Source organism: Rhizophagus irregularis, chromosome 6 (assembly GCF_026210795.1).
Source record: "Rhizophagus irregularis chromosome 6, complete sequence".
Lineage (NCBI taxonomy): Eukaryota > Fungi > Glomeromycota > Glomeromycetes > Glomerales > Glomeraceae > Rhizophagus > Rhizophagus irregularis.
In genome coordinates this window covers 1,133,175-1,203,941 of record NC_089434.1, presented here as the reverse complement: position 1 = coordinate 1,203,941, position 70,767 = coordinate 1,133,175, and the positions used below count along the sequence as shown (strand labels likewise).

General features: G+C 26.3%; 16 protein-coding genes across 16 annotated transcripts; 8 read left to right on the top strand and 8 right to left on the bottom strand.

Moving 5' to 3' along the window:
• Positions 1-2,905: 2,905 nt before the first annotated feature.
• OCT59_026019 (uncharacterized protein) lies at positions 2,906-3,796 on the top strand (the record flags this gene model as incomplete). Its single annotated transcript, XM_066142882.1, has 7 exons — positions 2,906-2,921; positions 3,177-3,206; positions 3,283-3,294; positions 3,403-3,444; positions 3,529-3,570; positions 3,664-3,704; positions 3,773-3,796. 7 exons carry the CDS (start codon positions 2,906-2,908, stop codon positions 3,794-3,796), a joined length of 207 nt encoding a protein of 68 aa, XP_065992454.1.
• A 5,129-nt stretch (positions 3,797-8,925) lies between these two features.
• Positions 8,926-11,251, bottom strand: OCT59_026018 (uncharacterized protein; the record flags this gene model as incomplete). The annotated part of the gene is made up of 2 exons (XM_025316755.2): positions 8,926-8,955; positions 9,365-11,251. 2 exons carry the CDS (start codon positions 11,249-11,251, stop codon positions 8,926-8,928), a joined length of 1,917 nt encoding a protein of 638 aa, XP_025179847.2.
• A 3,924-nt stretch (positions 11,252-15,175) lies between these two features.
• On the top strand, positions 15,176-18,674 carry OCT59_026017 (uncharacterized protein; the record flags this gene model as incomplete). Its single annotated transcript, XM_066142880.1, has 4 exons — positions 15,176-15,259; positions 15,371-15,426; positions 15,530-18,338; positions 18,429-18,674. The coding sequence occupies 4 exons, from the start codon at positions 15,176-15,178 to the stop codon at positions 18,672-18,674; spliced, it is 3,195 nt and encodes a 1,064-aa protein (XP_065992453.1).
• Positions 18,675-18,934: 260 nt separating this feature from the next.
• On the bottom strand, positions 18,935-21,446 carry OCT59_026016 (uncharacterized protein; the record flags this gene model as incomplete). The annotated part of the gene is made up of 5 exons (XM_066142879.1): positions 18,935-19,581; positions 19,655-19,915; positions 20,078-20,489; positions 20,569-21,080; positions 21,374-21,446. The coding sequence occupies 5 exons, from the start codon at positions 21,444-21,446 to the stop codon at positions 19,094-19,096; spliced, it is 1,746 nt and encodes a 581-aa protein (XP_065992452.1). The 3' UTR covers positions 18,935-19,093.
• Positions 21,447-27,198: 5,752 nt separating this feature from the next.
• Positions 27,199-28,221, top strand: OCT59_026015 (uncharacterized protein; the record flags this gene model as incomplete). Its single annotated transcript, XM_066142878.1, has 8 exons — positions 27,199-27,229; positions 27,404-27,415; positions 27,508-27,540; positions 27,636-27,680; positions 27,774-27,824; positions 27,905-27,964; positions 28,061-28,117; positions 28,214-28,221. The coding sequence occupies 8 exons, from the start codon at positions 27,199-27,201 to the stop codon at positions 28,219-28,221; spliced, it is 297 nt and encodes a 98-aa protein (XP_065992451.1).
• A 323-nt stretch (positions 28,222-28,544) lies between these two features.
• On the bottom strand, positions 28,545-29,878 carry OCT59_026014 (uncharacterized protein; the record flags this gene model as incomplete). The annotated part of the gene is made up of 6 exons (XM_066142877.1): positions 28,545-28,566; positions 28,645-28,665; positions 29,243-29,308; positions 29,502-29,525; positions 29,611-29,661; positions 29,850-29,878. 6 exons carry the CDS (start codon positions 29,876-29,878, stop codon positions 28,545-28,547), a joined length of 213 nt encoding a protein of 70 aa, XP_065992450.1.
• Positions 29,879-30,424: 546 nt separating this feature from the next.
• On the bottom strand, positions 30,425-32,663 carry OCT59_026013 (uncharacterized protein; the record flags this gene model as incomplete). The annotated part of the gene is made up of 2 exons (XM_025308457.2): positions 30,425-32,167; positions 32,278-32,663. The coding sequence occupies 2 exons, from the start codon at positions 32,661-32,663 to the stop codon at positions 30,694-30,696; spliced, it is 1,860 nt and encodes a 619-aa protein (XP_025179842.1). The 3' UTR covers positions 30,425-30,693.
• A 1,775-nt stretch (positions 32,664-34,438) lies between these two features.
• On the top strand, positions 34,439-35,027 carry OCT59_026012 (uncharacterized protein; the record flags this gene model as incomplete). Its single annotated transcript, XM_066142876.1, has 4 exons — positions 34,439-34,534; positions 34,598-34,624; positions 34,706-34,786; positions 34,932-35,027. The coding sequence occupies 4 exons, from the start codon at positions 34,439-34,441 to the stop codon at positions 35,025-35,027; spliced, it is 300 nt and encodes a 99-aa protein (XP_065992449.1).
• Positions 35,028-37,105: 2,078 nt separating this feature from the next.
• Positions 37,106-37,823, bottom strand: OCT59_026011 (uncharacterized protein; the record flags this gene model as incomplete). Its single annotated transcript, XM_066142875.1, has 3 exons — positions 37,106-37,170; positions 37,245-37,608; positions 37,821-37,823. The coding sequence occupies 3 exons, from the start codon at positions 37,821-37,823 to the stop codon at positions 37,106-37,108; spliced, it is 432 nt and encodes a 143-aa protein (XP_065992448.1).
• Positions 37,824-38,094: 271 nt separating this feature from the next.
• Positions 38,095-38,619, bottom strand: OCT59_026010 (uncharacterized protein; the record flags this gene model as incomplete). The annotated part of the gene is made up of 1 exon (XM_066142874.1): positions 38,095-38,619. One exon carries the CDS (start codon positions 38,617-38,619, stop codon positions 38,095-38,097), a length of 525 nt encoding a protein of 174 aa, XP_065992447.1.
• Positions 38,620-45,487: 6,868 nt separating this feature from the next.
• On the top strand, positions 45,488-47,621 carry OCT59_026009 (uncharacterized protein; the record flags this gene model as incomplete). The annotated part of the gene is made up of 9 exons (XM_066142873.1): positions 45,488-45,724; positions 45,804-45,870; positions 45,980-46,098; positions 46,211-46,327; positions 46,404-46,566; positions 46,635-46,796; positions 46,870-46,977; positions 47,233-47,360; positions 47,469-47,621. The coding sequence occupies 9 exons, from the start codon at positions 45,488-45,490 to the stop codon at positions 47,619-47,621; spliced, it is 1,254 nt and encodes a 417-aa protein (XP_065992446.1).
• An 8,057-nt stretch (positions 47,622-55,678) lies between these two features.
• On the top strand, positions 55,679-56,900 carry OCT59_026008 (uncharacterized protein; the record flags this gene model as incomplete). Its single annotated transcript, XM_066142872.1, has 8 exons — positions 55,679-55,820; positions 56,037-56,172; positions 56,269-56,282; positions 56,355-56,433; positions 56,591-56,620; positions 56,691-56,719; positions 56,792-56,815; positions 56,893-56,900. 8 exons carry the CDS (start codon positions 55,679-55,681, stop codon positions 56,898-56,900), a joined length of 462 nt encoding a protein of 153 aa, XP_065992445.1.
• A 2,041-nt stretch (positions 56,901-58,941) lies between these two features.
• OCT59_026007 (uncharacterized protein) lies at positions 58,942-61,782 on the bottom strand (the record flags this gene model as incomplete). The annotated part of the gene is made up of 6 exons (XM_066142871.1): positions 58,942-59,811; positions 59,880-60,037; positions 60,239-60,368; positions 60,443-60,916; positions 60,988-61,479; positions 61,552-61,782. The coding sequence occupies 6 exons, from the start codon at positions 61,780-61,782 to the stop codon at positions 58,942-58,944; spliced, it is 2,355 nt and encodes a 784-aa protein (XP_065992444.1).
• Positions 61,783-64,645: 2,863 nt separating this feature from the next.
• Positions 64,646-65,325, top strand: OCT59_026006 (uncharacterized protein; the record flags this gene model as incomplete). Its single annotated transcript, XM_066142870.1, has 3 exons — positions 64,646-64,648; positions 64,866-65,030; positions 65,110-65,325. The coding sequence occupies 3 exons, from the start codon at positions 64,646-64,648 to the stop codon at positions 65,323-65,325; spliced, it is 384 nt and encodes a 127-aa protein (XP_065992443.1).
• Positions 65,326-65,958: 633 nt separating this feature from the next.
• OCT59_026005 (uncharacterized protein) lies at positions 65,959-66,204 on the top strand (the record flags this gene model as incomplete). Its single annotated transcript, XM_066142869.1, has 1 exon — positions 65,959-66,204. One exon carries the CDS (start codon positions 65,959-65,961, stop codon positions 66,202-66,204), a length of 246 nt encoding a protein of 81 aa, XP_065992442.1.
• A 3,379-nt stretch (positions 66,205-69,583) lies between these two features.
• Positions 69,584-70,420, bottom strand: OCT59_026004 (uncharacterized protein; the record flags this gene model as incomplete). Its single annotated transcript, XM_025316749.2, has 2 exons — positions 69,584-69,768; positions 69,943-70,420. The coding sequence occupies 2 exons, from the start codon at positions 70,418-70,420 to the stop codon at positions 69,584-69,586; spliced, it is 663 nt and encodes a 220-aa protein (XP_025179834.2).
• Positions 70,421-70,767: the final 347 nt, after the last annotated feature.

The window sequence follows — 70,767 nt, the reverse complement described above, 5'->3', positions numbered from 1 at the left end:
TTATTTTTTTTTGTTCCTTTTATTTATATACTTTATTTTAATTATTTTTTACTATTTATATTACTTAAACACTAAAATTTTAGCTGTTCTCACAATTTTCTTAATTTGTAATTTAAATTAAAATTGCTGATAAATAAAAGTCAATTTGCACGAGTTAGTCATATACCAAAGAATTGACATTCATTAATGTGATGTAATTATTAGATTATTTTTTTTTATTTTAATCTAAATAGTAATCATAACGACAGATCGGTCAATCATCAATGATATACAAATATCACTACGAATGAATTAGTAAGGCTGCCTCGCCTACATATGATGTCACGCGCAATTTACCACGGGACTTCAATAACGAAAATGACCAAACAATTTAAATCTCTTAATAGATAATCAAACCAAAATACAATCATAATCGGCAAAGTTGCATCATCAATATTCTCTAGGACAGTTTAAGATTAGTATACAGAAAAATATTTCAGAAAATAAACAAAAAAAAAAGTAAATGCTTTAATTTTACGAAATCGTGAAAGACGGCCTTTCTTTTCGATAACTTCTTATAATATTTCTTGGGTTTTTTTTTTATCAATGGGACGCCTGCTGCTTCTACCCTCTTTTTTTGCTGCTTAAGGTCTTGAAAGGCGATCCCGCAACGTACGCACATATATATTTGAAATTGAAATACTATACATCCTTGACTATTTAATCCAGTTCTGTAGTCTGTACCTTTCCATCACCAACTTTTTAAATTTATTTTACTTGTTACTAACGCACTAGATTTAAATGTAGCATGATTAGAACTATTATCAAAAAGTCAAAAAAATTCAAATCACCTTAGTTTTTTATTTCTTTGTTTTTTTCAGGTCGAAGATTAACACTTAGAGTTAGATCCGCCGGATATCACATTTTAATTGGTGTATATATATTGTTTATATATAAAGCTAAAATAAATTTCATGACTAAAATCATTAATTTTGTAAATAATATTAATATGTTATTTCAAACATTTATTTTTAACCGTCAATTATGATTTTATTGAATATTTAGGTTGATTTATGATTCGACTGCGTAATATCACGAAATTTATAATAAAAAATCGGGCATATAGTAACTAACAAAATTATTAATTACAAACGATTGGTTTAAGAAAAAAAGTTTGTTATAATTCAAAATTGGTTTATCCCAAATTAAAATCGTATCGAGTTCTGGACTTTATGGAATTGTTACTTTTTTGCACAAAATTCTGACTTTTAGTAATGATATTACTTTTTAAGTGAATTAAAAATTTGTGTGTAAAGGTAAAATGGAAAGTGTCAATAATATGGAATAAAGCACAATCATTATTATTAAATTGTTATTAAATTTAAAGAAGAATGTTACAGACAAGTTTATTTTGCAAAATATTATTATCAATGCAATAAGAGAAAAAAATATGAAAAATTAGATGAATAAAAATTTATTAATTTAATAATTTTTTTTTTATTAAAAAAAAAATATTTGAGACAAATAATATAGTATAAATTTCATCATCTAATTTTTTTTCAACTTTTATCTTTTTCATACGTAGATTTTCCTTTTTTTAAAATAAAAGTATTGCGAGAATTTTTCTCCAATAAAATTCGTCAACCATATCGTACAGCAGTCGCATGTGACTTGAACGTTTATATTTATATGGTTGCACCGGAGTTATATGACTTTTTTTAGCTATTTATTTTTTATTTTTTTTTAAAAAAAAAATTTTGTAAGAAAATTTCGTCATGTCTTCCTCTATTGATTTTGCTCTTGTTGCAGTTAATAGAGCACGTGATTTAATTGATTATAATATTTACGACAATATACATAAACAACATGAATTTGTGAAACAAAAAATTCTTGGAGATAATTCTCTTACAAAAAAAGAAAAAACTGAAGCAATAAGAATAGAGAATAATAGCTATGATAGGGATAAAATTAATCTTAATTCAGGAACAAAAAGAATTTGTGAAAGTTGTAATCAAGAATGTTTGGCTACATTTTATTGTGAATGTTGTATTCGAAATCATCTAAGAGTAAAATTTTCAAATTGGACGTCTGGAAATGCTGATATTGATAATTTAATCCAAAAATGTCAAATGGAAACACTCTTGCCAACTATGACAATTGAATGGATTCCATATAATAAAATTAAGAATATTAAATTTTTAACAAAAGGTGGATACTCTGAAGTTTATACAGCAGTTTGGATTGATGGAACATATGATGATTGGGATTCTAAAAAACAACAGTTAAAAAGCGTTGGAAGACATGATGTTATACTTAAAACATTAGGAAATGTTGAAAGTGAAAATCAAAGATGGTTTGAAGAGGTTTGCAATCTAAATATATTTAAAGAAGTGATAATTAAACAATTAATATGTTAATACAAAATATTAAAATTTTTTAGGCTATATCACATTTAACTATAAGTAATAGATGGACATCTATAGTTCGATGCTACGGGTTAACACAAAATACATCAGATGGAAATTATATGCTTGTAATAAGAAAAATGGATATGGATTTAAGAAAATATTTTCAGCAAAATCATAATCAACTTACATGGGAAGAAAGGGTTCAAATTACTTATGATATAATTATTGCACTTTGTAGAATTCATAGAGAAAAAGCAATTCATAGAGATTTGCATTCTAAGAATATATTATATATTCACTATGATCAAAGGTTTTACATTAGTGATCTTGGATTTTGTGGTCCAGCAAATAGACCATCAAAAAGTATATATGGAAATCTTCCTTATATAGCACCTGAGGTTATTAATGGAAAAGGATATACTTTTAAATCTGATATTTATAGTATTGCAATGCTTATGTGGGAAATTTCATCAGGTCAACCACCGTTTATTAATTACGAACATGATTACGATCTTGCAATGAATATAATTAATGGTATTAGACCAAAAATTGTACCGGGAACTCCTTTAGAATATAAAAATTTAATAGAACAATGTTGGGATGCTGATCCATTAAAAAGACCTGATGCTAGAACTCTTCGGAGAGAAATAAAAAAAATTTATATTTTATACCAAAATAATCCAAGTAAATTAGTAACAAATAATAAATTAAAAATAAATAAATCAAATAGCTCAAAATCAAAAGATACAAATGATTTATTGTATACGAGTAAACTTCATCAATTTGAAGCCTTACCTGAACCAAGAAATGCAACAGAAGGTATTGTTAATTACATTAATTAAAATCTTTTTGTCTTGATAATATATTAATATAATATTTTTTTTAATAATAACAGAAGAACTAGAAGGTATAATTGAAAATTTTCTATTTTGAAAATTTTAATTGTAATAGTCTCATAATTTGTATATCGAGTATTAAATAATTTTTTTTACGATATCTTTAATTTTTTTAACAGCATTTCACAGTAAATCCTATGATTTTGAAATCCCCGATAATAGTAAGTAATTATTAAATTTATAACAATAATATATCTAATTTATTTTTTAAAAAATTAATTGGTTGATAATTTTTTTTTATTTAGTCGAAGATTTTAATAAATCAAGTAGTCGTCGGACTTTTAAAAGTATTATAATTTTATTCGTAATACGTGAAAAAAATATTTTTTTTTTTTATAATTGAAATAGAAAAACGAATAACAAATTTTTAATAATTTTAGGTAGCTCCAAAATATTTAACATTGAAAAGTTTCAAAGCATGGTATGTATGATCATTATTCATCAGTTACAAAAATTTTATTAATTATTTAATTATGAATATTTTTTCAGATGTCCAAATTAACGAAGAAATAATACAACAAAATATAAAGGAGCGTCATTTTAATATTGATTGGTAAGTAAAATAATTATTAAAATTTTTTTATTTACTTGTAGATAATGACAAAATTCTAATTTCTATTCAAAAATAATAAGAATAACGAATTTAATCGCTAAAAATTTTTTTTTTATATAATATTTATTAGATACGAAAGAATTATAGATTAATAATAATATTGCAACATATAATTATTTAGATACGAAGGAATTATACTGTAAATTCAGATCAACATTGCAATATTATTTATTATAAAGTTATTTACAATTTATTTTTTTTTATTACTTTATTTATTATTTTTTACTTATATTTTAGCCGTTCTTACAATTTCTTAATATGTAATTTAAAATAAAATTGCCGAAGCTGTTTTGTGATTATATTGAGATAAATAAAAGTAAATTTGCACGAGATGCTTCAGATTAATCATGTTGAATTAATATGATGTAATGATTATTAGATTATTTTTCTTTATTTTAATCTAATCATAATGTAGTATGTTACAGATCGATCAATGATATAGTACTTACTGTAAATATCACTACGAATTAATATGTCTACTACGCGCAATTTACCACGGGACTTCAATAACGAAAGTGACCCTTTATAGATAATCAATCAGGATCGGCATCCTCAATAGTAATTCTTTAGGACAGTTTAAGATTAGTACACAGAAAAATATTTCAGAAAAATAAACAAAAAAAAAGTAAATGCTTTCATTTTACGAAATCGTGAAAGACGACTTTTCTTTTCGATAACTTCTTATAATAATTCTTGGGTTTCTTTTTTATCAATGGGACGCCTGCTGCTTCTACCCTCTTTTTTTGCTGCTTAAGGTCTTGAAAGGCGAATCCCGCAACGTACGCACATATATATTTGAACTTGAAATACTGTACATCCTTGACTATTTAATTTTTTTTAATTTATTTTACTTGCTACTAACGCATTAGATTTAAAAATCAAAAAAATTCAAATCACCTTAGTTTTTTATTTCTGTTTTTTTTTCAGGTCGAAGATTAACACTTAAAGTTAATAATGGATTTAGATCCTCCGGATATCACATTTTAATTGGTGTGTATATATATTGTTTATATATAAAGCTAAAATAAATTTCATGACTAAAATCATTAATTTTGTAAATAATATTAATATATGTTATTTCAAACATTTATTTTTAACCGTCAAATTATGATTTTATTGAATATTTAGGTTGATTTATGATTCGACTGCGTAATATCACGAAATTTATAATGAAAAATCGGGCATATAGTAACTAACAAAATTATTAATTACAAACGATTGGTTTAAGAAAAAAAAGTTTGTTATAATTCAAAATTGGTTTATCTCAAATTAAAATCGTATCGAGTTCTGGACTTTATGGAATTGTTACTTTTTTGCACAAAATCCTGACTTTTAGCAATGATATTACTTTTTAAGTGAATTAAAAATTTGTGTGTAAAGGTAAAATGGAAAGTGTCAATAATATGGAATAAAGCATAATCATTATTATTAAATTGTTATTAAATTTAAAGAAGAATGTTACAGACAAGTTTATTTTGCAAAATATTATTATCAATACAATAAGAGAAAAAAATATGAAAAATTAGATGAATAAAAATTTATTAATTTAATAATTTTTTTTTTTTATTAAAAAAAAAATATTTGAGACAAATAATATAGTATAAATTTCATCATCTAATTTTTTTTCAACTTTTATCTTTTTCATACGTAGATTTTCCTTTTTTTAAAATAAAAGTATTGCGAGAATTTTTCTCCAATAAAATTCGTCAACCATATCGTACAGCAGTCGCATGTGACTTGAACGTTTATATTTATATGGTTGCACCGGAGTTATATGACTTTTTTTAGCTATTTATTTTTTATTTTTTTTTAAAAAAAAAATTTTGTAAGAAAATTTCGTCATGTCTTCCTCTATTGATTTTGCTCTTGTTGCAGTTAATAGAGCACGTGATTTAGTTGATTATAATATTTACGTCAATATACATAAACAACATGAATATGTGAAACAAAAAATTCTTGAAGATAATTCTCTTACAAAAAAAGAAAAAACTGAAGCAATAAGAATAGAGAATAATAGCTATGATAGGGATAAAATTAATAATAATTCAGGAACAAAAAGAATTTGTGAAAGTTGTAATCAAGAATGTTTGGCTACATTTTATTGTGAATGTTGTATTCGAAATCATCTAAGAATAAAATTTTCAAATTGGACGTCTGGAAATGCTGATATTGATAATTTAATCCAAAAATGTCAAATGGAAACAATCTTGCCAAATACGATAATTGAATGGATTCCATATGATAGGATTAAGAATATTAAATTTTTAACAAAAGGTGGATACTCTGAAATTTATAAAGCAGTTTGGATTGATGGAAGTTACGATAAGTGGGATTCTAAAAAACAACAGTTAAAAAGATTTGGAAGAGTAAATGTTATACTTAAGACATTAGGAAATGTTGAAAGTGAAAATCAAAGATGGTTTGAAGAGGTTTGCATCTAAATATATTTAAAAAAATGATAATTAAACAATTAATATGTTAATACAAAATATTAAAATTTTTTAGGCTAAATCACATTTAACTATAAGTAATAGAGACCTTTCTATAGTTCGATGTTACGGGTTAACACAAAATACATCAGATGGAAATTATATGCTTGTAATAAGAAAAATGGATATGGATTTAAGAAAATATTTACATCAAAATCATAATCAACTTACATGGGAAGAAAGGGTTCAAATTACTTATGATATAATTATTGCACTTTATCATATTCATGGAGAAAATGCAATTCATAGAGATTTGCATTCTAAGAATATATTATATATTCACTATTTTCAAAAGTTTTACATTAGTGATCTTGGATTTTGTGGTCCAGCAAATAGACCTTCAAAAAGTATATATGGAAATCTTCCTTACATAGCACCTGAGGTTATTAGTGGAAAAGAATATACTTTTGAATCTGATATTTATAGTTTTGCAATGCTTATGTGGGAAATTTCATCAGGTCAACCACCGTTTATTAATTACGAACATGATTACGATCTTGCAATGAAAATAATTAATGGTATTAGACCAAAAATTGTACCAGGAACTCCTTTAGAATATAAAAATTTAATAGAACAATGTTGGGATGCTGATCCATTAAAAAGACCTGATGTTTATACTCTTTATAGAGAAATAAGAAAAATTAATATTTCATACCAAAATAATCCAAGTAAATTAGTAACAAATAATAATTTAAAAATAAATAAATCAAATAGCTTAAAATCAAAAGATACAAATAATTTATTGTATACGAGTAAACTTCATCAATTTGAAACCTTACCTGAACCAAGAAATGCAACAGAAGGTATTGTTAATTACATTAATTAAAATCTTTTTGTCTTAATAATATATTAATATAATATTTTTTTTTAATAATAACAGAAGAACTAGAAGGTATAATTGAAAATTTTTTATTTTGAAAATATTTTAATTGTAATAGTCTCGAAATTTCATAGGTTGTATATCGACTATTAAATAATTTTTTTTTTACGATATCTTTAATTTTTTAACAGCATTTCACAGTACACCATATGATTTTGAAATCCCTGATAATAGTAAGTAATTATTAAATTTATAGCAATAATATATTTAATATATTTTTTAAAATTAATTGGTTGATAATTTTTTTTTATTTAGTCGAAGATTTTAATAAATCAAGTAGTCGGACTTCTAAAAGTATTATAATTTTATTCGTAATACGTGAAATTTTTTTTTTTCATAATTGAAATAGAAAAACGAATGACAAATTTTTAATAATTTTAGGTGGCTCCAAAATATTTAACATTGAAAAGTTTCAAAGCATGGTATGTATGATCATTATTCATCGGTTACAAAAATTTTATTAATTATGAATAATTTTTTTTTTTCAGATGTCCAAATTAACGAAGAAATAATACTACAGGTACAACAAAAAATATAAAGAAGCGTCATTTTGATATGATTGATAAATTGGTAAGTAAAATAATTATTTTAAAATTTTTTTTTACAAAATAAATTATTTTTTTATTTGATTAATGAACAAAATTCAAATTTTTTTATTGCAAAAATAAATTTATAAAAAATAAATTTAATCACTAAAAAAGCATTTTTTTTTTTTTTCACATAAAATTATTTATTAGATACGCAACATATAAATTATTTTAGATACGAAAAGAATTAAACATTTATAGTTTGTAACATAGTACGAAAGAAATTAGAATTTATAAATTCAAATTATTATTTAAATTACAGTATACAGTAATAACAGTATACTGTATACAGTTTTTTTTTTATAAATTTATAAATTTATAAATTTATTTATTTTTTATTATTTATTTATTTTTTATTCTTTTTTTTTTTTTGCTATTTATATATTTTCATTTTACTATTTATATTTACAGTATTTTTATTTTAAACATTTTAAGATTTTTTAGTTGTTCTCACAATTTTCTTTGTTTGTAATTTTAAATGAAATTATTAAAAACTTTATTTTGTAACTAAATTGGAATAAACAAATAATAATTTTATTTTATTTTTTTTAAAAAAAAAAAACCAACAGTGATTGATATATGCGCCAGCGCGTGACGTTCATGCATGACATAAGCCCATCAAATTGTGAATATCGATCACGAGATAATCCTTTAAAAATTATAATGACTCTGATGACGCCAATAAACGCTAATGATGCTAATGATGCTAATGACGCTTAATCAATAAAAAAAATTTTTTTTTTTTTATTCATTTTAATTTACAACTTAAATTACAATGTTTAATTTACATAAGAACGTGATCACCATCAAACATCATATCCGATTGTTCTGATATACCATCATCATCATCAACGCGCGCGCAAAAAATCAAATCATAAAAAACCAGGATGAAAAACTTAATCAACTAATCAAATTAACCAACCAACCAATCAACGAAAAAATAAAACGTTCATTCAAAAAAAAAAATTATTATTAAAATATTACAAAAAATTATATATATATATACATATATATAAATATTATTATACAAAAAAAGCCCTAGGTAAAATTTGGGTAATGAAAACTTCATCTTCCTATTCCAGAGTTAGAATTGATGGAGTAAACTAAATATTAAAAGAACATACGATAAAAAATTAGGTGTTATTAATTAAGTGATATAATGTAATAATAAAATTAAAATTAATTAACTAGATACTAAAAAAAAGAAAAAAGAAAAAAGAAAAAAGAAAAAAAGGAAAATTAATTATACTAAAAAAAAAAGATTATAATTTTTTTTTTTAAGATAAAATAAAATTGTTCATTGTTCATTAAATTATTTTTTAAAAAAATGTCTTTTTTTAAACCTATCCAACATTTAAACCCCAAAATAAAATAAAAAAAAAAGAAAAAGAAAAAATATAACAAAAATCTCCTTCAAAATCATCTTGATCTCCTCTCCATCCAATACTTTTTACAAAATTTGTGTTTAAAAATACTACTTTCACCACCATTATTATTATTGTTATTGCTTACCCTATAATTATCAAAATTTTCAATTTCTAAAACATCGACAAATCCTTTTGCACGAATTACTGATTCCTCATTCAAACGATTTCTTATATGTAAACGTAATCGTAACGTTTTTAAAGTATTTTGTAAACAATGGACGACAACATCCAAATGATCATCGGTGAAAAAACAATTATCAATACTTAAAGTACGTATTGGAGCCTTTGAACACATCAAGAATTGACGTAATGACTCTGAAGTAAAAGACCATGCACCCAATATATTAAATTCTTGTAGATTTGATAAATCTTGTCGAGCCAATTGGAGAAACATATCATCTACATTAATTTCTGAATTACGTGGACCAGTTAACGTAACAGAAGAAAGGTTTACACATAAAGTAAACAAAGCTACCAAATGATCGATTTCATCACCATCAACGTAAGAACTAAAAGTTTTTAAATTTGGACAATAATTTGCCACAGTTTTAATAACGTGTATGGTTGAATGAGGATGAGGTTTAAATTGTCCAAGATTCAAAGTTTGAATATGATGACCAGAAATTTTAATAATCATGTTGAGAGAATGAGCAGGAGCTGATGAATTATCCATTAAAAAGGTTGAAAGGTCACGGAATTTAGTTTTTGTTAAAGGTTCCAATAATTCACAAGTTAATCCATGACAAGATCTAAAAACAAGTTTTTGTAATAATAAACATTTTGATAAAGGAGTTAAAGGATCCCAACCCCAAAAACTAACACAATCAAAACATATTGATTTTAAAGATTGTGATTGAGTTTGTAATGATTGAATGATAGCAGAGGAACCAACTTCACAATGATGTAATTCAAAGATTTGTAAAGAACGTTGAGAACTAATAAGATTTGCCAAACTTTTAGCTTCATCTTCTAATTCCATAACTTCACGACGAGAACGAGTTCCACACCAACCATTTGAATGATAATTCATAGTAACCACAATTGTATGAATATGATGAGAAACTTCACAAAGAGAATCGAATAATTTTGTTTTAGATTGACGAGTAGTACAAATAAATTCACTTAAATGTGATAAACAATTGATAGCACCTGGATAAGAAGGTAAAGAAAGATATTGATCAGGTATGAAACGATGATTATTAAACCTATCAATTAAAGGTGGTAAAGTAGTACATCTAGAATCTTCATTTCTAGTTAAATGAGTTTTATCAATAGATAATTGTTTTAAAGTAGTACTTCTCCTCATTAATAATCTACATAAATATTCAGTGATTAAACGTTCACGTGGATGAGGTAATATTGGACTAGGAGGCGGGTTACTTCCGCTTGTGCTACTTGTACAACTATGACCTGTGCTTACACTACTTACACTATCCCTATCACTCATAGATTTTCGTTTACTATGATATTTCATAGATTTTGTTAAAAATTTGACGACAGTAGATAATTTTAATTTTTTATTCTTTTTTGATTTTTTTCGAGATTCCATAGCTTCACAAATTTCATCTTCTTTACTAACAACATGAGCGAATTCAATCCAATCCCTTACAGCAGTATAAAATTCGTCCAAATCCAAATATCTTATGAAACCAGCATAATCGAATAATGGTTTTTGTTTTACCGAAGAAGGTAAACGAACTTTATTTTCCATTAATAATAATTTTTCTTTTTCATTCAAACAACTTAAATATACTTGAATTAATTTTGAAGATCTTTCAATTCTCATAAATTCATCACAAGGACAAGAAATTGGACAAGTATATAAAAAATGAAAAGGACGACTCCATAAGAATTCGATTGAGGTCGCACACCATAATCGGTTCACTAATATACATGAATATAATGATTTTTGATCTTTTTCAAGATTTCGAAATATTTGAGATAAACAATCAGTTGGTAAGAAAGGAGCCATAAGTTTTAAAATTATATATATATATTTTTTCAAAAAGAGTAAAAAGTTTTTTTTTTTTTTTAACGAGAAAAGATTTTTTTATTACGAGAAAAAGATTTTTTTTGTTTTTTTTTATAAAAAAACTAAAAGAATTTCGTTAATATCGATATTGTATAGATTGTATAGATAATGAAAAAAAGAAAAAGAAAAGAGACGAGAGAGAGAAAAAAAAAAGAAAAGAAAAAGGAAAAACCGTTAAAACAAAAAGTAAAAAAAAACTTTAAAGTATAACACCTCCTTTATATAAATATATCCTTTTGCACGACACACTTTGTTAGTAAATCTATTTAGATAAATCAATAACCCAACATTCATATTACGCCAATTTAGGAGATCATTGTATAAACTATTATAACCACTATTATAAACTATATAAACATATTATTATTATAAAATTACAATAAAAAATACAATAAAAAATACAATAAATTCTTTACAATAAACAAACAAAAATTTTTTTTTTTTTTCGATTTGCAAATTATTTGTCACATAAATGCATTCTATAAATAAAAAATAATAAAATACGGAATTTTGAATAAGGGGGTGATAAATAATATGATGATACATAAACCTAATCACGATGTTGTATAACATGTGGCGTCATTTTTTTAATTTATCCATAAATGCGTTATTCTGAAACACCCTTTTTTTTTATTATTGAAAAGCTGCGCCAAGTTCCCGGAATCTAATTTTGGAAATCCAGTTAGGAGAACAGTTTAAATTCTTTTATTCTTCTTATTTAGTGTTATTGTTAAAAAATTTATAATGCTGAAATTTTTTGGTCATTCAATGAATTAAAAACTCCCACTTTTAAATTTATTCCCTAGAAACAATTTTATTTTTCCTTTTTTTTTTTAATTAAACCAATTTTGGATATATTAGAAGAAAATCAGGTTATTCGAATTTCAAATCTTTTTTAAATCTTTTTCCTCTTGACAATCCAAAAATTCATTCAATCAATTGATTGTCAATGTAAAAAAAAAAGGTGTGAGAAAAAATTAAAATATTTTTTATTTTATTTTTCTTTTTTCATTATGTCTTTTTTTGGAATGAAATAAATATTTTTGGTAACGAACCTTTTTTTTTCGCTTTACATTGTTTAAAAAAACTTTCTTTCTATTACGTTCGCGATTTAAAAATTTTTGTTCTCATTCATATGATAAATACTTAATATGGTTTGATGTTGTGAAACTCCGAAAATTGGGGGAAAAAGTAAATAATTAATATATTAAGGTTTTTGATTTAACTTTAACCGTGTGACCCTTTTTTTTTATTTTATGCCAGACAAAATTTTTATAGTAATAAAAAAAAAAAGCATTGTCCAATTTCGTAAAATGTCTCGGTATGAAGCTAAATGTAACACAATTCAAAAAATTTATTTTATTTTTTTTTTAAAATACTAAATTACAAAAAAAAGAGGGGGAAATCTTGTCTATAAAAAAAATAAAAAAAAAATTATTATTTTTTTTTACTAATTATTTTTTTTTTGGAAGAAGTTGTAATACAACATCTTTAAGAAATTTTTGCCATTCAGGAAAATTATACGATAATAAATAATTCATTTAAGGTTAGTCATTAATTAAAATCACATAAACATACATGAATCCTATCTTATCTTTTCGTCATATACTATTAGTTGTTTATTATTATTATTATATATATATATATTATATATTATATATGTATTATATATGTATTATATATGTATTATCTTTTATATATATGTTATTATACCATTCATTCGGTTTCCTCCGGCTATTAATGCAATCATACAATTCGATAAGATTATAGTTTTACACATACTTATAACATTTACATTTTATCAAACATTTCAAGCATTTCTTTTTAAAAAAAATTTACACATGACGACATTATAAAAGAAAAATTTTTTTGATTATCAAACGTTTTAGTTTAGTAATGTAATAGTCCTGTAAGTAAGAAAAAAAAAAACAAACAAGCCCGTCGGATATTTTATTATTTATAATTATAAAAAAAAAAAAATTTTAATAACCAAATTTAGACAATTTACTACTTTTGAACAAAAAAAAAAAATCATATCGATTTATGGCGATTTTAAACGTAAAAGATTTTATTGGATGAATACAAAAAAAACCTAATTAAACACAAGAATTCCCGATATGGAAGAGATAACCTGAATAAGGAGATAATAATGCCCTCCTTAAAAATTCCGGATGTGTTAAAACTATTAAATAAACCATTATTAGTTAAATCAAAAAAAAAAAAAAATTCGGAAATAAAAAAAATAATAATTAAAATAATAATAACTGATAATGATAATAATAATAATGATGATAGATAAAAAAAAAAAAAAAATTAAAAAAAATTTTATTTATTCCCAAATTCAAATATAGATAAAACCATTAGATAACCAACATTATATAACAATAATAATAAAAAAAAATTTTATTATATATATATTACATATAAATATTAATATTAATATATATGTATTATATGTATCAAGAATTTATTGTAATTACGGAAAAGAAGGGGTTGTTGGTTTTTTATTAGACGTTTGAAAGTGATATTCTTTGATTCGCTGCATATTTTTATTGGTTAAATTGATTTACATCATGTTTCATTGAAGTACAGTAATTTTAGTGATATCTACGCAGTAATATAAGTTTTTACTATGAAGTTACTATTTTTATGATGCGATGCGTAAAATACAATTTAGTAATATTGAATAATCATTATAATTATTATTATTAAATAATTTACGTGTAATCACGCAATTAAAAAGATTATCTTAAAAGAATCTTTTTTTGATGATAAAACCGCCTCTCTAAGTGCCTGCCTAAATTTAGATATCGATAAAAAATTTTTGATTATTGTTAGTGAAAAATTGTGGAAATAATTATAATTTCTTCGTCCTATACTAAAAAGTGTTAACGTTCTTTTTGAAATGGTAAAGTTCTTTTGAAATAATAATTAATGCCCATTATTATTAAACGAAGCATTCGGAGCGATTCCGAGTATACTTATGGGTACCATTTTAAGGATACCATATAAAGGGTCCCATATATAAGGGGTATGATGTAAAATTTGACCAAAATTATTCATTTATCTTCCAGTATCTGCCAGTATCTGCCAGTATTTGCCAGAAATTAAGGGGGTTGGTCTTTCACTAAAGAGTCTAAAAGATGTACTCCTAATAATCTCCTAATAATCTCCTAATAATATTACGATACTCTTCCCCCAATTCTTAATACTTTACGCCACTTGTGCAAACATTAATCCCTATCCTAATTCTTACTCCTGTTACTCTCCGTTGTTAATAATTTTTTATTAATTACTAAACCGATGATAACATTAAATTAGTATAATTAGCTAAAATAGATAAATTAAACTATTGAATTAATAGTAATAATTCCGATATAAAATAAGTAAGGTTACATATAATGAAATGATTCACGACATGATGTGAAAATCTTAAACGTTAATTTATTAATTTTATTATTACTATTATTACTTCTATGTCAAGTTCGGTCCGACGTGTCGGTCAATGGTCATCAACTCATCACCTCATCAGTTGTTCAATCAAGTTCATATATTATACGTCACGGGAAGATGATGAATGAACATCTGATCCACAAAATTGATGACCGATTTCCAAAACCGATTTTTTTTTTTTTGAAACTTCTTAACCGAAAAAATTTTTTTTTTTTTTTTAAAAGCGTGAAAAATTTTTACAGAGGAAAAATATTTTAGGAAAATTATTCTGTAAGTTATTCCGTAAACCATTTTCATTCTTTTTCTTTTAATAATAAAAAATTTGGCTAATTAAAAATTAAATGTACTTTTCCTCTTTCAGTATAAAAATAATTCCAAAATTAGTTTCATTGTTATTTTTTCAAAATTATTATGCATATCAAAGGTTATACGGTAGAACTTTTGGTGAACGGAAGACCATTGAAAGAATATGCTATTCCTATTACAGATTTAGAGGTATGATATTATTATATATATATATATTTTTTTTTATTTGTTTAATGATATTAATGACCGACATTATTTTTTTTTAATTGATTTTTCTTTTTATTATTGATCATTAAAAAGGTCTCAACGACTGGAAAATCATTCGTCTATAATGATTTCCGTGAACAAGAATTTTTGTATGTATCAACATTTATATATATATATATACATATATTTTTTTTTTAAAAAAAAAAATTTTTAAAAAAATTCACACGTATATAAAATTCTTTTTATAAATAGATCATTTTCACATTTCGCTCTTGCGCCTCTACAATCTAATTACGTCATCAAAGTATCATCTGATAATGCTTCAAAAATATCTCCCATGTTGGCCTTCATTTATGTTGATGGATGTTATGATTCTACTTCATTAAGATTGGTTAATGATTCCCCCGTATTTAAAAATGGGTTTAAAGATATCAATCGTCAACATAAACATTATTTCGAATTTAATAAATCTACTTTTGTAAGAAAGGATAATGTCAGATTACCTAAAATGCAATATGGTGGATTAGGTTCTGTATCTGTTTATTTTTATAAAGCTAGAGTTCTTGCTTCACATATTGGTATTATAGAAAGAAATAAATCCTTAAAATTTGGTAATGATCAAAAATTACCTAATATACGTTATTATAATGATATTAAAGTAATGACACATTATAGTTCTGGTGTAACTTTTGATCAACCAAAAAATTTATTAAAAACTATAAAACCACTCACAAAGTTTGGTAATAATCCGGTAGCCGTTTTACACCTTCATTATCGTCCTTACGAATGGTTTATTGAAAAAAATATTTATAGTAATCTTTCAAGTAAAAGGAAGGGAAAGATGGTTGCCATTAAAATAGAATCTGATTCAAGTATTAAGAGTCATGATGATTCAGTAAAGATAAAAGAGGAAAAGGACAAGGAGATCAAGAATGATTCAGTATTAATCAAAGAAGAAAACAAATCAATTGCGTCAAGAGTCAAAAAGAATGGGAAAGAAATTAAGAGTCATGATGATTCAGTAAAGATAAAAAAAGAAAAGAACAAGGAGATCAAGGGTGATTCAGTATTAATCAAAGAAGAAAACAAAAATGATGATGATTCTTCAATTGCGTCAAGGGTCAAAGAGAATAAAATGAAGAATATTAAAAAAGAAATTAAGAGTCGTGATGATCCAGTGAACAAAAAGGAAAAGGACAAGGAGATCAAGGATGATTTAGTATTAATCAAAGAAGAAAACAAAAATGATGATGATTCTTCAATTGCGTCAAGAGTCAAAGAGAATAAAATGAAGAATATTAAAAAAGAAATTAAGAGTCGTGATGATCCAGTGAACAAAAAGGAAAAGGACAAGGAGATCAAGGATGATTTAGTATTAATCAAAGAAGAAACCAAAAATGATGATTCTCCAATTTCGTCAAGGGTCAAAAAGAATGAAATGAAGAATATTAATAGTCGTGATGATTCAGTGATCGATAAGGAAAAGGACAAGGAGATCAAGGATGATTCGATCTTAATCAAAGAAGAAACCAAAAATGATGATGATTCTCCAATTTCGTCAAGGGTCAAAAAGAATGAAATGAAGAATATTAATAGTCGGGATGATTCAGTGATCAATAAGGAAAAGGACAAGGAGATCAAGGATGATTTAGTATTAATCAAAGAAGAAAACAAAAATGATAATGATTCTTCAATTGCTTCAAGGGTCAAAAAGAATAAAATGAAGAATATTAAGAAAGAAATTAGGAGTCGTGATGATTCAGTGACCAATAAGGAAAAGGACAAGGAGATCAAGGATGATTTAGTATTAATCAAAGAAGAAACCAAAAATGATGATGATTCTCCAATTTCGTCAAGGGTCAAAAAGAATAAAATGAATATTACGAAAAAAATTAATAGTCGTGATGATCCAGTGATCAAAAAGGAACGGGAGATCAAGAATGATTCAGTAAATAAAAATGCCGGTGATTCGTCAATTGCGTCAAGGGTCATGATAAATTTAAATGATGATGATTCGCCAATTTCATCGAGAGTCAAGAAAAGAAGGATGATAATCAATGATTATTCATCGTCAAGGATCAAAAAAGAACAGGTAGAAAGTGATGATGAATCGTCAATTTCGTCAATAGAATGGATTGCGCCAATTTCGGCAAGGATCAAGAAAGAACAAGTAGAGATTATAAGTGATGATGATTCTCCAATTTCGGCAAGAATCAAGAACGAACAAGTAGAGATTATAAGTGATGATGATTCTCCAATTTCGGCAAGAATCAAGAAAGAACAAGTAGAGATTATAAGTGATGATGATTCTCCAATTTCGTCAAGGATCAAGAAAGAACGTGTAGAAAGTGATGATGATTCGTCAATTTCGTCAATAGAATGGATTGCGCCAATTTCGGCAAGGATCAAGAAAAGAAGGATGAGAATTAAAAACGATGATTCGTCAATTGCGTCAAGAGTCAAGATCAAGAGAGAGAAAATGATAAATTTAAATGATGATGATTCTCCAATTTCGTCGAGAGTCAAGAAAAGAAGGATGATAATCAATGATTATTTATCGTCAAGGATCAAGAAAGAACAGGTAGAAAGTGATGATGATTCGTCAATAGAATGGATTGCGCCAATTTCGGCAAGGATCAAGGAAGAGGTAGAGATTATAAGTGATGATGATTCGTCAATAGAATGGATTGCGCCAATTTCGGCAAGGATCAAGGAAGAGGTAGAGATTATAAGTGATGATGATTCGTCAATAGAATGGATTGCGCCAATTTCGGCAAGGATTAAGAAAGAGGTAGAGATTATAAGTGATGATGATTCGTCAATAGAATGGATTGCGCCAATTTCGGCAAGGATCAAGAAAGAACGGGTAGAGATTATAAGTGATGATGATTCTCCAATTTCGTCAAGGATCAAGAAAGAACGTGTAGAAAGTGATGATGATTCGTCAATTTCTTCAAGAGAATGGATTGCGCCAATTTCGGCAGGGATCAAGAAAAGAAAGATGAGAGTTAAAAACGATGATTCGTCAATTGCGTCAAGGGTCAAGATCAAGAGAGAGAAGGTGATAAATTTAAATGATGATTCGCCAATTTCGTTGAGAGTCAAGAAAAGAAGGATGATAATCAATGATTATTCATCGTCAATGATCAAGAAAGAACAGGTAGAAAGTGATGATGATTCGTCAATTTCGTCAAGAGAATGGATTGCGCCAATTTCGGCAAGGAACAAGAAAAGAAGGATGTTAATTAAAAACGATGATTCGTCAATTTCGGCAAAGATCAAGAAAGAACGAACGAAGAATGATGATTCAACAATAGAGGTCGAAAATAATGAAAGTCTAAGAGTCGTGAAACAAGAAAGAGATATTCAATCTCAAAGTTCAATTTTTTTAGATTGAGTGAGTAGCGTCATTAATCAGAAAACGTCGAAATTTTTCATTGTATATAATTGTAAATAATAAGTTTACTTATAAAAGTAAGAGTCTTTTTAGTTTTATATTATTCAAAATCGTGTCGAATGACACAAATAAAAGGAAAGTTGGTTGGACTTTCCGAGTTTATGTGATTACCTGACGTTGTTTGTATATAACGTATAAATTTTTTTTTAAAAAATCAAATAAAACAAAACAAAAATAAAAATCATTATTAATCTTGTATGTGTTTATTATTAATAAATAGTTAATATATTACGCGAATTGCGTTACAAGTTAGCTAATATCAATAAATTTGTATATGTACTCGAAATTTTTCATTCATAAAAATTTTTTTTTTTTAAAATAAAAAAATAATTTCAAAGTATCCTCCTCTTGTGTTTAATTTAATTAGAAGTATCATCTTCGTGTTTCGATTCTTCATCAAATACGCTCGTATTAGGAGAAGTCGCATTATTTGAAGAAGATTCAGTTAAAGAATCATCAAATACGCTCGTATTAGGAGAAGTCGTATTATTTGAAGAAGATTCGTCGTCGTTGTTGTCACCATCATCAACGCGCTCATTTGATTTATTTTGATTTATAATCTTTGTCAAATCACTTGAGAATCCGAAATTTAATTCTAGTTTTAATTGAAATTCATTTGTTTTAGATTCAACTAATTGTTCAGAATTTGAATTATCATCACCATGTTTAGTATTTGTCACCCTTTCATCATCATCATCATCACTTTCTTCTTCTTCTTCTTCTTCTTCTTCTTCTTCTTCTTCTTCGTCGTCGTCTTCTTCGTCTTCTTCGTCTTCTTCTAAAGCGGAGGAAGATCCTTCCATCTCATTATCTTGCTTATAGTTATCTTGCTTATGTAACTCGGTTTCTAAAAAACAAACGTCATTAATATTTGTAAAAAAATGTTAAATGTCAGATCGATCACCTACTGTATAACTTACCCTCCCAAGCTTGATCTTGAAGTTCCAATTCACGCGATATTAATTCACCAAGAGGTCTACTAGTATAAATAGCATCAGGATGTATATCAAAATCTTGATCATTAAATTTCTTATCTAAGAAATCATCAAAATTCCAACTTTTAACTGTAATAAGAATTTCATTGGCAGAAGGTCTGCTTACAGGTTCAGTATCCCAACATTGTTTCATTAAATCAGCATAACATTCAGGTATTTCATTAAAATCAAATTTTGGTCTTAAACCTTCACATATATCAAAGATTAAATGTTGATCATGAGCACGATCATAAAAAGGTGGTCTATCAGTAGCTAATTCAAACATTAACATGGAAAAACTATAAATATCAGAATCTTGAGTATATGGCCAACAATTAAAAATTTCTGGAGCTACATAAGGTATTATACCTAATATTTCATCATTACTATTATTATTACTATTATTATTATTGTTATTGTTATTATGATTATTATGATTATTATTATTATTATTATTATTATAATTACATAAACCAAGATCACTAATATTTAAAAAAATATTTTTTCCTCTTGTATGTAATAATAAATTACCAGGATGAATATTTTTATGAACGTGACCTTTTGAATGAATATCTGATAAAGCTTCAGCACAATCTTGTAATAATCTTAATCTATCAGACCAAGAAAAATCCGAACTTTCTTTTAATAAAGTTCGAATATCAAGTTTATTATGATAAGCTGTTACTAACATATAACGACCTGATTTTGGATCTAAAGTTAAACCATATATTTGTACGATTCGACTACAACGAGATCTTTGATGTCCATAACATTTTCGAAGCTATTATATAAGAGAAATTAAGAAATTTTTCGTTAATAAAGAAATATATACATATATAAACAACAACATCATCATTTACCTCATTAATGAATTCAGGAGTTATATTATTTGGAGCGTAAGGTAATCTTTTTAAAATTACTTTACATAATTTACGTCTCACAAACATAAAATTTTCATTATCCCATAAATTTCTTGGACCTTCTAACCAAATGGCAGTATATACATTAGATTGACCACCATTAGTTAAAAATTGGATATTAGAAAATTTTTCAAAAGGGATCCATTCCCAATAATATCTATGACTATAAGCCTTATATTGAGTATTTCTAATAAATTTATCTAATAAATCATTTTTACTTGACCATTTTGAAAATTTTTTAATAAAATCTTTTGATTCACAATTTTTACACCAATTAATGGTTCTTAATTTACCACATTCATAACATTCTTGTAAAACGGGTTTTATAATTAAAGGACCTTTTTTTCTAAGTTTTTTTCCTCCTTCTAATTCATCATCATCAGAATAATAATCTTCTGAATCATCAGAGTATGCGGCAGAGGGCGTAAATTCAAGTTCTTCATTCCTAGCAGCTTTTTTGGAGAAACGATTAAATTTTTGCGGATGGAAGATATGGAAATTAAATTTTAGCGAGTGGAAGATATGGAGATTAAATTTTGGCGAGTGGAGATATGAAGATTAAATTTTGGCGAACGATTAAGAATGGATTAACGGATGAAGTTTTAAATTTTGGAGGACGATAAAGTTTTGGCGAACGATTAAATTTGGTAAATGTTAAATTTGGAGAAAACAATTAAACAAACAAACGATTAAACAAATAAACGATAAATAAACGATTGAATAATATTATATGTATGTAATTTACCTTTCGCTGAAGAAGAATTGAATAATCTTAATACTCCTCGAATCTTGGTCTTCCATGTTTGTCGAGTTGGCATCTTGAAAAAAAAAATTTATATATTTATAAAATATAAATAAATATATAAAATAAATATATAAAATGATTTTTTTTTTAAAAAAAAAACCAAAAATTGAAGAAATGTATGTGTATATATAAAAATAAATAAATAAATAAAAAAAACCAAAAAAAGCAGTTTTTTTTTTGAAAAAAAAAAGAAAAAAAAATAAATTAAAATAAATTAAAAAAAAAACTTTTTTAACTTTCGGAAAAAAAAAATGAGTGTAGTTGTTTATTTTAATTAATATAAAAAAGGAAAGGAAACAAAAAAGAGTTTGTAAATTAATTAATTAAAAAAAAAAAGTAAAATTAGTATGATATATATTAAAAAAGGAATGGGGAAAAAATATAGTATATGACGATTAATGATGATGATGATGAATGAATGGATAATGGAATGGGAGAAAAAAGAGAAAGATTACCTTTTAGTTTAAAAGATAATTTTTTTTTTGTAAATCCCCTCAACATTTTTTTGTTATTCTGTTATCTTATTTTTGTTGCAATGTTAAACACAATAACTTTTTATTTTCTATCTTCGATTTACACACAATTATTTAAGCGCGCATGTATTTGTTGAACACAAATCACACAATCGCATATATAAAGCATTTCGTTATTGTACAAATTGTACAAATGCTCTTGAAAAGAATTTTCCCTACTCTTATCAATTTATACCGCAATGATCAACAATGCAAAAATTAAATTTGTTTTTTTACACATAAAATAAATTAATAATACACTGCAGTTTGCTACGCCATTCAAAGTTCTTCATGTTTTTAAAATGAAAATTTTTCGTTGTTCTTTAAATAAATGCACGAATCAATTTTTGCTTAGTCACATATATTGATACTTACTTTATTAGTTCTCTTTATTACTTGAAGGTGATGTTGAACAACGGTTGTAATGGACTAATCGATTACCTAGCTTTGTTCTATTTCGCGTGAAATTGTTGTGAATTTGGTACGTACATCAAGTATTTTTATATATGATAGAATTTTTTACTCCCTATAAAAAAAGTCCGGAAACCATCCCTACGCGTTCTAAAAATATCTGGGAAATCATCGTCAAAATAACCGAATGATTCGAGCAACCCCGCATTTTTTATGACGTTTCCGGATAGTTTACAATGGCTTAGCTGTTGATTAACGGATAACCAACAAATTAGTATTAGAGTTTTAGGAAAAGCTTGGAGTTTAATTATTCGAAGGATTTTCCGATTATTTTTCACTTCTTTTTCACACTATATAGATAACGCAATTAACTATTTTTGGTTATTACTCCGTTAAATGTTGTAATGACATTCTCCCATGTGTGCAACATGAAAATTATTTATTATTTTTTAATGTATTACTAATTAATATATATATATATATGATTATATGTATATACTGTATATATATTCCCTATCTTTTTTGATCCCAATATCATGTTATCTTTAAATAACGATATCATACGTTCTACAAGTGGATCATGTTTTAATATTGATCAAAATATTTGTTTATACATTTGATCAAGCTATCTGATGATACTTGTAGAAAGTCTTAAAAAAAGATTGTACGATAGAAAATCGACTAGAAAATCGTTATTACAATAGAAAATCGGTATTATCACCAAGAGCAACTGTTTCTGTCATACATTTTGTAATTTCATTAAAATTTGCTGTATGAAGTAATACACAAAATTTGTGTTAAATTCGTTGATATAAATAATTGGTTTTTTTTTTGTCTGCTCATTTTTTTTTCATTTTGCTTTAAATTTTAAATTTTCTTTCTTTTTTTCTTCGCCAATGACGACGTATTGAACCGTTCTCGAATAATGATCGTAATGCGATTTTTTAACCATTGTCATCGAAAGATAGTAATTGATGCTTCAGTTACTTATTAATAATTTCATATACTATTGCATCAAAAGTAGCACAAACTATTTAGGATCGATTCTTGATACATTTTTTGAGAATTTCATTTCCGTCATAAATTTTATTATCTCGACTAGGTGATGAAAATGGTGAAGCTGAAAATATGTTAATGAATGATAGATATCATCAGAAGCCTAATGAATAAATAGGAATGTAATAATAAGTATTTGCAGCGAGTAAGAGATCCAATTAAATCCGAGTAAGATAATTTTAAACGTGCTAACCAGGCTTGGGAAACATGGAATTGAACGTAGTAATAACGATGATCTTTATAAAAAATGTACGTCTTGATGGGTTTAATTTAATAGTCGTCCGTGATTTCCTTATTTGAAATTGTTATAAACTAATAGATGTTTACTTAAAAGGATAAGCTAAAAATGTCTATCAGTTAAAAGGTAAAATTGAATGTGATAATCAATGATATCTAGGACTTCCCGTAAAATAATTATTAAAGCAATTACAATTATGGTTCAAGAACCCGTTGATGTCGGTAATGAGGATCCATAATGTGAAAACATGAAGTGTTTGAACGATGCTCTATTCCATAATAAATTTTAATCAATCAGCGTACTAATTGAGTAAGGTGCCTGAATATATTAAAAAAGGAGATATATACACAGTAACCATATATCAGAGTAATCGACCCTTAAGTAAAATACGGAATTGACGGATTAATTTAATCTTTTGACAGGATAGGGCATGGATATCATGAGACCTTCCCCGTGACGAAAAGAGCGCGGCATAACAGTACTCTACAAAAGTATTTCCCTTATATAGTACTATGGTACTATGGTACTATTGTACTCCCGGGGTACTATTTAATCTAAGTTGAGTTTCTCGGGAGTTCTATATGCAGCGCTATACGGTAGTTGCCACCAAATATTTAACCAAATGACCAGAAGCTTGATGTACTTCCCCTTATATAGTACTAGGGTATTATGGTACTATTGTACCCCCAGGGTACTATTCAATCTAAGCTGAGTTTCTCGGGAGTTCTATATGCAGCGCTATGCGGTAGTTGCCACCAAATATTCAAATGGCCAGAAGCCCCTAATGCAAAAACTTTTTCAGTTGTGACCTTTTTTACGAAGATATGGTATGTCGACATGGATGTCCCAAGGAAATCGATATATTAATGTAACCGGTGCAGTATATCGAATTTCGTTGTGCATATGCTGAAACCACGGAAAAGATTTTATGTTGAATTTTTTCTTGAGTTATTTTAACAATCGAATTTCTCAACTTTACTCCATTGATGATTTATTTATATATAAAAGTATAGCGCTAAAAAAAAATAGGTTTTAATGTTTCGTATTATTAATTTTAAAAATAATAATATTATAAAGAAAAAAATTTTAAAACCGAATAATATTCAGTAAAATAAATTTTTTTTTTAAAAAAAAAAAAAGTTCAGCCTACTGGATAAATTAAGATTATTAACAGGAAAAGTAAATTATCTAGAATTTTTAATTTGAAATTTTGTACAATGTTTTATAACGAATAGATTAAATTATGTAAAACCTTGATTAAATATGAATGATGATTATGTATTTATATGGTCGTAATTATCCATAATTAATATTATATTAACAGTTAATGGGTCGGGTTTAGTTTACAAAAAAAATTAATTATAATCCGTAACGGTAATATAAATTTATTTAAACGTTTGACCTACTAATAAGAGGAAAAGTAGGAAAAGTGGAAAAGTAAATAATTTAAAATTCGATACAGTAGTAAACTTTTATAAAATAGATTAAATTATATATGAAACTTTTTTTGATTAAATTGTCATTAATGATAATTATGTACTTTTGTGATCGTAATTATACAATAAAGAAATTATTAATTCTAATCATAATCCGTAATGAAATGACTAAATATTATTCTCTATTTGGATAGTTATAATTTATCATTTTTGATTGGATAGTGAATAACCTTCCCCTTAAATTCACATCGCGCGACAAAAAAAAAACCATTGTAATATCTTAAAATATTTTTAATATTGTTTACAATTTTCATTGTTTTACAAAGGATTTATAAAAATAGTATTTTAATTATCATTATCATTTTTTTTACATTCAATCCCAAATTTAACCGACTATAATAATTATTAAATGGATTTTTTTTTATCCAATAAAAATGAACTTTCTTAATTAATTACCTTGGTACGCCACAAGTGAAGTTTCATTTTCACATGATTAATGGTGACAAATAACGTGACGAACGCCCGTTGTGATAATTAAGGAAAATTTAATCACGTGAGGGTGAAACGTTTTAGTAAATATTTTCGGATAAAACTCCGATTTAGCCACTCTTTTTTTTCCCTTTATATCGCCGTTATTTTTTTTTTTCTTTTTTCACAAAATTTCTTTTTTTTTCAAAACTTTTTATTTATTTGTTTATCTAATTTTTTTTTTTATTTATTTTTCTAAAAAAAAAATAATAATTCCATGTCTGACATTCGAGATAAATTCGTTTCCGCAGCAATTACTAGATCTCATGGATTAACAGATTTTAATATTCACAATGACATACATAAAAGACATGAATTTCGTAAACAAACAATACATAATGATAATACACTTACAAAATTTGAAAAAATTGAAGCAATAAAATGGTTAAATAAAGAATATGATCGAGAAAAAATTCTTAAAAATTCAGGAAAAAAAAGGATATGTGAAAATTGTAAAGAAAAATGTTTAGGTACATTATATTGTGAATATTGTATTAGAAATCATTTAAAATCAAAATTTTTAAATTGGTCATCTGGTAATAATAATATTGATAATTTAATACAAAAATGTCAAATGGAAATTCTTCATCCACAAATGATAATTGAATGGATCCCTTTTAATAAATTACAAAATATTAAATGTTTAACAAAAGATGGTTATTCAGATATTTATACTGCAGATTGGATTGGTGGTTGTTATAAAGAATGGGATATTAAAATTCGTCAATTAAAAAGAGTTGAAAGACCTGGAATACAAAATTTAATTACAAAAGTTGTACTTAAAAAATTAGAAAATATTGAAAGTGCAAATCAAAGTTGGTTTGATGAGGTTTGTAAATAATAAAATCTTTTGTAATTCTAAAAATTTATGTTTTATTTAATATTTAACAAATTTCTTTTTTTTTTTTATAGGCTAAATCACATTTATCTATAAGCAATAAACATTCAGATATTGTCAAATGTTATGGTTTAACACAAGACATATCAAATAGAAATTATATGCTTGTAATGGATATAAGGGATATAGATTTAAGAAAATATTTACAACAGAATCATAATAAACTTAATTGGAAACAAAAAATTAATATTACTTTTGAAATAATTAGAGCACTTTATGTTATTCATAAAGAAAATTCAATTCATAAAAATTTACATTCAGGAAATATTTTATATTCACAACTTAATAATCAATGGTATATTAGTGATCTTGGATTTTCTGGTCCCGCTAATAAACCTTCATCATGTATATATGGAAATCTTCCTTATATAGCACCTGAGGTTATTAAAGAAATTGATTATACCTTTAAATCTGATATTTATAGTATTGGAATATTAATGTGGGAAATTTCATCTGGTCATCCTCCATTTATAAATTATGGTCATAATTATAATCTTGCAATTAATATTATTAATGGTATAAGACCAAAAGTTACTTTAAAAATTCCTGTAGAATATAAAAATTTAATGGAACAATGTTGGGATGCTAATCCATTAAAAAGACCTGATCTTTTTACACTTATGAAAAAAATAAGAGAAATGAATTCATATTATCAAGGTATAACGGATGATTCTGTTAAAACAGAAATGTATGATGATTTAAAATTAAATAAAGCAAGTAATAGTATAAATAGTAAATTATTTACAAGTAAGATTTATCAATTTGAAAATTTACCTGAACCAAGGAATGCAACAGAAGGTAAATATATAATAAATATATATATATTATTTTTTTTCCAATTATATATTATTAACAAATTTTTTTTTCTTTTAATGATAAATAAATAAATAGATGAAATAAAAGGTAAATATAGATATATATATATACGTTTTTTTTACGGTATTATATTAATATATTTTACGGTAATATTAAATTAAATTATTTTTATTTTATAGTGTTTTATAGTAAATTACATGAATATAATAATAGTAAGTATTTTTTTATTGAATTTATTGAATTTATTGTATAATTTGTATAATTAAATTCTTAATTATTAATTTTTATCTTTCTTCTTTTTTTCTAGAAGATAACAATAAGAATAATAAAAGCATATCAAAGATTTTTAAGGGTAATTTTATTTGATATATATATATTTTTTTTTTGGTAAAATTTTTTTATAAGTAATGATTTATCTGATATATTTTATATTTCGAATTTTTAGCCAAAAATAAAAAGTTAACTAAAATGCTTAAAAAATTACAGAAAAAGAATGGTAAGTAAAAAAATGTTAATATTATCATATCAGATATTGTTTTATTAAATTTATTAACGTAAATAATGATCGTTATTTAGACGTTAATAACGATGATAAAAATAAATCAAACCCACAAACAAAAGGATCGGATTTTGATGGTAAAGTAAAAATGTCATAATATACAGTATTTATATTTATAGTATTTATCATAATTATAATAATTTTAAATTAATTTTTATTTTATTGTAATAAAGACGACGATGATGAAGTATATCATTCTGAAAGACAAGATGGATCGGATTCTCTCGATGGTAAATTTTATTTTTTTATGTGAACGGAAGTGAACGGAAGTTAAAGGTACAACGGCCAAAATTTTCTTTCTTATTAATAAAAATTTTTTTTTCTAGATATTTAGATATAAACGAATTTTTTCATCCCTTATATCCCTTATTATAAAATTTTCTTTTTATTATTTTTATTTTAAAATTATTTACCCACTCCACTAAGATTAAAAGTAGCAGGATTTCTTACAAATGTCTTAATTTGTATTGTAAATAATCCAATTTTATTCAATCTATTTCACATATCTGAGACGCACATACATATCTGGAACGCATTTATACATATCTCATTAGAGAATTTTTTTTTAAACCAAAATACTCATTTTTTATAAATAAATTTAAATTTAGCAAAAAATTTTTTTCCTTTATTATAAAATTACTGAAATAAGGTTTGAAATCATTCTGCTATAATTAACAAACTACAACAATAAAAAATGAGTTTGTCCATAACAATAATTAAAACGTAACACACTTTACTAAAAAAAAAATAAACTTACGGTATCACAATATTTGAATTCCTGGAATTGTGGTAAGAATTGAGTAATTTATAGCAAGTATAGCAAGTATAGTAAGTATAGCACGATTACGTGATATGATTTTTAATTTAACGTGACGCACGAAAATCACGTGACTCGTTCGATTTTTTCAATTAAATTTTTTCGATCTATGAATCACGGTTTGTCTGTATAAAGGTTATCCTAGTATCATAATATCAGAGTTATTAGAATGAGAGAACAGACTGATACTCTTATCAAATTACAAATTATTAAAGAGTATCAAAAAAAACCCCAAAACATTATTAATAAAACTCACCATATTTGAAAATTCTAATGATTGTTAAGTGAATTGTTATCGAATCGATGGAGGGAAAGGATTAAGAAACGAGTATATCAATAGTTATGGTAATGCAATTTGAAACTAATAAATTCGCCTGAATTGGTCTTTTTTTCTTTTATTCCGACGCATGTACACGCCCACACCGCATAACATACAACGTATGTAGGTTTTATCATTTTCCAATATAATAAAATGAAATATATTTTGATATCTATGATCAATCAACAATGAAATTTCTTTCTTCATTGTCTCCCTCACCCAAGATTTTCCATTGCATCAACCTTTTTCTCTTGAATATTATGTAATTCACAATCAAGACTCTCACTAAAATCATGTTAATAAAGACTCACATTGAGTCTTTTTAAGAAACTTATTCATATTAAACTCGGTAGCAAGGAAATTATGTGTTCGCTGATTTTTCCTTTTCTTTTTTTTTGGAGCGATTCTTTGTCTTTTTTGTTGAAACCCTTGCTTCAGTCCCGTCTTTCAATTTCCGTATCAACAGCTGAAGCAATACCTCTTTAATATTTCATAACACTTCCTTATAAAAAGAAATAGAAATTGTAATAATTGTAATGAACTATTTTTGTAGTTAAATAACAAGAATCTGACAAATATATACTCACAAATCAGACCCGCTTAGAGTTTTGTTTTTTAGGTCTCCCAAAGCAGCAATTCTATATTTATAGTGAACCAGTTTTAAAAACGGTTACGGGATACAACGGTTAGGTCTTGAATGGTTCAAAGCCCCCAAGACTTATAAACTTAGTAACCCGCAGTTCACAATAGCGTAGTGACTCGCAGTCCTTCCTAACAGAGCGCAGTTTCTCGCCTTCCAATTGTCTCTAATATTTCTACAAGACACGCGTCGTCGTCAAAATCGTATATTTCCATATTTTCTTATTGATATTTGACAAAAAATAGTTATAAAATTGATTGTGAATATAATATCGGCTATCGCCTATCGAGATGAGATTTTTTACTGGAAATACAGCGTTAGTCAGGTCAAAACAAAAATACTGTTTTTGTGGTGTCTCGAGATTAAATATAAGCCACATCAAAAATTCCCATAGTGGGTAGATTACAGGAGTTTAAAAACCTCGATATGGAATGTTAGACTGTTGTCTTCATGAGATCAGAGATCACATGATATCAATCAGATCTCAAGCGTCAAAATGTTGGAATAACAGATAACAGATATAAATTAGATATTTGAATATCATAGCGCAACAAAAAATGATTACCTATACAAATGCTAACCACACGTACAAATTTCTTCCCGTTATTTTTTTTTTTATGATTCGAGAATAACAGATAACGTGGTTTCATATTATTATTAAATAACGAATTTGGAGTGCAACAAAAATGATTATACAAATCTTTTTACCAATTTCTTTTTAAGTACATGTATAAATTTTTTCACTTTAAATTTTTTTTTTTGATTCAAGAATAATTTATATGTTTTTTTTATTCTATTGTTGTCTTTTGTAAAAAATGAAATTAATAAATCTGAAGAAATTAAAAATTCTATATGATAATGTGATATAAATACAATGCGAGTTTAATGTAATAAATGAATTAAAATCTTGAAATAAATTCTAAATACTCTATTATATATATAAAAAAAACTTGGATATACAAGATTTTTCAATAAAAAAAAAATAAAATATCTACAATTAGGGAAAAAAAGGGTTTTCTACAAAAAGGTTTTAAAACGCAAGTTCTGAAACCAAATAATCTTCTGGACCCTTTTCACGACTTTCTGCAGGTTCATAATGTTTCTTCTTTTTTCTTCTAATTAAAGATCTCGTTCCTACCATTAAATGTTCTTGAATTTTTTTCCACAAAGAACTTCTTAAGCCACGACTTACAATTTTTTGTGTTAATTGAAGCCAACTTGAAACGGTCAAATCTTTCATATGATAGTCGTCCCATGTAGTATATTCAATTGTATATTCTGGTGTAATGTTTGGATATAAATTTGCATGAGTGAGATTTATGAAATACTGCGTATATCCTAAAGGCGTCAAGAAAGTGTTTGTGGCTGAGGAACGATCTCTTCTACGTCTTCTTGTTGAATCGACATCATCATCTATTGTATCTTTTTTAGTATCTTCTTTTATATCTCCTTTTGTTACCACAGTTGTATTATACTTAAATATTCTCAAAGCCGGGAAGAATGTAGGAATTATAGATGGATTAATATGTATAACAGCATATTCTTTCTCTACGAATTCTCTAGAACGCGGAAGAACTTTATTATAGTGATTAATAAGTCTCTTCGTATAGTTGTCAATATCATAAACATTTGTTTCAACTTTTCCATTTTCTTCATCATCATCACAATCGTCATCTTTTTGAACTTCTTGACTTTTGATTTCAAGACTTTCATCATTGTCATCATCTTCCTCCTCATCTTCTTCCTCATACTCGTCTTCGTCATCGTAATAATCATCGTCATCATCATCATCGATATCGTCATCATCGACATCATATATATCTTCTTCTTTATCATCGTATATATTTGCATCATCTACGAGAAACTTGCGTCGTCTTCGAGTACGTCTCCTTATAGATTTGGCATCAATGAAGAAGAAATGATCCATATTAGAATGTCCATAAAAATGTCCTAATATCATATCGTGAAACTTTAATGCCAATCGTCCGTATCTTCTATAACATGATCTTGTATATTGTTTAGCTCTTGGAGCAACGTGACCCGTCAAATAAACCTTCATTCCACGTTTACGCGCTTTCTTCAAAATATCATTCAACCATTTCATTTCAATTGTACCAGGTTGATCTGCTTCTTTACATCCATTAACGGCAGTATTAGCTTTATAAAAATATAACGTATTTAATGAAACAACCATAAGTTTGTTAGGTATGACTTCTGTATAAAAATATCCTCCATTAAGAAAAGTTTTATGTTGTCCTTTAGGAATAAAAGGAGACCAAATATTATAAAGTATTGTAAGAACATCATTTGGTCCTGAGGAAATGATATTATTAGGATGAATATCATTGTTTCCTATTGATGGTATAATAGGAATGAAATGTGGACCACGTTTTTTTCTAAAATTATTTTCGTCACCAAAAGTTTTTAGAAATTTTTCAGCTATCATACGATTTAACATGAATACTTCTTCTGGTTTTCGAGGAAAATTATCATCATTATCGTGCCTATATAAATAAAATAATAAGAGGTGAATATTAATACTTAAATACTTGATGTTTGCTTGCGCATGAAATATTAATAAAATTTTTTTTTCAAAAGGTTACAAAAAATTTACCTAGCATTATCTCCGGTCCATATAACAAAATCAAGTTTATTTTTCCAATTATTTTCTAACCACTCAAAAGTTGTATCTATAAGACTAAAAGGAGAATCACAAACGGTTGCCGGAGCTCCCCAAGGACCAGATATACCTTTTTTCATATGTTTTGGTCTCTTTGTATCTTGAAAAACTTCATGACATCTTGATCTTGCAGTAACGTTAGAAACGTAATTAGGATCTGGATGAAAATCTGTTATATGAAGAAAATTTCCGTGAAGCTCAACATTTGTTGAGTCTTCTAATGGAGTTGTTTTTGGCTCAAAAACATAAAAAGGAGTTATCACTAGTGAGAGAAGGAACGATAATGCGATAAAATAAAATATTTGAAGAGAGACCACCATATTGAATTATGGAATTTCTCTATAAAAAAAATAATTTTTTTTTTTTAATAAAAAAACCTAGTTGATAATTTTAAATAAACTATGGCATTTATTTATATAATTTTTCGAATTCTGATACTAACCGGATATATACCGGATATATATTATATACGTGGTGGATATTTATTATGATATCATTTACGCCGAAACATGGTTAGACTTATTCTTTTGTGATTAACATATTTTTTTAAAACAAATAAAGTTAATAAATGAAAACCCGTAACTTTCCGGGGCGTAATCAAGAAGTAGTTCATTTAATTTAACGGGAATACGGAGAATACGGCAAGCGCCATGTATTACGAATTTGAAACAAGAATTTTTAATTGGGCATTTCATCCTTATTTGACGTCGCGTGATTGCCTTATAGAGGAATTGTAAATATGTTACTGTAAACAGCGTAAGACAAATAAATGAAAAAAACAAAACGACTTATTCGGTAATCCCTAAAAAAAAATTTACTAATACACTTTTAAAAAACGATTTTCTTGAATTTCAAATACTTGCATGAGATTTTATATACAGAACTATTTTTGGAACCAATGAAAAAAAAAATTTTGAACATCAAAAGATCATCTTTTTTATCTTTTTCTTAAAAAAATAAAAAAATAAAAAAAAAATGATTTATGAATATTTACAGGCTAAAAAAAGAAAAATATTTGCAACATCAAACATTTTAAATTTGCCATTTTCTTTTTTATGCTTAGCATATTTAAAGAAAGTGATTGATAATCATGTGTTATAATATGTATTAAATATTCTTTTTGGATTTTAGGTTTAACATTATTTTTTTACGCCATTCCTTAAAATAATCAATAAATAAATTACCCAAATTGTTGATAACCGTGTAAATCCTTAGATTTTTAAATGTATTTTTTTTTATTTTTTTGATGGATTTTCAAATCCGAACAATTTAGAATAATCCGATGCTCACTTTTTAATTCTAAGGCATACGTAAACTATACTTACGTCAGGTTTGTTTTTTTTTATTCTGTTTGTTTTTGTTCGATAGATACGCCAAACTTCTATCTAAGTCTTCTATATGAAATTTAACTTAAACTTATTATAGTTTAAATCTTCGATTATTTCTTTTTTTGTTTATCAAATGCATGCTACTTGCACATTGACCATTATTCCCAAAATGTTTATACTTGCAACTATATCTGATAATGTATATTTATCTTTTTTAGAAGTAAATGAACCAATTATACTGCGCAAAGATCTAAATCCTAAGGCGCATTTTAAGGAGTTAAATAATGGACATTACATCATTTTACAGATCTATAATTCATATGAATATATACGATTTATCTCACTCGAATAGTGAATTGCGTTGCATGTATAAACAATGGTTTATAACTTTTTAACATTTTCAACATTTTCGATTTACTTTCCTTAAAACATTTCGTTCATAAAATTGGTTAGAATTATCAGAAACGTTCGTATTCTTTTTTTTTTATCGTTTCATACTGCTTTATTCGGTGCGAAATTCAGTACGATCTCTTTTGTAATACAAATAAAATATTTCAAATTGTTATCTTTTTATATTATTTCGGAACAAAGGTTTTATGCATGATAAACGGAATAACCCTATCGTGATTGTTATTGTAACATTGTAACAGGAGATTTCTATCGCAAAAATGAACTTATATTAAACGGGAAATTTCCCTTATCATACCGTACTCAATAATTAAGTAAAATATCAAAAGCTAATGTGCAACGAAGTTAAATAACAAATAATGATAGTAAAAGAAGCAGAGAGGATTATTTTAAAGTTACTTTCTTACGTTACCAATGAAGACAAAAATTCGGGTAAATACGAATGTACTGTACAGGTATATACAACATACAATAGTAGAAGCTATGGTTACACTATTATTAACAACATACAATAGTAGATAGAAGCTGCAGTTGCTCATAAACATGTAAGTACAGCATATATTACATAATTTATTTACAAATCCATTTCTATTCATTCTATTTAAGAACGTTGTTTGACTTTTTAGCCTTTACCCTCAAATACACACATTACGGCAGATGTTAAATTTGATAAATTTCAAGTTAATTATTACAAGTATAGGTTTATAGTATGTATTTGACAAACACAAAATGAAAAATGACGGTAATTCCTTTTACAATATATTCTAGAGTTGAGTATAGTGTAACTACGAACTGCAAAAACTCTATATTTATTGTATAGTACATGCCTTGAATTTTTGACATACTATGTAGTATATTGAACATGTTGAAACCACTTTAAAAGTGAAACTTGCTGATTACTGGTCACATGACCTATGCGATATGAACGATTATTCACTAGTAGATTAAACTTGGTTACACCAGATTAAGTAAACTCTTTACAAATTGATGAATAATTAAAAAATTATAATAATTAATTTTTTTATCATCATACTATAGAGTATAGTAGTACACAGTGAAATTCGATAAACCGGATCTGTCGGTTCCACTAAAAATATCCGGTTTAGCGAAAAAATTTCGATATATTGAAAATCTATTATACAGAATTTTTAAAAAATTTTCATGCTAATAAAATTAATATACACCATATAATTAAATTTTTCATCTTAGTTTTAAGTCATAGAGGTCATGAAAATGAATATAAAATATTTTAATTAAATATATAAGTAATACAAAACTTCAGCCGGAATTAAGATTTTTATAATTCCGGCCAAAATTAAGATTTACCGCATCACGTTACTTAAATTTTATTGGTTAATGATCACGTGATTCGGTTTATCGAATCATTTTTTACTATAGCTGGTTAGAAAATTGATCCGTAATAGCGAATATCGAGCTTTTACTAGTAAACTCCGGTATATCGAACCTATTTTAATATACGTGATTTGGTTCCAGCAAAAAAGTCCGGTTTAGGCCCAAATCCGGTTTATCGAAGATCCGGTTTATCGAATTTCACTGTGTATTTGATAAAACTAGGGAAATGGTAACACGTTGTTAAGTCCGGAGCGAATGAGCGATAAGGCACGTGATCAAATAACACATGATATATATTAACACTCCCATCTTTATCGAAATCCACCAAGGAGATTCGAGAAACTGGTCACCTAAAATAAAGAAAGAAAAATAACGAAGCATTAATGATCATTTTGTTAAAAAATTTTTTTTAAATAAAAATCCGATAACCACCTCTCAGAATCTAAGGAACCAACCGCCTGAAAAAAAGAAAATAACGAAATGTAAATAAGAGAGAAGTTGGTTGGTTGTTTGATTATTATCTAGTGTCATGTGATTATCATCTTTAATAACCATTTCGTTAAAAAAGATGAATTAAAAGCCAAAGAGTCAAAACCGACCGCCTATCAAAATAAAAAAAAGAACTACAATATTATAACAAAGTTCGTTAAAAATAATAAAAAATTTAAAAAAAAACAAAACTAATAATATTACATCAGATCGTATGGTTAGCCACCGAAATTCTATGTACCGTCTAAAAAAAGACAACGAACTGTTAGAAACAGTTCGTTAAAAGAAAAAAGAAAAAAAGTCTAAAAAAAGTGAAGTCCACCAAAATTCTACGCGTATAAGACATTTTTTTCATTATTTTTCATTAGCACTGCTGGTAATTAAAAGGTTCTTTTAGTCTTTTGTTTGGATTTAAACGTCATCAACCATCTAAAAAAAAGGAATAATTGAAAGTTTCGTTAGAATAAATAAATTCGAAAAAAAATATATTTCCAGATTTCCTAACCAAGATTCTGTGTCAAAAGAGCTAAAAAGCAACCATCTAAAGAAAGAAAAAAGAATGTTAAAACCTTTTCATTAAGATAAAAAAAAATTAAGAAAAAAAAATGAAACCCTACTGAAATGTCACGTCCGGGAAGTCTAAAAGGACAGCCTAAAAAGAAAAAAATCGAACACTAGAAAATGTTATCTTTCAACGGAAAGTAAGAGAGAAGGGGGAAAAGGGAAGAGAGAGGAAAGAGAAGAATGAAGGAAAAGGAAAGAACGCGACGTGACATTTGCTTTTGGAGTTTGGACAATCAGTCAATCTATATAATGAACATGATACATTTTGCTTTATCAAGAAATAAAGCACGTAACATATGTATTGTATGCATCGACTCACAGGACAAGCGGGCGGACAACGGGGCATTTGTGAAACCGTTACGAATAGTATATAGTCCTTCGCTTCGCTCCGGACTAATTAGCATAATTAGCATAATTATATGTAACTGACAAACTATACTAATTGCATTATTCGTTTCTGTATTTATAACACTACCGATTTTGCTATGCAATAAATAAATAAAGCATTTTATAAATAAAAATGTTTAATGCTATAATGCAAAATATAAATTTTAACTGCCCGGCCCCGCCCGCCCCGCCCGGATAATAATTTTCATGAGAGTTGTTATATAATTTTAGAGTTAAGGAAAATTAATTGCTAAAGGACCTTCAATACACATCAATTTCATTTGATCAGTTCCATCAACTAAATTTCAAATATTAGCGTTAGAGTCTATTTATTGATTTACTTCACAAATAATTAAATTACTGCATACTTACCTTCAAACTTAGTATCAAAGATAAAATTCGTATTAACAGGATCATTAGGGCCAGATGGCAAGATGTTTAACACAGTTTCATTAAAATTTCCAGCTACAAAAGGACATCTAAATACACTACAAAAATCTAATTTTTTAATAGATGTTTTACCGCTGTAGGAAAATGAAGATGTAATAGTTGCTCCTTGCTGTATTGCAACTTTGTTAATTCCAGTAGATTTCGCAAAAAACCATTTTCCAATAACAATTGGATATGGGACGAAACTCAACTCAGTTAATTTTATTGGATAATCATAATCAGTACAATTTCTGAATCCACTCAATTCATCAATCACTTGGCGATCATATAAAAAGTTCGTTGGATGCTGAATTGCAAAAGCATTCGTAAAATAGATAAATAAAAGAATTCATTTTTTTCTGCGTTTTTGTTTGTACTGTAAAGAGTACTGTATATATAGCTAAAATAAAATCGGATTATCCGATGATCGACAACTGTTCGTAACAAGTTTATACGGCGTAAATTTTTACTAAAAGCTAAGAAAATAATTAACGCGTAAATAACACGCGTATTATTTACCATTTATCCGATGGAAGAGTCACATCACACCAATCTACGCCACATACTAAAAAAAGCTTAACGATCACAATTATGTTTTGTTTTAATTAAATTTATTAATTAATATAAAGTAATTAACAAGTAATTAACAATTTTCTGTACTACCATTTTCTAATTCTATAGGTTTACTAAAACAAAAATTTTTTTATGCCTAGATGTTACAATTTTGTGCTTTGTTTTAATGAACAACATACAAAAAATAAAACCACGTTTGACAACTTATTACAAATTATAATTATCTTGAGTAAATTCTAAGGAATAATCCATCAAAGAAGGGTCGATAAAAGAGAAGGATGGGTCTATTAATGATGGATCTATTAAGAATGGATCTGTATACGATGAATCTGTCAAGGATTGATCTATAAAGTATAAATAAGGAGGGATTCATATCAACATCCAAAAAATCACTTTGAAAAAGATCTGCAGCTACCATATCGATATCAACTTCCGACATATCTATATCAATTTCCGACAGATTGATATCAATTTCCGGCGAAATATCAATTTCTGAAGTAGTGTGTGACACAATTTCTGAAGAATCTTTCGACACCGAAGTATCTAAATTAGTATTTTGCGAAATGATTTTTTTTGAACTTTTATTTTGATTATGAGATCTAACAGGAGAATATTTATAATTAGGATATTCTATTGAATGAATTTCCTTAGTGATATGAGACAATTCAGTCCAAAATTGCGATTCACGTTCAGGTATTTCATTCCAAAAATTAGATGCAATACCGGAAATTTCACCAGTTGACATATTTAATCCTATTAATCCCTTCGAAATATTTTTGCGATATAGAACCCATGGATTTTGAGGTCTTGGTATGCTTTTCGATCTTGTTGCATTTGAAGGAGATAATAATAATTCTTGCAAATTTAAATTGTTTTAATATCGCCGTATTTATTAATTAAATCAATAATCAACTGTTTTATTCTAGGTTCATGTTCATTTAAATTTAATGATTTGGATTGATCTCGCACAGAAGATTGTAATTTCTTGATTCTTTCTATACTTGAAGATTCTTTTGTTTTTTTTTATCATAGTTTAAGAGCGAAAATGTGGGGAGAGAATCTCTATATATACTGTTCATTTATTGGCGTAAAACAATACTTATAAATACAAAAGAAGTTAATTTGACACGTATTATTAATACGCGTATTATTTATTTAACTTCCAATGCCTAGAAATAATAGATAAAGAAAATTCTTCTTTGAACAAGTACAATTCATCATAATATGCTATGGCATAATTAATTCAATTTTTCCCAAAAATCTAACTAATTGTGAGAGGCTAAATTTTCTAGTTGAAAAAAAGTTAGTATCAGGATATGTCGACTACTCTCGCGTATATTGTGGCATGTAACTAATAAAGAGTTGATTTTTTAAATTAGTTATGCTAAATCAGTTTTTTATTATAACTTACTAATACATGAAGTAAATAACAGCAAACAATTGTTAACCTTCTGATTTAATAAATTATATATTTTTTATCGTTATGCGTTTTGTAAAATATTAATAGCTAAGAAAATATGTTCTCAATTAAAACTCAATTCCATTTAATCGCGTATAAGCGACTATATTAAAGAATGAAGTAAATTATTTGTTTTTAATAGTTAAGAATATATTAAACGCAAAAGATTTGAAATATAAATTTCATTTCAAATAATTTTTTTTACTTAGTTCCCAATGTTTACGATATTATTAAATCGTATTTTGTTGATCATTGTCGATCGTAGCATCACATCTTTTGTGCTGCGTTTTTTTTAAAAAAAAATTATGTTTATCTAAAAATCTACCATTTTTTTTACATTTTTAAATCAAATAAGTTACTCAAAGTGAGCTTTTCCTTTACCTCTTTTAGACCTGATGTATCATCGGTCACTTTGTTTTGTATGTACTTTATTTTCCCGTCCACGCGATACTCCTTTATGACTTCAACAGCTTCCTTTGGCGCAATATTATTCATTTCAAAGGCATTTTGGTTGTGACTTCTACACCAGAGAGAAAGCTTACAATTTTTTGACCCCCATTTTTTTTGTTGCACCCATCAAACATTATTAAAATATCACGCACATCAAATGAAAACTGAAAAAAAAGACTAATTAGTAAGAAAATGAAAATCACCTCCAAGAATTGAACTTGGACACAAAAATTGTGGAACCAACGGTGATGGATAATGTTGAGTTAATAAGTTATTAAGGAAAGAACTCAACAAAGGAATGAAATAAAGGGTATCACATGTGAAGAATGAAATCACATGAGATAGATCAAATGATCAAGAAAGGTAAATTTTACAAGACAAAGGATCTCTCTGACACCAATTCGCATAGTGCAAAAAGGGCGATGCAAACGATCCCCTTGTAAAATTTATCTATCTAAGGGTCAAATGATCAAAAAAGGGTAAATTTTTATAAGACAAAGGATCTCTCTGACACCAATCAGCGCTGTGCAATGCTTCATGGGCGATGCAAACGATCCCCTTATAAAAATTATCTATCTAAGAATGGCCAAGTATTCCCGAGTTGACCAAAGGGTATAAGATTACGTCTCCATGCTATATTTGGTAAGCAATGGACCTAGCTACGTAATATAAGATTATTGAGAAAGAAAAAAAGAAAAGAAAAAGATAGTAACTAAGCTATTGGGAAATTAAAAGGATAATATCATTTAATAAATAGGTTAATTTATAAAGCAAAGAATAAAAAAAGTGGAGAATATAAATTATGCAATTAAGCAAATAAAGAAGATGAAGAAGAATTGATGATAAGGTAGATAATATATAAAGAGTAAATGATAATAATATATATAGCAAAAAATTTTTAAAAGCGTAAAATAAATTATAGAGATATGAAGGAAGAGAAGGGAGATGTTTAAGAATGAAAAAGAGTATAATAATTATGTATTTCAATGAAATAAAAAACAAAACAATTATATGATTGAGGAGATTGGTATTTATGAGAAGGATTATAAAAAGAATGTAAAAAAGTAATGGAAGTAATGGTAGATGTTGAAATAATGATGGATGTTGAAGAATTTCAATTTGTTGAGGAGTTTCAATTTGTTGAGGAAGATTATAGCATTTGTTGATTGGTATTTCATTGAAAACAGTAGAGATAATATTTGCGCACAATTGATAAGACATTTTCAGTTGATATAGAAGATTAATATTTGAGAGAAAAATAATATTGAGATTTGAAAAATATTACTTGAAAGTTTGAAAAATAATATTTGAAATTTGAATTTTTTTCTTGAGGAAGTGAGGGTATATATATACTTGTAAAAACATTTGATAGCTCATAAAAAAAATAAAGATTATCATGTATGAGTCACATTTGTTTCAATATGATTTACCCCTATATATCAGTAGCACTGATGTATTGACTTATACATAAGCTTTATATAATGTAAACCTATATAATATTTTGCAGTAAAAAATCAGCATATCGGCATATTATGTATTTGTAGATTTATATTTATAAAGATGAGTCACATTTGTCACATCAATTGATTCATAAGCTAATTGATCTGAAACTTGTACTGTAATATGAATCTTAACAGTTAATTAAAAAAAATTATCAAGTTTTTTCTAAAATATCATAATCAAAAATAATAAAATTTAAAGTAAATTAATATTGGTAAAGGATAGATATTGATATATTTACTATATTTTTGCTTTGGACATTTAGCTACAAGTAATTTTGAGCGATATAATTATCACCGCATAAGCTTTTCCAGCAATTATATATAATGACGCAGATTTATACATTACAGATAATAGAGGTATCATAATAAGTGTTACATACTTGGGAATGTATTATTTGACCGTGATATAGCTTATAGCATCAGTTAAATGGATAAACTATATACTGTACATTATTTAATATCGGATATTGATTATTTTTTAATAGCCCAGACAATAATAATATTATAGGTATTATAGTATGTGGGCAATATCACATGGATTAATTGATGATCGGCTATAAATTTTTACTGATGTGGCCAACCATATGAGTCAAACTTTTTTATTATCACAGGTATAGCCAAACTAAACAAATATACGTTGTTGTAAATTGAAATGTTATTGATGTTGTATCTCGAACAACTGAGATATCATGTCAAGATCAGTTACATCTGTGATTTATATTATAGATTGTATGTTCGCCAAAAAGATGAAATAGTATCCGCAATTATCATATTTTGATAAAAAACAAAGATCATTATCTTTAACTTTGAACTTCGAAGAACAGAACTCGTATTAGCGTTAGATTTAAATATGTATAAAATATAAATTATCATTTATTTTATACCCAAATTTCCGTTTTATATAATATAGCTGAAAATTTTCATTTAATTCTATAATATTCTTGTTCCCTATAACCAGGATTCAAATCACATCCTTCCAGCTGTTGAAAATGACCAATCATCTATTCATTGTAATACTTCTCGATTACTTGATTCATTTACAAAAGATCTTCCAAAATCTAGCCGTAGTACCGCAGTACCGCAATTATTTCGTGCACAGTATGTATAAGACGTCATCATAAGAATTTTTTTATAAGCCACATTATAAAATATATTTTAGTATAAATCAAATTTCAGTTGATGTTATTGATTTTACATAGTATGTTATTTCTAATAAAAACTTTCTTTTAAATTAAAAAAAATTTGTTAAAACTTTTAAATTAATTTTAATTTTTTATAGGAGCTTCAATTGAAAATGAAAGTGAAAAATAACAAATTAGTAATTATAAAACTTTTTTACTATAAATGAACAAAATCAGTTTGTGATTGAGCAATAAAGTCAAATCGTAAAGACTTATTAAATGAATAAAATGATATAGAGTATATTCTTTCACAATAAAGTGTGGAATATAATGAAAAGATTAATTAGAACGATATTTATCTGGACTATAAATTATTATTGCTTGTATAAATTTGATTATAGAATTATAGATTCAATATTTTGCAAATGCTCGTAAAAATAAAACATTGAATAAAAAAAAAGAATATAATTTTGTGAGGGAAATTGAACATTTTCTTATTTTAATTAAATTTTACAAAAAAAAGACAAAATTTTTAATTACAATTATCTTTATAACAGATAACAATTTTTTGTAAAATAAAAAAATTAATTTAGTATATTACACGTCATCATGCAATACCAAATCTGATTTTAAAAGTACGGATATAATAAATAGATTAAAATCACTCGCTTGGATAAAGTTTTATCAAGCTAGTCACATAAAAATGGAATGTTTATGGTATAGTATAATGAAAATCTTATTGACATAAAATAAGGAAGATTTGGGTCATTTTTAAATCATAAATATACATATTAAAAAGTTGGATAAATGTTGATAATTCGTTCTTTTATTGTCCGAAGCGTAGTTAGCGGTTAGACACATTGTAATGCAAGGTATGTCTGTCCGCACGCGTGATTAACCAATAAGATGTATTATTGATTATTATCACGTGATCAGATTTTATGATTTTAAACGAGTGCTTCGGACATTACAACGGATCCCGTTACCTAGTTTTGTTACCCTATCTATCCACTTCACTTATCACTATTTATATTTGGGTCCTCTATTTTACTATTTAGCTCTTAAAAACTTTAATAAAGATACTAAAATATATGAGAATCATTGATTTAAGTTGGCCGAATTTTCTGAACATTATTGCAAATAATATGGTACATAATTATTAAAAGCGATATAATATCAGTTTTTTAAAAAATTATGCGTGAGTAATATTTAAGTAAATAAATTACAATTCTTCTAAGAAACAAGCATCAAATTTTAAGATTTATCATTGAGCAGGTCAGGCCAGGCTTCACCAAATGAATATTCAGAAACCACGCAAAGACGAAGAATTTTTCTAAAATAGATTTATTTTCCCAGTTATTCTTAAATATCCAGTTGATTTTCTAATATCACTAATGTCGATTCCATTACTACTTTGCTGATATCCTACGATTTACTGTAAGTACACTATATTAGCACCACAAAAGACGTATCCCAATTGTAATTGGAAAATATATCCTATGGTAGCTGAAGAAAAACATACCTTCAAAAACTCTAAACGTTATTAACTCAAATTCAATGGTTTCCTCTTTTTTTTTGATTTTTCAAAAGAATTTTAACACATAATTTGGTTTAATTTATTATTAATCTATTAAAGGATGATTTTGGTCATGCACTGAAATACTGCATACTATAATAAGAGAAATTTTTTATTCCATATTTAAGTTACAGCTATAATGTACTTTCCGCTGCGGATAATGGATTATATCATTTATAAAAAATAAATATGATGAAAAAATTATTGAAGTATTTACATGTTATTTGGAGGATTCAATTTGATGACGAAGAACGACGTATTTATGAAACTGATTTAGCTTATTTGCATGAAATAAATAAGGTATCTTCAAATTCTATTTATTTGATCATTTATTAATAATTTTAATTTTTTAATTTACTGTTATATTTAAAGACAAAGGTGTTAGAAGAATCACGCAATAAACCAAAAGGTTATCTATGATTAAAGAAAATTCTGCCAAATTTCAATTTGTTGGAAAAAATGAAAGATGGTATTACAAACAATTATAATTACGGTAAATCATTCTAATATTAGAATTACTACTCCAATAACTTATCTTTCCATCAATATTTTAATTTTAATACAGTTAGATAATTGTTTGTCATTTTTGTATTAGTAATAATAAAACAAAGCTACAATATTATTCCCAGTACATTCTGTTATTATTTAAATCTTTCGCATAGTTATGTGATTTTTTAGTGTTGTGTAAATACAATAAACAAAAAAATAAATGTTTCGAATATCTTGCAGTTACCGAAAATAATTACCTGGATCACGTGAATGATGATCAGTGATACTTGGAAAAGAACAGCACAACCTATATGACGTACTATTACGGATATTACCGGTTCTATTTTGTAAAATAATCTCGCCAAAAATTTTATTATTTCACTGCAATCATACAAGACGTTAAAATGCATGCTCAAGTAAAAAAATATACAATGTTTGTTAAATCATTTATCTCCATTTCGATTATTCAAAAAATTGAGAATCTAAACATGTTCCGAAACATGATTGAACCAAAATTTGTCAATGAAAAATATTTTAAATGAATTTTATATACAAGAAATCGATATGACATTTCAATTAAGATTATGTTCAATTTAAATTTAGGAACAGAAAACAGATTTAATAATTTATTGGAAATAATAACAATTTTTTGTATTTATGTAAGCGTTTAAGGATACTGTTAAAATGACTAAAGTTACTAAATCTTTGTCTTTAAAATGAGGAAGTAATAATTCACGGATAGTTTAAAATAAACATCCATCTTAATTTTCTGATCTGCTAAAGACCTAGATATTATATTTAATTTTTTTAAAAAAAAATTCTAATTTTGTGAAACTTCCAAATTTATCCAGGAATTACTATTTTCCTCAAATTTCGTGCGGACTTTCGACATAGAAATGTCTGGTGTTACTATCCTATCTATAAATAGTAAAAATATTTGTATTTTCTTTTTTAAATTCTACCTTTATAAAACCGTAAAATTAACTTCCACAGTAAAAATTTCCCTGCACTTAACAATGTCTAATAACACTGAACTTATTAATAATTCAAATGAGTGTGATTGGATAGAAGAAGCAATTTCTAAAAAACTTATTAAATTTTATGAATTTGGCCAATTTTATAATCTTCAAGAAATTGGCTCTGGAGGCTTCGGAAAAGTTTATCGTGCAGATTGGAAGGATTCTCATAAATGTTGTGCACTTAAATCTTTTTATAATTTAAATGATGCTACAATTAAAGCGATTGTTCGTGAGGTAATTATAATATAAAAAAAAGAAATTTTTAATTATTATAATATTTACATTTCTAATAAAAAATTATTTTTTTATTTAGATTCAACATCATCGTGAAGTTGATTTTTATGATAATGCTATCCGTTTTTATGGCGTGACAACTTTCAGTAGGGATATGATAAGTTTTCAATAATCATTTTTTAACATATAATCATTAATTAACTTGTCTGTTTTCTTTTAAAAGAAATCAAATCAAAGAATATTCGTTGGTAATAGAATATGCTAACGGTGGTGCACTGCGAGATTATTTGAAAGAAAATTTTGAAAATCTTACTTGGAACGATAAATTTAGTCTTTGCATTTCAAACTGGTTTATGCAGTATCATGCTTACATGGTGAAGAAATCGTGCACCGTGATTTGGTAATTAATCAATTTATGATTTATTATAATTATTTTTTATTTAATGCTCATTTTATCTTAGTTTAATCTTATATACTTAATAATAGCACTCCAAAAATATATTAGTTCATCAGAATACTGTTAAGTTAGCCGATTTTGGACTTTCAAAAAGGATTGAGGAATCATCCAATCTTCAATCAAAAGTATTTGGAATGATTACTTATGTTGATCCAAAAATATTCAATAGAAGAAGAAATATTAACAATAACCAACCGGAAGTATACTCATTAAACGAGCCAGAGTGATGTTTACAGTATTGGCATACTCTTATGGGAAATTTCTAGTGGACGACCACCTTTTTGTAATGAATTGAATGATCTCGGTTTGGCTATAGAAATTTTGCAAGGTCTTAGAGAGATATCCATTCCTGATACACCTGAAGAATATATAAAAATTTATACTGGTAAATACTATTTAAACCTATGATTTAAAAATAAAATACAAATTTCAATTAATATATATTTTTTATAGATTGTTGGAATATTGAACCTGATGATCGTCCATTTATCAACAAAGTGTTTGATAGATTAAAAGAAATTATAAAAAAAGAAAATATAATTATTAAAGACTTTCACTTATTTAATGATAATAATATTACACAATCATCTAATAATCAGCAGCCAATTTTGGATGGTAAAATTTCTGAAAATATTGATTCATTACATGTCTCAAGTCATTCAAAACTTCAATATGATGAATACAAAAGAAATAGAATCTTTGATGTCATCAAGTAACCAATTTGAGAATAACTTTGATACAAATGCTTTTGACTTATTAATACCAATTCCAAGTCCAAGAAAATTAAAATCTCCAAGTAAGGCAAGAGAATTTGAATTATTTTGGTTATTTAATAATAAATTATTAAACTCTTGTAAAGTTAGATTACGGCTATTAAGATAAGTTGGAAATTTTTGTTTCCCTACTTCAATATTATCAATATCAAAATTAATCATATCATTAACTATTAAATTATATCAAAAGGCAACAGACTTAGGAAATTCATCTGGAATGTGCAGTTTAGGATATTGTTAACTAAATGGAATTGAAACTGATATTGATAATAAAAAAGCATTTGAATCATTTCAAAAAGCAGCAGATTTAGGAAATTCATATGGAATAAATCATTTAGGATATTGTTATGAAAATGGAATTGGAATTGATATTGATTATCAAAAAGCATTTAAATTATATCAGAAGGTAGCAGATTTAGGAAATCCTTTTGGAATAAATAATTTAGGATATTGTTATAAAAATGGATTTGGTACTAATATTGATAAGTAAAAAGCATTTGAATTATATCAAAAGGCAGCAGATTTAGGAAACAGTTTAGCTCAATATAATCTTGCTACCATGTATGAATATGAAGAAGGAATTATTAAAAATATAGATAAAGCTATTTATTGGTACAAAAAATCAGCTGAACAAGGAGTTCAAGAAGCTCAAAATAGATTAGAATAACTAAAAAATAGGAAATAAAGAACAATAAATTAAAAATATTTATTTAAACATTTAAATAAAATCACCGCTACTACAGTTATTTATTTTCTGTTTTTTAAATAATTATTAAATTGCCACTCATAATTTTAAATATTTATTGATAATTTCTAATATCATGTGCTAATATCTATATAAAATTCATGATGAATTTACTTAAATAAAATCAATATATTATTAGATTTACCATATCAACTATGCTAAGAAGGACTAGAGTTTGGAATCGATTAAGGTTAATCGATTAATTAATCGACTAAGACGGTTAATCGATTAAGGTATCTCAAAAATCGGTTAATCGATTAAAATTATCAACCCATAATTCTGGTCAAATTATCTAATGCGGCCCAGAGCTGTGAATTTTTGGTCACGTGTTCTCCGAACTTGGAAGAATTTGTATTAATTTTTTAATGATAATAATAATAAATCATAAACTCACAAAGCCTTCTCAAGCTCGGCCTATGGACTCTTCACCCGACTCTACTACCCCTCCGCCTGTTTCACAGGCTATTTTACGTCTTTACAAACCTATTACAAAATTTTTTAACATTTCCATGAGAATTTCCAAGCTCTCGCCCTACCTGTCATGTGACACTCGTGGCAGTGGAACTTTGTACAATACTAGAAAAGGACGATATTACCTTCTTCGGCTGTCTGAAAAAGCCGATCTTCCTCTTACGGAAATTGACAAATACCTGATTTACACCAATGATATTGAATTATCAAAAAATCATCGTCATACATTTCGATCTACATCTAACAAACCAAATTTAAATTACATTTTAGGAATTTATCTCACATTTGTCTTTTCTTTAAATAGACAATTTCACAAGGATGCTGTGGACAAATACTTTAACCGTTTACGCCAATTATTAAAAGAAAAACTCCTAGCACTACGATATCGATTAGAATCAACTGATAATAATGATAGAAAAACTAAAACATTTATCCGGTTCAGCTGCGGCCCCCACGTGATCTACTTGGGTTTTTATTTCCCTTGCGGTACGCTACATTTTGCACCTGGTGAGAATGAGGGCTCACTATGTATCCACCCCCCCGCCTTCGTACAATCAAATAATCGTTGGCGTTGCGGAGGTCATCTCAAACTGATTCGACAGGTCTCGCACACTACTACTCGTCATCCAGTAGAGCCTAGATTCTACGCTGAACAGTTTAACCGTACGGTAAACCGACATCACAAGAATAAAAAGAACCACAAAGAAATTCATTCTAATCGCCTCGGCATTAGCTATGTCGTTCAATTTAAACGATTTCGCTCGGTTGATTTAAATTTACCTAGCAATGACAATAAAACGGTTCGACCATATTACAAACAATACCGCACGTTACGTTTCGATGCGGTTCGTTCACCTCAACAGCAGGCACGATGGAATAGATTAATTACGTCTACACTCAGACGTAACCACTCCAACCAGACTATCCTACCTCGCTTACTTCCTAACTCCCCTGGACAAATGGTTTTTAAAACCATCCATCATCTCCCGGACCATTACATAGGACGTACACCTATACAACTTTCTGACGCTTTCAAAAATTCGCCTAACGGTCTTAGGCACTATAATCAAATACGCGCATGTCAAAGGATCAAGAATTGGATCCGTCGCACTAAAAAACGCAACCGTCTCAAGAAACAATTACCTCCCCTACCTGCTGGTTTTGTTGGAGACCAGCGTACATATTATTACGTTACGTATAATATTAACCTGTTTGATTATAATATTAGACGACGCTATAATGTCAGTTCGATCCCCAATACAATTACGGTTATTCCAAAGCGGTTGAGCTATACCGCCAACATCATGCCAAATTCGTCATGATGAATTCTATACAATCACCTCCTAACGTTTCTTACCACATCAAAAAGAAGGATCAACAAATCTTTAATGATTCGAACCTCTATTTCCGGCGTACACCTCCCCCGGACAATGATTCGCACACTACCATGAGCGACATTACTTACCTCTCGGCTAGTGAAGGACCTTCCGTTGTGGAATTCCCGCCTACGCCGTCACATGATTAACTCACTTGATTGAGTACAACAACACCGGACCTTCAAATCATGCACCATTCCACACCTGACAGTATTTACGTGTGGTGTCTTTATGACAAAAGAAAAATACGGATTCCAGTGATATACTTGAACTCACCTTTTGTCACGTTTTGTTCCTTTCCCTTGTATTTTTAGTTTTTCCTTTTTTTATTTTCTCGTTCTTTTTTTACTGGTTTTGGATAGTCCGTTCTAGACTCCAGGTTATGCTTGATTGTTCTATAGAATAATGGGCAAGACGACCCCTTCAGGCTTCTCCTGAGAGGTTGGGTAAAACACTAGCTCAGAATTTATTGATCTTTTAGACCATGTTTATTCCTATTTAGCGTTCGACCCCAGTCGAGTCTATATCTTAAAAATAAAAATAAAAAAAAGATAATAATAATAAATAAGACTTTCCTATAACTAAATGTATGATCAAAAACAATTTGGTGCAATCTGCGGTCAAAAAAAAAAAAATTTTTAATATTTTAATATTAATCGATTATTAATCGATTAAGGTTTTTTTGGTCGGTTCCAACCTCTAAGAAGGACATTATACTTGTGTATATTATAAACTTTATATTACTTATTTAAGTTTTACAGACTTTATAAATATATTGTATTTTATATTATTTGTATTTTAGATGTAAATTCAATACATTTTTATTTTATTTATTGTATTATATTCTTTTCTGAATTCAAATTTCGAAAAAAAATATAGTTTGAAATCACAATATTAGGCCATACAAACTTAGTTTTTCGGTTCTCGTATCCCGGCCGGGTCAGTTTTTTGTAAAAAAATTTATTATTACTATTATACCGGGTGAGATCTTTTTAAAAGTTAAAATAAAAAATTAAAAACCGGGTTGCCGGATCATTTTCAAAATTGTTATGTTATGAGAACCGAAAAATCAAGTTTCATTAATTCGAATGGTTGTAAAATAATTGCAATCGGATCGATAATGACGAAGCTATTAAATTTCAAAGTTTATATTGTTTAATCATTATATGATATAATGTTAATTCGGCCATTTTGAACTTTTAATTTGACTTTTGACCTTCAAGCAAAAATATTTTAACTTTTGGGGTTTAATTTCAGTTTTAAATAATTATAAATTAATAAATTTAGCACTATAACATAGTGCAACAAAACAAAACAAAATTATGCTACACAAAAATTATTAAACTTACAAAATTTATACATGTTTCAATTGTTTCACTATACATAATTCTTAAACAACAATGATTTTCGTTCCATAGCTTAATTAAATCTGTACTTAATTATTGAAACATGTTACACACAATTAGTCAGAATGAATTGTATAAATTGGAATCATTGTTCCATAATTTACCCAGTTTAACACAATAAATAAAACTTTAAAATATTTACAGACATACATACAGAGCAAAAAATAAGTAGCGTAAGTAAATTTTGATAAAACTATAATTTTAGTTAAATGTTTAATATGCTTAGATAATTAGGAGTAGCATATTAATCAAGAATGAATTATATGAGTTGTGCGACATCAGAATCATATATAATTTACCCAACTCGTTTAACTCTCATGACATGCTCCCTTAAATTACAACATGTCGTGTTCAAAATTATTTTTAGGAGATTTACCTGCTGAATTAACTTACGAAATTATAAAATATTTTCAGAATGATTTTTCAACTTTACATTCATGCATTTTTGTTAACAGATTATTGTGTCGTTTAGTAATTCCATTATTATGGGAAAATCCATTTTCATTTCATACCGGAAAATATGATTTTATTGAAATTTACTTAAATCATGAATATAAAATTATTAATAATACGTTCAATTGTTTTTTAAAATATTTGAATACATTTGAGTTATTCATTTCTGTTGCTAAGTGGTTTGATTCTGCTAGGAATTCAAAATTCGGAATTAGAACAGGTGTTTCTGAACAAAATTTTGAGAGATTTATTACTATGTCACTATTTAAAATTTTTATTAAAAATGAAGTAAATTTACATACTCTTGAAATTAAGGCCGCAATTATTTATTACAGAGAACTTAATGAAATTCTTGAGTTAATTTTGCAAAATCAAAATTTTATTCACAATATTGGAAATTTGAAAGTTAATTATATCAGAGGTGATAACGACAATACGATAATTAATAACCATATATCACAAATAATTCATTTACATCAAAATCTTAAGAAAATTTTAATATATGGAAATTTTTTATCTTTATGTCAATTATTATTATCAAAAGATTATTATTGGTCAAATACCTTAAATATTATCATTTTCTATGACGTCGATTTTAGTGTAGTAATCAATCTTGATAAAGTATTTGAACGATTAAATGTTTTAGAATCCATTCATATCATTAATTGTTCTTTAAATAATTATTTTACTCAACAAATTATTAATTTGACTAAACCATTTAAATTAAAATCTTTAATTTTAAATGAGGTAACACAAATTGAATCATTGCAACAATTATTACTAAAATCTGGTGATTATTTAAAAAATTTCGGGTGTAGTACAATTTATTGTACTAATCATGATATATCACAATTATTAAAATATTGTAACAATATCAATTTTCTGAGTATATCCTTACTGAGTCCGGTCCGATGATCTTTCTGAGTCCAGTCATGTCAGTTTTTAGCACAGTCATGTGAATTTTGATGCGGATTGAATTTAAACTTTGATCGGACTTCACTACCATCGGACTGAGTTAATTGTGCCGAGTCCTGTGATGTTGATCAATCGGACTGAACTAAATTTACACGACTGATCTGATCTACATTTCTTGAATTTAATAATTACAATTATAATAGTATTTAATATTATTATAAAATATAACATCAATATTAATATTGACACGAAAATTTTATAACTAACATTTGGTATTTCTATTAGTGAACTAAATGTAATATTATTTTTATTATTTTCAGTAATGTTAATTACATCCATGTTTTTCTTTATAAAATTAAATACATGAAAAATTGAAAGAAATATTTCATTTGGAAGGCTTACAAATTTGAAATTATTAATTAAAATTATTAATTATATAATATTAATGACATTATAATTATTCATTATGGCATAATAGTAATATCTCATTAAATTAAAAATATTTTTTTTTAATGACTCATTATGAAGCGAATGGCAAAAAAAAATCCAGTGTAGATCAAAGCTTTCCAATTAATCGGACTCAAGTGATTTTAAGCGGATCATCGGACCGCATGGTCCGAGGGTCCGGACCCAAATCCACATGACTGTACTAAAAATTGACATGACTGGACTCAGAAAGATCATCAGACCGGACACTGTAAGGCATAACCGCAATTTTCTTTATTTTGTTGAATTTGAAAGTGAGATTTCTACTTATCAAAAAATCAATTTAATTAAAAATATTAAACAAAGTCTCAATTATCTTATAATCAAAATATGTCCAGTTGAACCCTGTTCAACTTGTAGTTCAATCATATTAAAAAATCTAGGGAAAATTCTCCCTTCTAAATTAGATTACATAAGTTTAGATTTTACTATTAAAGAAAGTGATTTTAGAGTATTCTTAGAAAATTCTCAGTATATTTTTATTAATAAATTGTTAATAAAACTAAAAAGTGGTAGTGATGATATTTTAAATTACATAAAGAAATATATTATGAAGGAAAAAAGAGTCAAGTATTTGGCTATTAAGAATATTAAAAATGGAGAATTGTTTGATTTGAAAGATGAAGTGAGGGAATTCAAGTTACATAATATTATAGTCCGAAGATATAGTGATTTAGTTATTGACTTTGATGATAATGATGACTATATATGGAATATTGATAAGTTATAAGATATTTGTAATATTTGTAAAATTATTACAACTGATTGATTAAAGTTGCTTTAAAACTTGCTTTTCTAAAACAAATTATTTATTTATTTGAGATTTTTTTTTGTTCATGACAAATATATAAATGCAAATGGACTGGTTTCAAATAGACTGGTTTTTCATTCAGGACCAGTCCAGAACCGTACATCTTTGATTAACAATATTATTATGATAAAACTTAAGAGATGAGTTTGTTCGTGATTATCTTATATGTTTTTTCTGTTACTGCAGCTTGATTTTTAAATAATTATAAACTCACATAATTAAATAAAATTAAAAATGTTAAATGATTAATTCTATAAATTAAAATGTTTAAATAATTAAATTAGAATAAATAGAATAAATAATAAATTTATTTTATAACTAGCTGTAGTTTGTTGCGTTGCAACAGGATTAAATGAATTTAAATCAATATAACAATAAAATTTTTGTTTTATATGTAGATAAACTAATATTAACATGTTTTTTTTCATTTTTAGGTAAAAAAAAATACTTACAAATCATATTTATTCAATAAAAAAATATTCTATTTTGATTATATCGCCGATTCCAAACCTAAGAGGTGAAAAAATGAAAAAAATAAGAAAAAAATCATTAAAAGTAAAAAATCACGCTTACATCATCAATCTGATTGATCCGATCACTGATCACAGATCTAAGCCTAAAGATGAAATAAATAATAACGATAATATACATATATAAAAAAATACAGTAATAGCATAGATTATTATAAAGAGAAAGATCCGGTCAAAAAAAAGGATCAAAAAAAATATTAGACCGAAAAAAAGATACAGTTTAAGAAAAAAGAAAACGCGATCTGCTGCGGTTGATCATCCTGAGAGGATGTAAACGTTTGTTAGTTTCAATCCAATTTACAATAATAGAACATATGTTTCTTAGTATTAATACATTTAATAAAATTGGAATAATTAGATAATATTTTTGAAGGAAATACACTCTAGTGTAGTTCCTTTTGACCCAAAATATTTAAATAATATTAAAAATAAGGATGGGCAACTAGATTTCGGCAAGCTGAAACTGCACAATTTTGGCATTTCTTTATTCAGTTAAGCCCTGATCAGTTTTTTAACTGGTCGTTGATAATCTACAAACACGCTTTTTTTCATTTAATTAAAAAAAAATAAATTTTTTTTTTGTTTCTTTTAGGTTACCGGACTCCTAGAAACTTGGAAGAACCCGGTAATATATGGGGGAGGGTATGGTGTCTAATTGTGTTAATGAAACGTACTAACGTTTCTTTTTTTCATTTTTTAGGTTATCGGACTCTTAGGAATTTGGAAGAACCTGGTAAATACATCTTTAACGCATTTTTCTAAAAATGGTTATTAAGAAAAACTTATTTATGGTTATTATGGTTATAGATTCTTGAGTTTTATATACCAGTTTTAATCCACAACCCGATGGTCAACTTGAGAAGAAAATATTTGTTTTTTTTTAATCAAGATAAATTAACATTGTAGCTTTGTCAGGAATATTTAAGCGCAGCGGTTAACTATGTTAAGATTCATATATACAACTACCAAGTACCAAGCCGTCACGAAGCCTGGATGCGATAATACGCAATTAATGTATGAATATTTCAGCTGTGGCTATGCTTTTACAAGAAGAACGATCTCAGAGTCTACAAATTAATAAATATTTTTCTTCGTGGACCTTACTAACATCAAACAACATAAAATTTAACGGGACTTATAAGGTTAGTGTTATTAACTGTTGATTTATTTTCCGACACTGCATATATCGAGTATGTAATAACTATTGACCGTTTTATACTTTATTCTATCTAGAACATCGAGTAATAGGATAAATGAAAGATCATGAAATTATTGTTGGGATAATATGTTAGTGTGAATAGTTTAGGTGAACCGCAAGTATTAACTGTAGAAACACCATTTCGCTCGTAAATTTATGTATCACGGTTACAAGCAGAATCATGTAATTTATTTACTACATCAATAAAGAATTCAAGCCGAAAACACTGTATCAAGTATATTTTCGTGGGATATGGAAAATAAAAAAAGTTAGACTACTTAGGTAAAATGCATTTTAAATAAATCATGTTCTATATGAAAGGCGTTATTGAATATGCAATCTGAACTATACGTCATCAAGCTCCTGACTGATAATGACGAGATTAAGGCTGAAAATGCCAAGGTTAAAGCTGAAAATGCTAAGTTAAGACAGGCTATGGAAAAGAATGAGGCCAGACTTGCAAAATTAGAGCAGAGTGATAAAGAAAAGGCTACTTTTGGACTTAAATATATAGGGGAGAATATGGCGTTCAATTGTGTTAAAGAAACGTACCAACATTTCTTTCTTCTTTTGTAAGAACGCCAGGAACCGGACTTTGGGCGAAAGGTAAATGGGAGGGTAGTTTTATCTTTTTTTTAACGTTTTTTCTTTTGATTTTTAGAAACATGACTAATGTTTCTTTCTTTTATAGGGAACGCTGGACGAAATTACAAATCGACTACTGAAACTATGTTGAAAGGTTTCAGCATCTCATTTCGGCAATATGGGGTTTTGACTTTCGGCATACTGGACTATGAAATGGCTGGGTCACAGTTATTGGATTATTGGTAACTGCGGTTTCAGTTAAACTGATTTACTGATGATCCGACAATCTATTTTTTTTTTTCAAAAAAAAAAACTAATTTTTATTTTTAAGTTAAAAGTCAGAGCTTGGAAGGTAAAAACGGAAATTACAAAATATATTACAAAACATATTTTTCCGTTATTTACTTATATTTTTTGCTTTTAGAAACGAAATTCATACATGCATTCCGTTGTGGTATTACGGGAACAACAGGAATGAATTCTTTTAGCAGATTCTCTTCACGGTAGGTCTTTTGGGTGTGTTAATGGCGTTATTAAACTAAATTAATGCCTTTTTTTTGTTTTTAGGTTCCTGAAATAACTCTTCACAGTAAGTTTCTTTGGGTGGGTATTAATAGCGGCATTATTAAACTTTGTTAATGCTTTTTTTTTATTCTTTAGGTTTCTAGACGATTCTAGACAATTTTTGCGGTAAGTTATTTTGGGTGAGCGTTATTGGTATTAATATCGTACTAATGCTATTTATTTCTTCTTTTTTTAGGTTTCTGGACGATTCTTGGACAATTCGTAGTAGGTTTCTTTGTGTGGATGTTAATGGCGTATAATTTAATAAAGTTAACGCTTTTTTCTTATTTTTTTTAGATTTCTGGATGATTCTTGAACGTGGTCAGTAAATTTCTTTGGATAATTATGAGATGGTGTTAATTGTAGTACTAACACCATTATTTAATTTGTTTTTTTAGGCTTTTGAACAATTTTGTGGCGAAACATTTATCATGATACATAGGTTCTTTATTAAATGGTGTGATAATGGTGCTATTAGACAAAACTAATAATGCCTTCTTGTTTTTGTAGGTTTTTTGGATAGGAAACGTAGACGCGATGAGATATTAGAAGTTGTTTGTTGGAATTGAACCAACTGGAACAATGTTCTAAACCATTAACAACATAGTTTAGAAAGATAAAATATTAATGTAACGCATATATTAAATAGATATCTAGTTTTAAATAAATAAAATAAATATAATAATATACAATACACATAAAAATCAGCAAAATATCGGGATATAACATGAGATATTAGGATATAATTAATGAAACATCGTATTTTGATAATATAAATATCATTGAAATATCAAGATACCGATATGATTATGAGAGTATGATATGCAACAACCCGATATGTAACTTGTATGTAACCTAACATAGGTGAGACATAAATCGTTAACATATCGGACCACTATACATGATATATCGTACAGATATCAGGTATATGAAATCTGGCTGATACCTCATCATTTGACCAGTATGGAAAGCCGTCCTTGACAAAAGGTTGATGTCCAAACATCATGAAATATAATATTTAGACATCATGATGGTATGTCTAGACATTATGTTTGATATATGTAGGATGATGTTTGTACATTATTTAACATGATGTGAAAGACATCAACCGACATGATGTCTAGACATCATGCTGATCAAATTACCAAATATAGTATATTTATGAGTTACACAAAATAAAATTTACTATATTTGGTAACATGTCTAAGACATCATGTCGGTTGATGCTTGAGCATCATGTTGAATGATGTACAAACATTATTCTACATATATCAAACATGATGTCTAGACATTATCCAACATGATGTCTGGATATCAACCTTTTGTCAAGGACGGCTTTCCATAGACCAGTGGCGTACTATACCATTCTATTATTAAAAAAAAAAATCTCAGAAAATTTATTTATTAACCTTACCTTATTAAATGTAATCTATTGTTATAAAAAATCTTTTATTATCATTACTTATTAGTAATATTAGTGTTACTGTGAACTATAAAAAAAATCTTACTAAAAAACAATTATTAACTTCAGTTAATAATGTCTATTGCCGATCTATTGTAATTAAAAAAAAAATCCTAGAAAATTTTTATTATACCTATCTATTGTACTATACCAATCTAGTGTCATTAAAGAAAGAATCCCCAAAAAAAAAATTTATTATATCTATTTATTGAATGGTTAACCCTATTGTACTATACTGATATATATATTGTTATTAAATAAAAATCCTAGAAAATTTTTATACCAAACTATTCTTATTAAAAAAAAAAAATCTCTTGAAATTTTTTTTTATAAATATCACTAAACACAATCTATTGTTATAAAATTAATTTATTAGTATTATTAGTATACTTTAAAAATAAACTCACTCACTATATCCAAAAGTACACTAGTTGCTAAAACTATTATTATGAACGCAATTTGCAAAAAGATTATCTTCTAATTGCGATATAATATATAATTATACCAAAATCATACATATAAACTGTTTCTTATAAGTATATTAATGAAAGCAATTTGGCTAAACTACTAATAATACAGAATAACAAATAAATGAAAAAATTATAACGTTATATTACTAGCATAATGATGATTATGGTGGGAAATATAATTTTTGTAATAATAATAATTAATTTTTATTTTCAAAACATGATAATATAATAAACAGAATTTTAAGTCTTCACTTTAAAAGAAAATAAAAATAAAAATGAAATAATGAATATGTTAAATATCATCAAATATTATTATACCAACATTCAATAGCCCCATAAAAAATTTTCATCCGAATATTTCCATGTCTTTCATAAAAATTCTGTAAAAATGGTACATTTATGGAAAAAACAGAAATATAATACACGAATCAACATTTTTTTTATAAATTTTAATTTTAACTATCTGATTAAAACAATATAAATAAGTAATAATAGTAATTTATAATAGCTTTAGTTCAATCATTAATCATACAGTCTAAACAATCAGTAACATCTTTTGAAAGATCTTTTGTAAATTGATTGAGTAATCGAGAAGTATAACAAGCTTGTGGATGAATTGATTGACCATTTCCAGTAGATAAAAAATTTGCTTTTCTATATTCATCCGCTTTTTTAATTTGCTTTTTAATTTCATTATCTTTACTTTCAAAAATAGAACTATGAAACAAATTATTGAGTTCATATATTTCAATAGCACTTGGTCTCTTATCTGGATCTGGATCCCAACAATTTTTCATTAAATCAATATAAAATTTTGGTGCTTCTTGTTCATTTATTTCAGGTCTAATTCCATTACATATATTTAATGCTAAAATACTATCATGAGCACAATTGGCAAAAGGTTGTCTTCCAGTTGCAATATGATACATAATCATACCAAAACTATATACATCTGCTGCTTGATTATATGGCTTTCCTCTTAATACTTCAGGAGCTACAAATGGCATAACTCCATAAATTTTTGTTTTGTCTATATTACTAACTTCTCCACATAATCCCATATCTGAAATATATATATGACTAGAAGAATCTCCAGTAAAGCCATCAGAATTGTTATAACTAAATGATACCAATATATTTCCTGTATGGAAATCACGATGAACTACTTTATTTTCATGAATTATGTTAAGACCTCTAACAATATTACTTAATACATCTAATTTTCTAATCCAATTATGATTCCTAATGATATTATTATTGTAATTATCAAGATTTCCACCATTTGCATATTCAAGTACAATAATATAGTTATTTGTATCTGGATTTTGGGATATTCCATATATTCTAAGAATTCCATTATTATTACTAATAGAGTATGCATTAACCTATCAAAAAGTAAAAACAATTATTATTGAGAAGTGTTTAATGAAGTCTAAAAAAATAAATTTCATACCTCATTTAAAAATTCATTAGTTATATTTTGTGAATTATGTAAGCATTTTAAAGCAACTTCTCTATTAGGTGTTCTTATATGTTTATTATCATCAAATTGATAATCTAATGGGCCATCTTTCCATATTGCTAAATAGACTGTAGCAAATCCACCTTTACCTATTTCTTTAATATTATTAAACTGGTTATATGGTATCCATTCAACAATTGTATCATTATAATTGTTAATTTTTAATTGCGTTTTTTGAATAAAATTGTCAATTTTTTCATTCCCACTAGTCCAATTTACAAAATTTTGTCTTAAACCATTTATATGACATAGTTTACACCATTCTAAACTTATCTTTGTATATATTTTACCACAGTTTTTGCAATAATGACCATCTTTAAATACAATAATATATTCACTTGTATTTGGATTTTGGGATATTCCACATATTTTAGGAATATCATATTTATATTCACTTCTTTTAATGGGATATGCTTTAACCTGTTTAATATAAAAGTTGTTGTAATAAAGTGCTTTTAAGGATTAAATTACAAAAAAATTAGAAGTCTCAATACCTCATTCAATAAGTCATTAATGACACTTTGTGAATTATTCAAGCATTTTAAAATGACTTCTTTATTAGAACTTCTTTCATAAATACCCTTTTTTTTATTGAAATTATATATTAATGAACCATCTTTCCATATTGCCAAATATAATCTAGCAAAATTATTTTTGCTTATTTCTTTAATAATATAAAACTGGTTATAAGGTATCCATTCAACAATTATATCACTAGATTTTTCAATTTTTAATTGCATTTCTTGAATAAGTTCATCAATTTTTTCATTCCCACTAGTCCATTTAGCAAAATTTTGTATTAAATAACATGATTTACAAAATTGACAATATATATTTATGTATATTTCACCACAATTTTCACAAAAACCACAAAGAATTATAATATAATCTTTTGTATCTGGATTTTGGGATATTCCATATATTTCAGGAATATCAAGTTTATATTTTTCAATGGAATATGTTTTAGCCTGTTAAATATAAAAGTTGTTATAATAAAGTACTTTTAAAGGTTAAATTACAAAAAGTAGAAGTTTCATACCTCATTTAACAAGTTACTAATAACATTTTGAGAATTATTCAAGCATTTTAAAGTGACTTTTTTATTAGATTTTCTTTCATACTTATGCTTTTCTTTATTATAATTATATTCTAATGGACCATTCTTCCATATTGCTGTAGCAAAGCCATCTTTGCCTATTTTTTTAACATTATTGAATTGGTTATAAGGTATCCATTCAACAATTATATCACTAGATTTTTCAATTTTCAATTGCATTTCTTGAATGAATTCATCAATTTTTTTATTTCCACTATGATTTAATTCTAAATTATTTATTTGACATGGTCTACACCATTTTGACCATATTTCTATATATATTTCACTACATTCTTTACAATAACTATTATTAAGTACTACAATATAATCATTTGTATCTGGATTTTGGGATATTCCATATATTTTAGGAATACCATCCATTATATCAAGGTTATATTTATGTAGTTTACTGTATTTAATGGAATATGCTTTGGCCTTTTAAATATAAAAGTTGTTATAATAAAGTTATTTTTAAAGGTTAAATTACAAAAAATAAAAATTTCATACCTCATTTGAAAATTCATTAATAACATTTTGTGAATTGATCAAGCATTTTAAAGAAACTTCTATATTAGATATTCTTATACGTTTCATTTCTTCTTCATTATATTCTAATAAACCATCCTTCCATATTGCTGTAGCAAAACCATTTTTATTTGTTTTTTTAACATTATTAAATTGGTCATAAGGTATCCATTCAACAATTATATCATCATAACTTTCAATTTTTAATTGCATTTTTTGAATAAAATCATCAATCTTTTCATTTCCACTAGTCCAGTTCGTGAAATTTTTTTTTAAGTTATTTATTGCACATGGTCTACACCATTTAAACATAATATTTGTACATATTTTATCACAGCTTTTACATATAATATCATCTTGAGATGACATGGTTTAAATTTTTTTGTTTTTTTTTTTTAAAAAAAACAATAATCGGCGTTAATTAAAGAGGTGTCCATAATTTATAATTACGCCATTTTTCTTTAAGTGTAACATAATACTATTACTCAATAAATTTGTCATACAGTACAATGCAGATCAAAATATTATCAACATATGGGCGGATTTGATGATCGGAATGTCAATCATTTTGGCCAAAATTAACGTTAATTTTAGCCAAAAAAAATCGACATTTCGATTATCAAGTGAGCCATATTGAATGGTACAAATGATAAAATTTTCTTGGAGCTATTCAGCTATAAATATTAGATTTTAGGTTACATTTACAATTCTATTAACAGAAAAAATAAGGATTATATATATTTCATAAAAGTAATTTGCGATATACTAATATATTTTCAGTTCTTATTTAGTAATTATTACAATTGGAAAACTTTAGTAATGGCCACATTAATAAGGGCAAAAAAATTTAGTGAAACTTTCAATTATCATACCAAATATATTAATCAATTTGAAAAGCGGGCATATAATAATTTATGAATATAATACTACTTATTGCTCACTGTTTAATTTTCTCTTTATGTAATTATTGTACGGTGAAGAGACTGAAGAGTCAGTCATGATGATGTGCGTACACCATATGACATTATGACATTGTTTAACATGTTGCACTAGAGTTTGGAACCGGTTGTATTTTTGGAAACCGGATTTAAAACAGGTGCAACCGGTTCGACCCTTTTCAAATTGGTTTTTACAAACCCGGTTGAAACCAATTTTTGTACCCGGTTTTATATTTGTTTAATTATAATAAATAAATAATAAAGTAATAGTTAGCCGCATCTGAAGTCACGTTCCTGGTTTTCAATTATTAACAGTTAACTTATGGAATTCTACTATGATCTATTAGAGTTTCCATTTTTGCATCTGGCTTACACTGATTTCAAAATGTACGGGACACGTGACAAATTACAAAATTCTATTTGCCGACAACCCACATGAATTTGTCAAGTGTACAGTACACTGTAATTTTGGCCAGAATTAAATGGGATCGGCATATAATTGGCTGAGTTTATAATTTCGGCAGAATTACAAAGCTTGTGTAATACAATTCCAGAGCATAATTTTCTATAACTGATAAAAATCCCAGTGGCTAAACTATTTATCCGGTATCACATGATTTATAATTTCGTAATTCGGGCTGGCACTATAAAGTTTCAATATCACACCGGGTTGAGCACCCGGTTGCACTCGCTTTAAACGCAAACCGGTTTTTGCAGCATGAATCCGGATTGAACCGAATCGTAAAAAAACGGGTGGAACTGGTTTAAAAACTGGATGGTGCATCCGGTTCCAAACTCTATGTTGCACAAATCGATAAAATAAAGATTTGGAAAATTTTTAAAGTATACATTGCATTGAATAAAAAGGGAATAAAAGGGTATTATTATTTGGTATTAAATTTATTTAGTACTTCACAGGTCATCCTCGGTAAATCTCTTTTTCACAACATTCGAGAATAGAAAATATTAAAACATTTTTGAACAGGAATGACCATGATGATTGATGAGCATTATTGATAAAACAAACTTTAAACTTTTGTACCGTAACTTGAATTAAATTCTAAAATTGATTTTTTTAAAAATTTGCTGTGACACTTTCAAAAAAAATATAAACTAATAAGTTAATTTACGATTAATTTTTGATTCTATTTTTATTTTTAATAGCTTGTTCTGAGCCCACATTTTTATTTACTATGTATCACATGACATTTTAATTGTTGCTTATAAATAACATTCTTAAATAAAACTAAAACCAATTAAATAAAAGCAACTCGTTAAATTAAAGCTATATTAATTCTTTAATTAAAAAAAAAATTTACGATTATTTTAGAAAGCTGTATACCGATTTTTTTTAATGAAAGAAAAAAATAATAATTTAATAACTTCTAATTTCACATATGTACTGTAGTATATAATATATGAATCTGTTTCATAAAAAAATTTCTCATCAAAGAAAAGGTCAATATGTAATAACTAAAAAAGTACTTATACGTATGGCATGACATTCTTAATAATGTGTATATTATAGCTTATTTGACGTATGATAGGGAAGAAATAGTTTAAATTATATACAGTATAAACGAAATAGCTGGTTTTTACTTTACTGCTATATGAAAACTTTATACTTAATTTTGATAAATGTGATTAATTTGTTCTTTGTTTTATTTTCATCTTATCACTTATATTTATTTATATCTCATAATTAACTTTTAAGTATGATTTCCGTTAATCCGTTTAAATCACTAAGGAATACTGTACATAATCAAATTTTTTAAGTTACGTAGTTTTTATAATCATTAAAATAATAATTTAGCATTTGTCTTAATTAGAAATTATCGGAAAAAAAATCTTAATTAATACCTGCCTTCCATTCATTTTTATAAATTTGGTTGTTTTTGGATCAATATGATAAAGAAATTATGTCGATGATAAATTTAAAAGAAATATATTAAATAAGTATAAATTTTCTTGATATAGAATTTTTTTCATGTGTTTGGATTGTTATTCAGTTTCTTCTGGATATACAGAATCAATTTTAACTAAACAAAAATTCTAATTCTATATCTACCTTGGTGGGATACATCTAGTAATTGTATAACTTGTGGAGAATATTTTAAATATAAATCTCACCGTCAAAAATGGTGTTTGCATTGTTTTATAATTTGATGTGGATATTGTTTAACAACAAATATTACTTTTGGGTTTACAATCCAATCTCAATGTATAAAATGTAAAAGAGTGGAACCTATTAGTATTAATGGAAATCATAATATAGATGAATTTCTTGATTCTACTTGCTAAATATATGAATAGTACATTAAAAATATATGAGTTCATTAAAAATAAAGTTAAAATTAGTTGTATTCTGAAACTGAAGATTTTGAAAAAATAGCAGGAGGAGGATTCAGTATTATTTATAAAGCAACTTGGAATAATAAAAGTTTAGAATCATATAGTAGTAGTATTGTTGCTGCAAAAAAATTTTTAAATTCACAGGATATCAGTAAAGATTTTATTAATGAGGTAAATATGTAAAGTTAATCTTTTATTTCTATTACAGTATTACCTAATTAAATTAACCAACAACTACCTTATATATTAGTTAAAATCATTTGATCAATATCATAATAGATTTGAATATATTATTAAATATTATGGCATTACACAAGATCCTGAAACACGAGACCATATGATAATAATGCAATATGCAAATGGAGGAGATTTACATAATTATTGCTTTAAAGATATTACATGGAATGTCAAGTTGGCCATTATATTAGAAATTTTAAGAGGGTATTTATTTATTAATTATTATTAGTTATTATATAATGTTAATTAACTTTATTGCTTTGTCTTAGAGTTGATTGCATTCATGAAGAGAATTATATACATAGAGATTTACATAGCGGAAATATATCAGTCAAAAATGAATACTCTACAAGTCATAAATGGCACATTGGAGACTTAGGATTATTCATGCCCTGTAAATATAACTTCATCAAATAACAATATATATGGAGTAATACCTTATGTTGCTCCAGAAATATTTATTGATAAAGCATTTTCAAAAGAATCGGATATTTATAGTATGGGTATGATTATGTGGGAATTAACTTCAGGTTGTAAACCTTTCGCTGATTCTGAACATGATACTGATAGGACCCATAAAAAGGTCAGATCCGAGTTTGTACAACCAGCCAAAAAAAATCATGAAAATCTTTCCTTTTTTAGATAATTCCCGGTGAAAAGATATTTCCTTTTTTGATCACTCGCCAAAATTATCATAATTCCTGCCCTGAAAGAATGCGCACAGCTATTAGTAAAAATTTTTTGGCTGCCTCCGACCTTTCTATATATATATTTCGGGTCCTATACTGATCTTATTCTTGAAATTATTGATGGAAAGCAACCTGAAATAACAAATGATACTCCTGAATGTTTTGCTAATTTAATGAAAAAATGTTGGGATTCTGATTCTTCAAAAAGACCACATATAAAAGAAATTCGAAAAACTATTGGTATGTGGGTGCATAAGATAAAAGATATTGACCAATTTTATGAAGCTGAAACAACACGACTAAAATTAATAGAAAAAAGGAAGCTTGGCCCTGAATATGCTATAAAAACTCACCCTGGAGCAATTTATACTAGTAGATTATTAAATTCTTTGAGTATATTTCAAAGAAAAGAAAATTGAATTTAATATATGATGATGCTCGATGGTATTAATTTGAATTATAAATAGAAAAGATTAAATTTAGTACTAATGTAACTAATATAGCTATAAATTTAACAATGTATATGTTTTGGGTCACCTTTACCAATTTTTCAAAACTCGTTAAATACTCAACGTCCTGTAAATTCTTCAAGAAAGTGTAAAATTGCAAAAATGTAACAGAAATACAAAATAGACTTTACGAATTACGTAAATGTTAGGCTGGGCAAAAAAAAAATTTTAGATTCTCATAAAATTTAAAAATGATACGGGAATTTTTTTATATGTATTTTTTTTTTATTGTATTTTGTATATCATATGATTATCACGAAATAAATTGATATAAATTATAAATTATCAGATCATTTAAAAATGTAAAATATCATTCCGAATCAGTTTTTGGCTGGGAAGGACTTCCAGTTTAGGAAAATATGAGTATTGATGAATTTTATCAAGATGTGGTTAAGTAAGATGATTATGTCATTATGGGATAATAAAAATATCACAGCAATTTTTAGTCATACGAGACTAAGCGAAAAAGAAAAGATAAGGTTAAGATTCATAAAATTATTAGTCCGAAATGTAACTAAGATAACTAAGAAATATAAAACCTTTTTATTAAAAAAATTTTTTCAAAAACATGTCTTCTCAAAATGATATCGTATGTTGTTCTTATTAAATATTATAACATTTGACTAAATTTCCATAATGCTTAAAATGTAGTTATTAATTCTCTACTAAAAAATATTCTCTGTATTAAGTCAACCTAGCTATCTATTATGTTATCTATATATACAAGTTATTTACCTCATTTAAAAAATCGTCACTGATATCTGAAGAATTATTTAAACCCCTATGAAAAAAAATCATCCAATTTTTGTACAATATTTGTTCAAGTCCGTGTGAAAATTGTACAATTATTGCAGATTTTTGGATAAAAATAGCTATGAAGTTTTTCAAAGCATATTAAAAGTATGCAATTTTTGTACAACTTAAATTTAGGATATAGAAAATGTTCAATTTTTGTGTGATCTTTATGACGAAGTGGTTGATCTAATGGTGTATATTCAATCTCAATCCTTCTTTCTTTAACAATGGTGTATAATTTATCAAATAAATAATCTTTATTTTTCAATAATTTCTTAGCTTTTCCACGAATAAATGGAATATAATTACGACTAAACTTATTAAAAGCGAAAAAATAAAATATTCCTGGTAAATAAGTTTCAATTGATTCAATGAAATTTTTAGATTCATTTAATTTTTTATTTAAAGAATTATTATTATAATTAATTAACATATTATAATAAGAAGCAATAGCATCATTTTTCGTTCCAGTAGCAATTTTAAAAATCATTTCATTTGTAAATCTACGCATCCATTTTATAAGGTCTAATTCATAATCTTCACCAAGTTTGTTCAAATAAGAATCCATTTCATTCCATAAATCATTTGTCCATTCAATAGCTTGATAATTGAAACTTGGAGTCATTATTACTTGACTAAAAAATTGACGATTATATTTCCAAGATTTAAGATCATTATTTAATGCTACTCCTACACCATCAAGTCCATATTCCGCGAATCCTTCCGTATTATCTGATAGGTTATTTAGACTTTGTTGAAGGTATAAAGGTATATTCATATTTTCATGCAATTAAATCGGGTCTACATAGTATTATCATACGCTCACCTGCTAAAATTATTTCATACATATCACCATATTTTTTATGTAATGATAATAACCAATTATCAACTCCATATCTAATTTGTTGATAAGCATTTCCAATAATTGGAAGTGGAAATGGACCTGGTAAAGGGTTAGGACGAGTAAAATAACAATCATAAAAATGAGTTACATAGATAATTGAAGAAATTATCAATAGAGAAGGGATATTAGAAATTTCAAAAGATGAGATAATTGTAGAAATCATGTTTTTAAAAACTATTAAATAGTAAAATTGATAAAAAAAGGTTTGGGAAGTTTCGGCTCTTATATATGTAAAAATAAAGGTTAGATGATAATTTAATTTAATGATTACATACATAAAAAAAATCAAAATAGAAAGGTAAAAATCTTTGAAGTACCAATAAAATTAGTACCAATCGCATTTTATCCTGAGATATAGTATAGATGCCAAAATTGGCTTGGCATTATATTTAATTAAAGGAAAATTTCTTTTAAATTCCCGAAAATGACGATAAATTTCTACTCTATACCAATATTACTTGTGGATTTATGACTAAACTTAATTTTCCCCGAGATTTCCGGCACTTACCAAATAAATCGAATATAATAATTAATGCCACGTAAATTTTGAACGTGTAACATGGAAACCTGTAACATGCCTGCGCCCAATCAATCCCTTTTTTTTTATTATGGTTGGAAAACTTTTCGGCTATCAGTCCTCTTTGGGATAGTATGAATGGCCGTAGCAGATCGTACTAAAAAATTTATTTTTCTTTATTTAACTCGTCAACCGCAAACGATCTGCAGAAAATGGGAATGGCAAATATTATGTATTAAAAAATATGAGATCGTGCACTGAAATCTTCTTTGCATTAATGTTTTTTTTATTATTCCTTTTTTTCTTTTTTTCTTTTTCTTTTTTTTTTATATATTTTTCTTTATTTTTTTTTGTAACCTATATTAATACTATACATATGTATTGTTATTTATGGGTCGAGCTACGACAAACGTCTTCTCTTTCTGATTCATTTATTATTTTTTTTTTACTAACTTTTTCTGGTAATATTTATTAAATTATAGTAATAGTTATTTCGTGGATATTAATGGTTTTCACGGCTGCACTATTATTAGTTCTGAAAATTTAAATTAATTTTAATTATGTAACATATAATAAATCTTTTATGTATTGCTATGTCAAGTTATAACTAATGCTTACATTTTAATATATACAAATTTTAAAAATTTTTTTTTTTTACATTGATAACTGATTTCAATCAATAAAAACTTTTAAATAACGTGTACACATATCTAATATTCTTCATATAAATCAAAAAAAAATAATATTTAAATATTTAAATATTGAAAATAAAATGGGCACTTGTTAATAAATTCTAATTATCACGTGATAAACTTATTTTGGAAATGAATTTCCGATTGAAAAAGCGCATTATTCACAATGAAACAATGCTTCCTTTTTCAATTATAACCGTTCCTTATTTCCCTAGAATGGAATTCGTGTAATATTTGCTTATTAAATTGTTTATAATGTTGACATTTTAATTATTATGTTGTAAAATGTTAAAAAAATTTGTAATGTGAATAAATTTTGAAAATAGAAAAAAAGTTTTAATTTCCAACTTTTTATAATAATAATATAATATATACATTACTTTATGTAATTGAGTCAATATCATCATCCTCTTTCATAAAATAATGTGCATTAATAATTTTAGAAACCATAGTATTAACATTATCTTTCTGATCTCTAGTATGTTCAATTATTCTACTAATTCCTAAAGCAATTAATCCTAATAATCCTTTAGTTAAATAAACACTATTACTAAGTAATACGGCAACTATATAACCTTCTAAAAGAATAATTATAATAAGTGAGGTTGTGTATGCTATTCTTATAAAATTTATTAATCTTTGACATGATTTTTTTAAACAATGATACATAATTATATAAAGACTAATTATGTTGATATAAATAAAAATGATAAAATATATAATATATAAAGTTATTATACAATTTATTTCCTCAAATTTTTGAGTACAATTCGTAGGTGGTCGATCAAAATGTTTATTCCTTACATTTCTTACTAAAGTGATAGAAAATAATGCGATAAAAGGAAAAGTAAAAATCCAGAAAGGTGCGGTCTTTTTTTTCTTATAAAATTGTAAACTACATATTAAACCAATTATATTAATAAGAGAATATAAGAACCATTTAATTTTCTCCAAATTTGATTGTGTTGAATAAAATATATAATTATAATATGGTGGAAAAGCGAACACGAAGAGTACCATAAGACAATCATCGATTATATTTATTATTTGAAATCGGTTTCCATCTTTTGAGGAACGATCAAAAAGTAAGATAATTAAAAGTGGTGTCAAACCATTTACTAAAAACTCGAAAACATCCTGACTTGGATCATATTTGGAATTATCATTTTGAGCAAGAACGAGATTGGGTATGATGATGATGATGATCGTAATGATCATAATGATTTCTCGCATTTATGAAAATTTGAAAATTGTGCAAGTAAAATTTTTGTATTATATGATGAATAAATTTACCAGTCACTTTTTAATAAAATGTTTTATTATATATCTTGAATTCTTGATTACTTAATCTTTTTAATCATTTATAAATGAATTCTGAAACTGTTGGATTAATCGAAAATTTCTTTAATAATAATAGTACAAATATGTTTAAAAATAAAATATATCTTTGTGTTTAAATTTGTATTGTTTGTAAAGGGATTTTTTGTTACATAATTTATTGTTTATGTAAAACGTAATAATTTATTTGAAAGCAAATTTAACGGGATCATCATCACATATGATTG